This window comes from Primulina eburnea, unplaced genomic scaffold (genome assembly GCF_022965805.1).
Source record: "Primulina eburnea isolate SZY01 unplaced genomic scaffold, ASM2296580v1 ctg973_ERROPOS1174311, whole genome shotgun sequence".
NCBI lineage: Eukaryota > Viridiplantae > Streptophyta > Magnoliopsida > Lamiales > Gesneriaceae > Primulina > Primulina eburnea.
In genome coordinates this window covers 205,370-276,478 of record NW_027331729.1, presented here as the reverse complement: position 1 = coordinate 276,478, position 71,109 = coordinate 205,370, and the positions used below count along the sequence as shown (strand labels likewise).

At 35.1% G+C, this 71,109-nt stretch overlaps 7 protein-coding genes and 2 long non-coding RNA genes across 16 annotated transcripts; 3 read left to right on the top strand and 6 right to left on the bottom strand.

The window, feature by feature from the left end:
• Positions 1–3,279: 3,279 nt before the first annotated feature.
• LOC140822608 (floral homeotic protein APETALA 2-like) lies at positions 3,280–6,496 on the top strand. 2 transcript variants are annotated; one of them, XM_073183395.1, is made up of 10 exons: positions 3,280–4,214; positions 4,288–4,313; positions 4,417–4,447; positions 4,550–4,637; positions 4,757–4,902; positions 5,056–5,100; positions 5,308–5,399; positions 5,479–5,630; positions 5,719–5,925; positions 6,014–6,496. In XM_073183395.1, exons 1-10 carry the CDS (start codon positions 3,721–3,723, stop codon positions 6,263–6,265), a joined length of 1,533 nt encoding a protein of 510 aa, XP_073039496.1. In that variant the 5' UTR covers positions 3,280–3,720; the 3' UTR covers positions 6,266–6,496. The 2 variants fall into 2 exon arrangements, with proteins under 2 accessions (XP_073039496.1, XP_073039494.1); XM_073183393.1 differs by having other exon boundaries at positions 3,281–4,214; positions 5,713–5,925.
• Positions 6,497–26,623: 20,127 nt separating this feature from the next.
• Positions 26,624–27,314, bottom strand: LOC140822597 (uncharacterized). The gene is made up of 3 exons (XR_012116003.1): positions 27,291–27,314; positions 26,827–26,925; positions 26,624–26,709 (listed from the first exon to the last, which is right to left on the bottom strand). It is a non-coding gene; the product is annotated as an uncharacterized lncRNA (long non-coding RNA).
• An 86-nt stretch (positions 27,315–27,400) lies between these two features.
• LOC140822625 (PI-PLC X domain-containing protein At5g67130-like) lies at positions 27,401–29,897 on the bottom strand. Its single transcript, XM_073183430.1, has 9 exons — positions 29,694–29,897; positions 29,547–29,618; positions 29,315–29,440; positions 29,102–29,239; positions 28,938–29,036; positions 28,532–28,835; positions 27,972–28,192; positions 27,767–27,853; positions 27,401–27,630 (listed from the first exon to the last, which is right to left on the bottom strand). Exons 1-9 carry the CDS (start codon positions 29,721–29,723, stop codon positions 27,418–27,420), a joined length of 1,290 nt encoding a protein of 429 aa, XP_073039531.1. The 5' UTR covers positions 29,724–29,897; the 3' UTR covers positions 27,401–27,417.
• A 6,587-nt stretch (positions 29,898–36,484) lies between these two features.
• On the bottom strand, positions 36,485–36,874 carry LOC140822635 (protein RALF-like 34). The gene has a single exon (XM_073183444.1). It carries the CDS (start codon positions 36,872–36,874, stop codon positions 36,485–36,487), a length of 390 nt encoding a protein of 129 aa, XP_073039545.1.
• A 10,087-nt stretch (positions 36,875–46,961) lies between these two features.
• On the top strand, positions 46,962–51,382 carry LOC140822612 (uncharacterized). Of its 4 annotated transcripts, none has more exons than XM_073183404.1 (14): positions 46,962–47,105; positions 47,288–47,390; positions 47,484–47,573; positions 47,984–48,049; positions 48,218–48,283; positions 48,421–48,506; positions 48,634–48,679; positions 48,757–48,811; positions 49,401–49,477; positions 49,574–49,754; positions 49,832–49,959; positions 50,036–50,140; positions 50,851–51,009; positions 51,108–51,382. In XM_073183404.1, exons 2-14 carry the CDS (start codon positions 47,370–47,372, stop codon positions 51,180–51,182), a joined length of 1,155 nt encoding a protein of 384 aa, XP_073039505.1. In that variant the 5' UTR covers positions 46,962–47,105; positions 47,288–47,369; the 3' UTR covers positions 51,183–51,382. The 4 variants fall into 4 exon arrangements, with proteins under 4 accessions (XP_073039505.1, XP_073039507.1, XP_073039504.1 ...); XM_073183406.1 differs by having other exon boundaries at positions 46,993–47,170; XM_073183405.1 differs by having other exon boundaries at positions 47,003–47,105; positions 47,261–47,390.
• A 452-nt stretch (positions 51,383–51,834) lies between these two features.
• Positions 51,835–54,448, bottom strand: LOC140822622 (uncharacterized). 4 transcript variants are annotated; one of them, XM_073183424.1, is made up of 5 exons: positions 54,175–54,448; positions 52,974–53,566; positions 52,563–52,884; positions 52,363–52,444; positions 51,835–52,198 (listed from the first exon to the last, which is right to left on the bottom strand). In XM_073183424.1, exons 2-5 carry the CDS (start codon positions 53,527–53,529, stop codon positions 52,022–52,024), a joined length of 1,137 nt encoding a protein of 378 aa, XP_073039525.1. In that variant the 5' UTR covers positions 53,530–53,566; positions 54,175–54,448; the 3' UTR covers positions 51,835–52,021. The 4 variants fall into 4 exon arrangements, with proteins under 4 accessions (XP_073039525.1, XP_073039521.1, XP_073039524.1 ...); XM_073183420.1 differs by having other exon boundaries at positions 52,974–53,580; positions 54,175–54,447; XM_073183423.1 differs by having other exon boundaries at positions 52,974–53,531; positions 54,175–54,447.
• A 5,710-nt stretch (positions 54,449–60,158) lies between these two features.
• LOC140822589 (zeaxanthin epoxidase, chloroplastic-like) lies at positions 60,159–65,944 on the top strand. The gene is made up of 16 exons (XM_073183371.1): positions 60,159–60,840; positions 61,746–61,908; positions 62,099–62,173; positions 62,502–62,602; positions 62,687–62,799; positions 63,124–63,335; positions 63,567–63,658; positions 63,761–63,875; positions 63,972–64,075; positions 64,397–64,442; positions 64,539–64,603; positions 64,823–64,909; positions 65,013–65,067; positions 65,145–65,233; positions 65,316–65,403; positions 65,622–65,944. The coding sequence occupies exons 1-16, from the start codon at positions 60,326–60,328 to the stop codon at positions 65,703–65,705; spliced, it is 2,004 nt and encodes a 667-aa protein (XP_073039472.1). The 5' UTR covers positions 60,159–60,325; the 3' UTR covers positions 65,706–65,944.
• Positions 65,012–65,276, bottom strand: LOC140822590 (uncharacterized). The gene is made up of 2 exons (XR_012115994.1): positions 65,140–65,276; positions 65,012–65,062 (listed from the first exon to the last, which is right to left on the bottom strand). It is a non-coding gene; the product is annotated as an uncharacterized lncRNA (long non-coding RNA).
• Positions 65,945–68,420: 2,476 nt separating the features above from the next.
• On the bottom strand, positions 68,421–70,046 carry LOC140822596 (uncharacterized). The gene has a single exon (XM_073183377.1). The coding sequence runs from the start codon at positions 69,884–69,886 to the stop codon at positions 68,666–68,668; it is 1,221 nt and encodes a 406-aa protein (XP_073039478.1). The 5' UTR covers positions 69,887–70,046; the 3' UTR covers positions 68,421–68,665.
• Positions 70,047–71,109: the final 1,063 nt, after the last annotated feature.

Sequence of the window (71,109 nt, the reverse complement as noted above, 5' to 3'; positions counted from 1 at the left end):
AAATCTTTAAAGTAATCTTGTATGTCTAAAATATGTACATGATGCTAGTCAGGTTTGCATGTTATTAAATAATAGTAACTTTATTATTATAATAATTATTAATATTATCGTCATCTTTTAAATTCTGTTTTCGAAACATAATTATAACTCAGACTGCCTACAAGGGTAGAACCATTACTTGCTCCACCAAAGACGGCAAATTATACAAAATCCTCTCCACCTATTGATATTATTATACATTATTGATGTGTAACTTTAAAAAACACAGCTAAATTGAGACTAAAGAATAATGAGAAAGCTCCACACTATTAATGGAAATAAAAGGCTTCGTCAAATGGAGCAGAATTATTTAGAGGGAGGTGGGAAAAATTGCACTATGTTTGTTAAAATATTTATTTCTCAACGGAGGTAAATTATGATTCCCATAAATTTGAATATGGACTCTCCATTTTAGTCACCATTCACATGTTTTTATGGCCATGCATTTACACTCTTTTATTGGCTCTCCATAAATCTCATGCCTTTTTTTATTGTTAAAAAGAAATAAATCACATGTTCTCATAACTAGTCTCGACAATATTAATAAAAATTCTCATGAGATTGTCTCATAGTTAATTTTATGATATATATTTCATATCCAACTCAATTTACGAGAATATTATTTTTCATGTTAAAAATATTATTTTTTATTATAGATATGATTCGAGTGAACTCATCTCACGAATATAAACAGACTCTTAATCATATCTATTGTATATCATATTCAATTATTTTAGTAATCACTGTAAATTATCTTTACACAATCTTATATTGAAATAAAAGCAGCTTGAATATATAGTACTTTTAAAAGTATTTTTCTTTCAAGAATAAATTTGTTAATTAGACGATGACAGTTGATTTAGGGATATGAATTTTTATATTAAAAAACAAAATGAGTTACAATTCTAATATTTACTAACATACATATATATATATATATATATATATATATATATATATATATATATATATGTTGGAATGTAATAATTATTTTTATTAGATAGGGTCATCGAAAAATTATTTTTGAATTATTGTACGATTTGAAATATCGAATTGTACTATTATAATTGATTATAATTTTATCGCTCATATAATGCTAATGTTTTCACGATTTTGCGAGGAAAAATATAAAAAACCAAATTCAGATAGTTGAATAAATGATATAAATTCATAGAAATTTTGTTCTCTAAAAAAATAAGGAAGAACCATTATTTTTACATCAATATGATGACAAGATCGATGTTAATTTTAAGACAATATTTCGAATACAAAATCAGATTATAACAAAATATTGGTCTGTACGAAGAGGCCGTAAGAGTAATTTAAGACTAGAGATGTGACAACAGAGCCAGGTAAGCACACGCGCGGGGAGGTGAGAGTGGGGGCGGGGGGGGTTTGATGGGATGAATAAATACAGAGGTACAACAGGCATTGATGGGTGAAATGACAAATGAGGGAAGGTGGGGGGTGGGCCTCAACAAAGCGTACCCCGTCGGATTCGACATTTCTCGCTATATTTTCCATTTCTTGTCATTATTCCATTTTCCTTTTCTGAGACCGGAACCCTCCTGCCCCTCTCCCGTGGTCATTTTTCTCCATTATCCCCCCATCCGAAAATTGAAGTTCAAGTTGCCAAATCAGTCGCGGATCCGAACATTACCATCTTAACCCCTCTATTTTATATAATACGATAATTTTCCGACCCAACTCACATGTTTCATTTATAAAATCGGACCGATATTCACAATAAAAAATAATACTCTTAATATAAAAAGTAATACTTTTCATGGATGACCGACCAAAACAAGATATTCGTCTCACACAAATTGTTTCTTAATTTATTTTGACAATTCAACATGTATCTATCTACATTATTGTTATTGAAAAACCTTTTAAATCTCTAGAAATTGTAATTCTAATCTTATAATTAATAAATATATTTTTATCATGTTTCCACTAGAAAGATGATAATTTTATAAAAACGAGAAACAATGCATGTTGATACAATAAGATCGACCGTCAAATAACTGATAATTAAAAGATAGAAAAATACTATTTTGATAAATAAAAAAAAAAAAAAAATCAGGCAATGCTTAGATCTTCTTGTATGCAATATATGCATATAAAAATATTAATAACTATAATTTTGATTCACCTATGTTATTTTTAGAACTCCAAGATCCGCATATTTTATCTTAAATCTACTAGGTTTATATATTACGTCATTTATTGTTTTGATTGATGTAGTTAAATTATATTAATTAAATAATTTTTTTTATATATTATTAATCATGAAAACTTAGTTTTGATCTTTCTTCACATTTTGGCTTAAATATGATTTAACTGCCAATTTATCAATGGTTGGATTGGATGGTTTTTGGAATGAATGAATGAATGAAAAAGAAAATATAATTAGTTTTGCTAATCAAGGTAATTGAGTAGTAAGACTATCCATGGAGTGTAGGTGCTGTCTACTTCTATTAGTGGGTGGGTATTTTAGGGATAATTATTATTTTTTTAAAAAAAAATACCTTGGAGAGAGAAGCAATTGCTTTTCGATTTGGTTAACGTCGGAAAGTTGCGTAAGATAGAGATGGTTCTGTCTTTTTCCACCCAATTTTTTTTAATGAAAAGTGGTGTTGTTCTTTCTATTAAAAATATGCTACGTTGGAGAAAAATAAATTAATATAATAATTAAGATATTTTAAGGAGCAGTGAAATGTTTGATCGACATGCAATGAAATGGCAACAAAAACTCATATGTAAAAATATTTGAAAAAAAAATGTGTGAGACGATCTCACGAGTTGTATTTTGTAAGACAGATATCTTATTTCGGTCATCCATAAAAAAATATTAATTTTTACGCTATGAGTATTACTTTTTATTGTGAATATCGCTAAGGTTGACATGTGTCACAGATAAAGATTCGTGAGATCGTCTCACAAAAGACATACTCAAAATAATTTTAGCATTTTAAATCTCTTAGTTTTCAAAAGCAAGGAGAAAAGAATAAATGTGTTTGGACAACCCTAAAAACCTATTTATTTGTGTTTTCTTTGGAATTAGTTATACGTCGAACAAAAATTTGATGAATAGATTTTACAGTACGGTAGAGCTAAGTGTAATAAAACGTACAAAACTATATACACACTTATACATACACGTACGTACAGAGTTTTAAGGAAAGAGAATGGTAAATTTCATCAGCACAGCAGAGTGATATAAATAGAAAGAGTTTTATAAAACAAACCCTCGAACTATTTCTGACTTGATTGACGTAGCAGCGAAAAAGGATGCCTCTCCCTCTCTAGGTTCACAGGCTCTAGCTAGATTATTATAATTAACTCCCATTCATGTAGTGATTAGGCCTTGTCTATGTGGTATTGGGAAACTTAGATAGGGGGAGATGTATGGTGATTATGAGAGATCTACTCCTACTGTTGGAAATGGGAAACCGTAACAGTTGGTGAAATTCTCTTGAAAAAGCCTTTTTTTTCTCTACTCTATGGTTGTAGGTTCTTTATGTTCTTCCAGAGCCTGTGTACAGTTATTTGATATTGTAGCAGAGGGGGAGACTTACGAGAAATAGAAGAGGGAAAGGCGTCTGTAGTTTTGTTCAGTGGTTGTGTTTGACGTATTTTTGTTTTTTTTTTAGTTCTTTTTCTTTTGTGGTTTGTGGAATGTGGAATCTTAATGATTCACCGGATCGGAGGGTGGGTGAGGAATCGGAGGGGTGTTCGGACGAGAAGGTGAAGTGGGTTGGATCCGTGTCGAATTCCAGCTCATCGGCGGTGGTTATCGAGGACGCTTCCGAAGAAGAGGAAGCTGAAAGGGGCGGCTGGAGGAAGAGGAACAGCAGAATCTTTGGATTCTCTGTGGCTAATGATCTTAAAGATGGTGATGCCGGTGCGGGATCTCCGCCGGTGACGCGGCAGTTCTTCCCGGTGGATGAGTCGGGAATGAGAGGTGGAGAACTTACCAACATCCCCAGGTCCCACTGGGTTGGAGTCAAATTCTGCCAGTTCGAAGCCAGCGACGGCGCCGCCGCGGGGAATTCTACGATGGAGGTTTCTCAGCCTCAGAAGAAGAGCCGCCGTGGACCCAGGTCCCGGAGCTCCCAGTACCGCGGAGTCACTTTCTACCGGAGAACTGGCCGCTGGGAATCCCACATCTGGTAATACCCATCTTTATTAAAAATCTTTTCTTTTTCATTTTCTATTCACTTATAATTTCTCTTCTTGGATCAGGGATTGCGGAAAACAAGTCTATCTAGGTTGGTTTTCTTCTTGGAAAACATTATTTTCATCACTAACTAATCTGCAAAACAATGAAATTAATGAAATATATTCATCTTTCGTGCATTTAATTTGTGTTAGGTGGATTCGATACAGCGCATGCAGCAGCTCGGTGAGTTGCTCTCCATCATCATAATTCATTTAACATAAATTTTCAGAACTACTTCGAACAAAAATCTTCAGAAAGGACATCTGAAATGTAAATGTACCGCAGCGCCTATGATAAGGCAGCCATTAAATTCAGAGGAGTTGAAGCAGACATAAACTTTAGCCTGGAAGATTACGAAGATGACTTAAAACAGGCAAGTCACTTGTAAAATTAAATTAAAATATATTATTTTGTACAGTGTCTTTTCCTGTTTAACAACAGTGTCGAAAAGATTTGTCTGTGAAATATTTAATTTCGTTAATTAAATTACAGATCAGCAATTTAACGAAGGAGGAATTTGTGCATGTGCTGAGGCGACAGAGCACTGGTTATCCAAGAGGGAGTTCTAAATATCGAGGTGTTACTTTGCACAAATGTGGTAGATGGGAAGCAAGAATGGGCCAATTTCTAGGGAAAAAGTAACCCTTTTATTTTTATTTTAAATTATATATGTGAGTTAATGATTATACTTTAAAACCCTCGTTTGGGATTATGTTTATTGGCTGGCTGATCCTTGTTTAATATACTTAAAATTGGGATTATGAGTTTATTTCTTGCTTTTGTTGAAACAGATATGTTTATTTGGGTCTTTTCGACACAGAAGTCGAAGCTGCCAGGTGGGTTTTTTTACGTTTTGTTAATATTATCTTAAATTTGACCGACAACATATTTGATAAGGCCAAGTGCATGCTAGGAATTAATAACAAATAATTTTTACAACAGTTGCAAGTAATTTGATGATAGAATCATGATTTTTTTTTTCCCGAAATTTATTAATATAGACGAATTTATTGACTTTGGGAGCTTTTTTTAAATTTGAATAGGGCTTACGATAAAGCCGCCATAAAATGTAATGGGAAGGAAGCTGTTACCAATTTTGATCCCAGCATTTATGAAGAAGAAATGAAATCGGCAGGTATTTTTAGACGAAATTTTTACTTTCTGATCGAATTTGGATGAATTCACTCTTGGAGAATTTTCTTGTATGTGTATAGTATCACCAAGCAATGCAACAACAGACTACAATCTAGACCTAAGTCTGGGAAGTTCAGCGTCGAAATCGAGTAGGGAATCGGGTTTTAGAGATCAACTCTCTAAGTCCAATCAATTCGAAGTTGATCGGAGACGCCATGGACTGAGGCCTGAGGTATACATCAATACATAGACACTCGTTTATACGTACAGTTTCTTGTAAGGTGTTAATTTTTTTCCCTATTATGATCACAAAGATGCAGCTTAATTTCCAGCATCAAATGACTTCAACTGAAACTGCTCATCATCAGCGAATAGACGGATACAACGAGACCGAAACCTTGCAGCTTCTAAGCCAAACACACCTCCATTCCTCCGGCGAGACGCTCTACAACGGACGATTCGGAAAACAGAACCAATCCCACATTCTTCCAATGTACACCACACCATTTAGCCCACAGAATTATCAAGTACGCGCCTTATTATTGTCTCATTCTTCGATCATATTTTGTTCATCTTCGTGTATAATGTTTCATGAAACTGAATAACACGTGACAGATTCATCATCAGCAGTATTTTCCGGGGAGTGGCGGGAATAGTATTAATGGTGTTAGGAATGTAATCAGGGGAGGAGTGGATTTTTGTAATGTCTCAACAAATGAACAGCAATGGCAAATGAATCATCAGGCTCAAGTGTTTGCTACTGCTGCAGCATCATCAGGATTCCCACAGGCCCAGAATATACTATCCCCACCGAACCAGAATTGGCTGCAGAAAAATGGGATCCATTCTTTTATGCGACCCTCATAAATATATAAATATATATGTTCTTGAAGAAATTTTCCCCGGAAACTCAAGAAAGGCCACCGTTTTTTCTGCAAGTCTGCAAAAGATTAGCACGTTGAGCTTCGCTATAGAGTATTTTTTTTATTCTTCTTTTTTTTTTCAAGTTTGATTGGTCAAAAGAATATGTTTATCTGACTCTCTGTAAAAACTGGTATAATTAAACCAAAAATGAAGTGCTTTTGCAGCTTTTCTTTAGTTAACTTTATCTGCTAGAGATTTCAATGCTATGCTTAAAATTTCTATATTTAGTATCAGATTTTCTTGTTTTTTAATTATATTCTCTTATTAAACATGTGATCATTTTATAATTGAATTAAATAATGATAAAAATTTGTGGAATCTACTACCTTGTGTGTCAGGCTGTTGTACGTGAAGACTTGTGATATTGTTAATGGAATTTCTCCTAAAAAAAGGAGTCTATAAATTGTATTTTTCTCACTATTTTTTAAATTTTTGTGAAGAAACAAACAAGTTTATTTTTTTTTAACTGAAACTGATTGATTATGTTTAGAAGATTGATTACAGAAGTGAAAATCAAGAATCAATAAAGTTTTTCAAAACTTGTAAATTTTTTTTACGAGAAATGAGATTAGAGAGGATAGTGATGAATTGTCAGCATCGGAGAAGTCCTTTGAATCAGTTCTCATGGCCAAAAGCAATAAAGACACATGCGTTGTTATTATGACGAGAGGGACGTAGCCTAAATCTTCCAAAGCTTTCAAAAGTCCACAGTCCCGAATAAGATTTTTTTTAAAAATGTTTATCAAATTTTTTTTCCCTAAAAAGTAGTAATTAAGTGGATATATCAATTAAGTGGATCTTTTATATATACTAGTTATTAAGCACATGCATGTACAATTTTTTTTATCATTATCGATGGACTAAAGTGTAATTTGAAAATTTATGGAGAGAACTAAGTTGATATTTGAATTGTTGAAATAAACAAATAAAATAAAAGTGTGTGTTGAAATTTTAAAAAAAAAATTAACAAAAATCAAAAGTGTAATATTATTATCATATAAGAGTAAATTTGGAAGAGAAATTTGGTGTCCTCCTAGTAGTTACTATCATATGCTCAACCTTTTTTTTTTGACAGTCATAATCTTGTAATTTATTGAGAAGCTAAGATGTCTTTAGTTACAAGATTAATCAACCAAAGTGGAAACTCCCCAGGCTCCCACACAAATTGGGAAGGGGAAGAAATAGCAAAAACAGCAAGAGAGTGTGCAGTCTCATTCGCCGAGCGCCGCACATGACTAAGAAAACTATTACTGTGAGAATCCAAAAGAATACGAATATCTTTAGCAAGGGATCCTACATAACTGAGATTCTCTTCCGGCTAGTGACTGCTTGCACAGCTAGAAGTGAATCCGAAGAAGCATGATATATCTGTATATTCCGGCTCTTAGCAACCTTTAAGCCCTCGGCGATTGCAAGCACTTCGGAACACAAGACCTGTTAGAATATTTTTCAGAAATTTATCTTCATATTTCCAGAATCTTCATGACTATTCATGAGTGGATGCTTTGGTTCATGAACAGATGCATGTGTCACTTCAGAAAAAGAAGTGTTGTTTGGCTAAGAGTCATGTCCGTTCAGAATCGTCTCCACATTATCTATAAATAGAAGTGCATCATCAGATTCAAAGGGTCTTGAATTAACTTGTTTTCTCCATTGTATCCTGAAAGAGATCGAGAAACATCTCTTAAAAGATAGCGTTTACAAAACGTGCCTTGGAGTCAATCAAAATCCTTTATATTATTTTTCAGAAATTCTTCAACAGTTTTAAGAGATGTCTTCACTCAAGGATTTAACTCTGAATGATTCTGTGGCACAGTCCATTCAAGTGATGAATCAAGATCTAGTTCGTCTCAACCGCTTCAATGGTCATAATTTCATGCGTTGGCAGGAAAAGGTTCTGTTCTTCCTGACAGCAATCAAATTGTCATACATCCTAAGTGATGATCTTGCTCCAATTCCAAATGACGCTCCAGAAGATGATGCAAAACGCAAAGAGGAACTACAAGCACAGAGGCAGAAGCGGAAAGATGATGATTTTCTGTGCCGAGGCCATATACTGAATGCATTATCAGATTCTGTTTACAGCGCGCACAGAACAATTGAAACAGCGAAGGAGTTGTGGTTGGCACTGGAAAACAAATACCGTATCGAAGAGGCAAGTAATCAGAAGTTCCTGATAGGTAACTATTTCGATTTCAAGATGTCTGAAAGTAAACCTGTTCTTGATCAAGTTCATGAGTTACAGTTAATTGTTAGCAATCTTAAGAATGCTGAGATTACTCTGCCTGAGCCTTTTCAAGTTGGAGCCATAATTACAAAATTGCCTTATTCCTGGAATGGATATAAAAAGAAACTAAAACATGATGAAAGTAACCATACTTTGGAATCCCTCATGCGTCATCTGCGTATTGAGGAGGACTCTCGTAAGCGAGAGAATTTTGATCAAGAGGCTGGAAAAGCTAATATGGTTCAAGGAGAAACATCTACGAACCATAAAAACTGGAAAAAAAGGAAGAATTCGATGTCCAATGGATTTCCTCCTAAGAAAAAACAGAAAGGCAATTGTTATTATTGTCAGAAACCTGGTCATTTTGCCAAAGATTGCAGGAAGCGCATCAAGGATGATAACTTCAAAGGAAAACAGATTAATATGACTGCTGGAAATGATGATTCGAATTTCACCGCTATAATAGAGGAAGCCAACTCAATTGGTTTTGAAGAAGGATGGTGGTTGGACACAGGGGCCACTGTTCATGTAAGTTATGATATGTCAGTTTTCAAAACTTACAAAGAATGCACTGATGGAAGAGAGGTGAAAATGGGCAACAATGTTCGTGCAAAAGTTACTGGAATTGGAACAGTACTTTTGAAGTTCACATCAGGCAAACCACTGACATTGAATGAAGTGTATCATGTGCCCGACATGACAAAGAATCTGATTTCTGGAGATCGTCTTAACAAAGGAGGATTTAAGTTGGTAATTGAGTCTGACAGCCTTGTAATATCCAAGAATAATGTGTTTGTAGGAAAGGGCTACTCTTGTAATGGCATGTTTAAGATGAATATAATAAAAGATAATTCTGCTTATATTGTTGATTCCTTATCTTTGTGGCATGCTAGGTTAGGACATGTAAATTATAAATCTGTTAAGAATATGCATAACTTAGGAATAATATCGAAATGCAAAATGGATAGTATTCAAAAGTGTGATATTTGTGTTCAAGGAAAAATCACTTGCAAACCACATAAATCTGTTTCATTAAGAACAACAGAATTACTAGGACTTATACATTCTGATGTGTCTGATTTACATAATAAAGTATCTCGTGGTGGAAACAAGTATTTCGTCACCTTTATAGATGATTATTCGAAATATACTTATATTTATTTACTTAAAAGCAAAGATGAAGTTCTGAGCAAATTTCTAATATATAAAGCAGAAGTTGAGAATCAATTGAATCGTAAAATTAAAGTCCTACGTTCCGATAGAGGTGGTGAATATCAAGTCACAGAGCTTGCAAAATTTTGTGAAAGAAATGGTATAATTCACGAGTTCACACCACCATATTCGCCCGAATCGAATGGTGTTGCTGAAAGAAAAAATAGGACTTTAATTGAAATGGTAAATTGCATGTTGATCAGTTCCGGATTACCTGATTATTGGTGGGGTGAGGCACTTCTAAGTGCGTGCTATATTTTAAACAGAATTCCTATGAAAAGAATTAGCAAGACTCCATATGAATCATGGTTTAATCGAAAACCAAATCTCAGTCGTCTCAAGGTATGGGGATGTCTTGCATATGTGAGAAAACCAAACCCTGAGATTACTAAGTTAGGAAATAAAACCTATAAATGTGTCTTTATTGGATTCTCTAGAAATAGTACTGCATATAGATTTCTGAAACTAGAATCAAATGACATATTTGAATCCGTCGATGCTGAATTTTTTGAACATTTATACAAGTCTTCATCTTTACCTCAAATTGAAAATAACCTTACTCATAACTCATACAAGAGAGCTCATGAAGAATCCTTGGATAGTACTGCTGTTAGAAAAAATAAAAGGCAAAGGAAAGAAAAATCATTTGGTTCTGATTTTGTAACATACTTAGTGGAAGGTGATGTAAATAACATTACACATCAAACTAAGTTTTCTCAGAATAATGATTGTGAGCCTGTAACTTTTTCAGAAGCTATGACTTCAAGAGATGCTGTTTTTTGGAAAGAAGCTGTTAATGATGAAATGAGATCCATTATGATAAATAAAACATGGAAATTGGTTGATCTACCTCGTGGTTCCAAACCAATTGGATGCAAATGGATTTTCAAACGAAAACTTAATACAGACGGCTCTATAAATAAATACAAAGCTAGGTTAGTAGCTAAAGGTTTCAAACAACGCCATGGTATAGACTACTTTGACACATATGCTCCCGTGGCAAGGATATCATCTATCCGTGTGTTATTATCTCTTGCTTCAATTCACAAATTAGTTGTTCATCAAATGGACGTAAAAACGGCTTTCCTAAATGGTGATCTAGAAGAAGAGATATATATGGAGCAACCGGACGGTTTTGTTTTACCTGGGCAAGAAAAGAAAGTTTGTAAATTAGTAAAGTCGTTGTATGGACTAAAACAAGCACCCATGCAATGGCATGAAAAGTTCAATGGAGTAATGTTATCTAATGGTTTCAAGGTTAATGAAGCAGATAAATGTATTTATTCAAAATATACGAATAACATGTGCATTTTGGTTTGCTTATACGTTGATGATATGCTCATATTTGGTTCTAATATGGAATGTGTAAATGAAACGAAACAATTTCTAGAATCTAATTTTGATATGAAGAATTTGGGAGAAGCTAATGTGATTTTAGGAATCAAGCTAATGAGAAAAGATGGAAATGTATTATTGTCTCAATCTCACTATATCAAAGAAATACTTAAAAGATATGGTCATTTAGAACATAATGCAGTTTCTACCCCTATAGATCCTAGTATTAAGTTGATGAAGAATACTGGTCGATGTTATGATCAAATGCAATATGCCAGTGTGATTGGAAGTCTTATGTATGCCATGCATTGCACAAGACCGGATATAGCATATGCAGTTGGTTTGTTATGTCGTTTTACCAGTAATCCAGGTAAAGAACATTGGAATGCAATTTCAAGAATTCTTAAATATCTGAAGGGAACTATTAACTACGGATTGCATTATCAAGGATATCCAACTGTACTTGAAGGTTACAGTGATGCAAGTTGGAATAACATTGAATCAAATTCAAAATCTACTACTGGTTGGATTTTTACATTGGGAGGTGCGGCTATATCATGGTGTTCTAAGAAACAATCATGTATATCAGATTCAACCATGTTGGCAGAATTTATTGCTTTAGCTGATGCAAGTAAAGAGGCTGACTGGTTGAGAAATCTATTGATAGATGTTCCCATTTGGGACAAGCCATCTCCAGCGGTGATGATTTATTGTGACAGCAAAGCTACTTTGTATAAGGTAGCAAACAAGACATACAATGGTAAGCAGCGACATCTCAGTCTTAGACATCAGTCTATACGTAGTTTACTCAAGCAAGGAGTAATTACAACTGACTATGTAGAGTCGAAAAACAATTTAGCAGATCCTTTGACGAAAGGACTCGCTAGAGATTTGATAACAAAAACATCAAAAGGAATGGGGTTAAGGTCTATGTGATTATAGTTACTTAACAGGAACCCAACTTATGTTTTGAAATACAAACAAAGTTCAAAGGGTACTAACAAGTTAAAGAATAACTTAGAAGAGACATTAGAGTATTCATTTAAACCCCTTTCTCAAAATCTCTAATGTGAAAATTCTGCATGTAAGAGGCTGGATTTAGTTCCTTAGTAAATTCAACTATGAGAGTAAGTGGCTCGCAGAATCACTTGGAGGGAATTTACCTATATGAGTGTGGAAATTAGGCCGTTTTCAATGAGATCTTATAGACCGTCTCTAGAGCACTCACGAAATCGGGATACTACGCATGGCCAGTAATGCGTTGGAATAAAATAAGACATATTTTGAATGAATAATAGTATGTGTGATGACTCCGGTTGGTTTTATAAGGGTCCTTGGTTCAAGACTCGTTCACCATAGTACCTTAACTAAACTTTGAGTTGTTTACACTAAGTGGAAGTTCAAAGTCAAAAGCTACTTTCATTTATGTGCTATTTATTCTTGATGATGCATTATTTTGAACTACGATGGCTTGATCCTGAAAGGGTACGTAGGCAATCACATTGGTGGTGCAGCAAATTCAAAGTTTTATCCTATTTATTTAATTTTATTTTACTATCTAAAATTTTGAAAATGGGGGGAATTGTTAGAATATTTTTCAGAAATTTATCTTCATATTTCCAGAATCTTCATGACTATTCATGAGTGGATGCTTTGGTTCATGAACAGATGCATGTGTCACTTCAGAAAAAGAAGTGTTGTTTGGCTAAGAGTCATGTCCGTTCAGAATCGTCTCCACATTATCTATAAATAGAAGTGCATCATCAGATTCAAAGGGTCTTGAATTAACTTGTTTTCTCCATTGTATCCTGAAAGAGATCGAGAAACATCTCTTAAAAGATAGCGTTTACAAAACGTGCCTTGGAGTCAATCAAAATCCTTTATATTATTTTTTCAGAAATTCTTCAACAAGACCGACTGTGGTTTATCAATTGTCCGCCCAAAGGCTAGAATCGGTTGGCCTTGATTGTTCCTTACCACTCCACCAATAGCATAGTTGTGAGCGTTCTCATTGAAGGCTGCATCAACATCCAAACGAAGTTTGTCTACCGGAGGAGCACACCAGACATTTGGAGACTGACACAGGGATTTGACAGGGTCAATAGAGATTGCACGTCGAGCCTGTTGGAACTCAATTAGGAGAGACTCACTCCAGTCAGCACTGAGTCGTTCACTTCGGCCCATAGTCTTGTGAGTTATGCGCAACCTGTTATGCCAGGTTGCCCATGTTCTCATAACAAACTCCTCGAACATCGGTCTGCTAAGCTTCTCCTTCATCCATAAAAGAACATCGATGGTCTCCAAGTGGAGAACCTGTTTCAAATCCTTCCAGAAACTCATTCCTTTCCAGCATGGTTTTATGATAGGGCACGAAAATAAAGCATGGCAAGTCGAATCACCATTAGAGTGGCATAGCGGGCACATGTCAAGGACCGGGACGTGATGAGTAAGTAGATTCCTTTCTGTTGGTATTATATTGTGCGCAACACGCCAACAGAAGATCTTAACCTTCGGAGGGATCGAAAGAGCCCACATAAATTTCCACCAGCTCTCCAACTGTAGCCTTGAGCAAGATGCCGGTGAATCATAGAAGCCCCTAGCTGATTTATACCCATCCCTAACCGTATAGTTACCTTTGGGCTCCGATGGCCAAAACCGAGAATCCTCATTCGGCGCAGATGGAATAGGGATCGCCAAGATATCAGCCACAAGATGCTGCGCGAATAGTTGGTTAATGAGTGGTGTGTTCCACCTCCCATCCTCCATAAGGTCTTTAACTCGAGAGACATTGTTTAATTCTCGCACGGGGATAGCTCGATCTCGATGGTTTGGAATCCATTTGTCCTTGTACAAGGAAATACGGGATCTATCTCCCACTCTCCAACACAGCCCAGGTTCCAGTAAGGACCGACTCCACAGTAGCGACCGCCAGAGATAAGAGGGGTTACTACCGAGTCCAGCCCCCATAACATCTTGGTGTCGAAAATATCTTGCTTTGAGGACTCGAGCAACGAGAGAATCTGGTTCCCGAATGATGCGCCAAATCTGCTTAGCTAGTAATGCTTTATTAAAAGTGTCTAGGTGGCGAAACCCTAAACCCCCTTGACATTTAGGTTTACATAGAGCTTGCCAGGTCATCCAGTGCATCCTACTCTTGCCTTCCTCAACACCCCACCAGAATTTCGAGCATTCACGCTCTAACTCAGCACAAATCGCCTTTGGAATTCGAAAACACGACATAGCATAAGAAGGGATTGATTGCAAGACAGATTTTATCAGAGTTTCTTTACCCCCAGCCGAGAAAGTTTTATTACTCCATCCTTGAATTCTTTTAACTAATTTTTCCACCAAATATCTGAATTGTAGCTTTTTACTACGAGCAGAAAACACAGGGAGACCTAGGTAGACCTCATGACCATGGGTAGACCTCATATAAGGGTAAATTTGGAAGAGAAATTTGGTGTCTTCCTAGGTAGTTATTATCATATGCTCAACCTTAATATATACTAGTAAAAGATGCACATACATTGCATGTACTATTATTATTTTTAATTTGATTAAATAATACTAAATAAATAACATGAAATTATTTTCGATTTTATAAAAATTGTTCGATTTAAAAGGGAAGTTTTGTTTTGATTTTTTTATATTTAAAATATGGAGTGACTTGAAAAGGTTTTTAGTAGAGTAAGAAGGATAATTAGGGAATAAAATATTTTGGTGTCCTCAAAGGTAGTTATTCTAAGACCCTCACACTTAATATAATAGTATAGATAATATATATATTTATATATATAGTCTGATGTGATCGGGTAAAAAGGGTCTGAGGTGCGTGGGCAATTACACCCGAGATACGTCTAAATCAAAGGTTTTTCTCCCGGAAAAGGCATATACTGACCTGCAAACACAAAGATAATCACGTGAATGGCGTCATAGGTGAGTTCGGCTAGGCCACTCCGATGCTAAAGTCATCAGATGAACGAAGAAAACCAATGTAACTGAGAGAAAACTATGTCAATGATTAGTAAATGATGTGGGCAGCATATATGTGAATCATAAATCTTTTAATGTTAAACAAACCTAGTATTTATAGAAAGAAAGTCAATGATACACTGTTTTTAGTGTCCACTTACTAATTATGGCAAGATGATTGTCCATATCATGTTTTTTGACACCAACTTCTCTGACACACCAAACTGTCCATTTCGCTCTGTCAAATCCATATGATTTTGATTGTAATGATTACCAAGATAAGGTACAACATATTTGTGCACTCGAGTGCAGTGATATTATCAAGGTAACTCAGGTAAAGGGTCATCATCCGAGAACTCGTCTGAAAGCTCAGGCTTCTGGTAGCTCAGATAGATGATGTCTCGGGTATCCATTTGTCTGGCTGTTATCGGACTGGTCCAAAACTTGTCATGACTTAATCCATGACTTGGGATCATTCAATGCTCACGACCCGATCCTCCCCGGAGATCTCTATATCCAAACGTTTTGGGTATATAACATTCTCGACTTTTCATCTGCATGATTTATTCCAGAAGACAAGCAGTCGTGATTAATTTGGCTCGAAGTTCTATTCTGAGTGTGCATAGATTTGGATCGCATCCAATTTTACTTTTGGAGTGTGAACCATGGGGGAACAACATTCATATTATTAAGCCAAATATTTAGGATGGATATAAACTTGCGAGGATTAATTCATTTTATTATTAAAACAGAAAAACCTTTGGTTATCCCGAAGATGAAATTGAAATAATAATCTTGTATGCGTATCAAGATTTGAAGAATTGATCCTCAAAGACTTTTTAATATTCACAGTTCAGGAAAAAAAATATTAAAGTATTTCCAAAATTTCGTCATCTGTGACGTCACGTCATTGTATTATTTTATTAAATAATAAATTATTCATTTATAAAGCAATTGGTTTAACTTCGACACTTTTCGTGAAAAAAATAGAAGAGGATTACGATGAATGGAGAATCATGCGCCTTTTATTTTAATAATGTAAAAACAAATATTTGTTGTGAAAAAGTAAAAATTTATGGTAAAAAGTAAAAATCTCAAACACTCAAAATTTACCAACCAACACACTTTATAATATTTTTCTCTCTACTCAATTGTGATTTTCTTCACAAATGAGAGATCTATTTATAGGAAATCTTTACACATAATCCAAAAATAAAATACATCATTACCTACATCATCACACACTAATTTTCAATATTCAACACCTATTTTTCAACATTCAACATTCACATTTTCAACACAAATATTTTTCACATTTTAAATAATATTTCAACACTCCCTCTTGTGATGATGATCATGATACGATGATGTCTTCATTACGTGTTTTGTACTGCCTCGTTAAAAACCTTACTTGGAAAAACCCATTGGGATAAAAACCATAGTAAGGGAAAAAGAGTGCAGTCACGTAAACTCCTCATGATGTTGACATGAACAATTCTTCACAAATTTCGTAGATTGCGCATCCCAATATTATATATGTGCTTTCTGAATATTGACGTAGGAAGTGCCTTTGTGAAGAGATCTGATGAGTTTTCACTTGATTGAATGTGACGAACATCAATACATTTATTCTTCTCAAGCTCCTTGGTGAATGCGAAGAACTTAGGAGGAATATGTTTAGTTCTGTCGCTTTTTATGTATCCTTCTTTCATTTGAGCAACACATGCAGCATTATCTTCATATAGTATCACAGGTTTCTCATCGAATGATAATCCGCATGAGATTTGGATATGTTGGGTCATTGATTTTAACCACACACATTCACGACTTGCTTCATGTAGTGCAATAATCTCAGCATGATTTGATGAAGTAGTTACGAGCGTTTGTTTCTCTGAACGCCAAGAAATTGCAGTGCCTCCACGAGTAAATACATATCCAGTTTGGGAACGTGCCTTGTGTGGATCAGATAAGTATCCAGCATCAGCATAACCAATCATACTTGAATTAGCATCTTTTGAATACAAAAGTCCCAAGTCTGTCGTTCCTCGTAGATAACGGAATATATGTTTAATTCCGTTCCAGTGTCTCTTTGTTGGATATGTGCTAAATCTTGCCAACAGATTTACGGCAAAAGATATATCAGGCCTTGTACAATTTGTAAGGTACATAAGGGCACCGATGGCACTTAGATATGGTACTTCTGGACCAAGAATATCTTCATCATCTTCACATGGACGGAATGGATCCTTTTCTATGTTTAATGATCTAACAACCATTGGAGTACTTAAAGGATTTGCTTTATCCATATTAAAACGTTTAAGGATCTTTTCTGTATAATTTGTCTGGTGAACAAACATTCCACATTCTTTTTGTTCAATTTGTAAACCCAGACAATACTTGGTTTTTCCAAGATCCTTCATTTCAAATTCTTCCTTCAAGTATGACACAACTTCTTGAATTTCCTTATTCGTTCCAATGATGTTTAAATCATCAACATATACAGCAATAATTACGCATCCGGATGTTGTTTTCTTAATTAAAACACAAGGGCATATTGAATTATTTACATATCCCTTTTTCATCAAGTGATCACTTAGTCGATTATACCACATTCGACCTGATTGCTTTAACCCATATAATAATCTTTGTAATTTCACAGAATAACATTCCCTGGGTTTTGAACTTTGTGCTTCAGTCATCTTAAATCCTTCAGGGATTTTCATATATATATTACTATCAAGTGATCCATATAAGTAAGCTGTAACAACATCCATAAGACGCATTTCTAAATTTTCAGATACCGCCAAGCTAATCAAATACCGAAACGTAATTGCATCCATCACGGGAGAATACGTTTCTTCATAATCAATTCCAGGCCTTTGAGAAAAACCTTGTGCAACAAGTCGAGCTTTATATCTTACTATTTCATTTTTCTCATTTCGCTTTCGAATAAAAACCCATTTGTATCCAACAGGTTTTACACCTTCAGGTGTAAGGACTATAGGTCCAAAAACATTACGTTTATTTAGCGAATCCAATTCAACCTGGATAGCATCTTTCCATTTTACCCAATCCTGTCGATTTTTACATTCACCAAAAGATTTTGGTTCATGATCTTCATTATCATTTATGATGTCGATTGCCACATTATAAGAAAATATATCATCAATTTCTTCTATATCTTTTCGGTTCCATATTTTTCCAGTATTAATGTAATTGATAGATATTTCACGATTCTCGTCAGTTTGTGGTTCTGACAGAACATTTTCATCATCATGTGTTTCTTCAGGAACATCATTATCTATTTTGTGATCATCATGTGTTTCTTCAGGAACATCATTCTCTATTTTGTGATCATCGTGTTTCTCTATGAATTTTCTTTTTCGAGGATTTTTATCCTTGGAACCGACTGGCCTTCCACGCTTCAGGCGTTTAATGACATCATGAGTATTTTCAATTTGTTTCTTTGGGATTTCAATTCGAGCAGGGGCATTTGCAGCATGTATATATGATTTAGTTACCCCTTTTGTGTCTGCAAATGCATCTGGTATTTGATTTGCTATTCTTTGCAAGTGTACAATTTGTTGTACATCATTTTCACATTGTTTTGTTCTTGGATCCATATGTAACAATGATGATACATACCACGTAATTTCCTTTTCGGTATGTTTCTGTTCTCCCCCTAACATTGGGAAGATTTCCTCATTAAAATGACAATCAGCAAAACGTGCTGTGAACACGTCGCCTGTCTGAGGTTCAAGATATCGAATGATTGATGGACTATCATAACCGATATAAATTCCAACATTTCTCTGAGGTCCCATTTTCTTTCGTTGTGGTGGTGCAATAGGCACATACACCATACATCCAAAAATTCTCAGATGAGAAATGTCTGGTTCTTTACCAAATGCAAGCTGTAATGGGGAGTATTTATGATATGCACTTGGTCTGATACGAATTAATGCAGCAGCATGTAAAATTGCATGTCCCCATATAGAAATAGGGAGCTTTGTTTTCATAATCATTGGTCTAGCAATCATTTGCAGACGTTTAATCAATGATTCAGCCAATCCATTCTGTGTATGTACATGAGCAACATGATGCTCAACAATGATTCCCATAGACATACAATAATCATTGAAAGTCTGGGAAGTAAATTCACCAGCATTATCAAGTCTAATTTTCTTGATTGTATAATCGGGAAATTGATTCCTCAATTTTATTATTTGAGCAAGTAATCTTGCAAATGCAACATTTCGAGTTGACAATAAACATACATGTGACCATCTGCTGGAGGCATCAATCAATACCATAAAGTATCTGAATGGTCCATATGGTGGATGGATTGGTCCACAAATATCACCCTGAATACGTTCAAGAAACATTGGTGATTCAGTTTGGATTTTGGTTGGTGATGGTCTTATAATAAGTTTTCCGAGAGAACATACTTTACATTGAAACTTATTATTCTGAAAGATCTTCTGGTCTTTCAATGGATGACCATGTGTATTTTCTATAATTCTTCGCATCATTGTTGAACCAGGATGTTCTAATCGATCATGCCAATTGATCAGTATTGAAGAATTATCAACTACCATGTTTGATTCAATTGGACTTATATATGTATAATGCAATCCAGTAGGTAGCATTGTTAGTTTTTCAACTACATATTTCTTTCCTGATTTATATGTGGTAAGACACATATATTTCTCATTCCCTTCATTCATTGTTTGAGTATCATACCCATGGGAATATATATCATTAAAACTCAACAAATTTCTTTTCGATTGTGGTGAATATAAAGCATCATTGATCAAAAATTTTGTACCATTAGGTAACAAAAATTGTGCTTTACCACAACCTTTAATCAAGTCTACAGGACCTGATATTGTATTCACCATTGTTTTTGTTGGTTTTAGTTCCAAGAAATATCTTTTATCTCGGAGGATAGTGTGCGTTGTACCACTATCAGGTATGCAAACTTCATCTTTGTTCATAGTATTTTCCATATTTGAACTTCAAAAAAAATATGCAATGAAATAAAATTACTGACAATACATTTATAAAAATACAATACAATACATATGCCAAAATATAACACACGATAAAATATTATCATACAATTACATGAAAAATAAAATGTTTTACATATTTATTTCACCCGCAAATTGATCATTGTCTGAGAAATCAATCAGAAAATCTCCAGCATCAAAATGAGTTGAATTAATCAAAAGTTCACTGTTTTCAGCGAAGTTGGTCTCCTTTTCTTTCCCCTTTATTGATTCTTTATAAAGTTTGCAAAGGTGCTCAGGGGCTCGACAAATACGGGACCAATGTCCTGGAGTACCACATCTGAAACAAGAACTTTCAAATCTTTTTGAGTGATTTTCATTTACACTCATGTTCTCTTGATGCCTTTTCGGTGGATGATTTGGGACGTTCCTTTGAGATGAGTTATTGAAGTAACTATCTCGATTATTTTCAAAACCACGGCCGCGTCCACGACCACGACTATTTCCACGTCCCCGACCACGTCCACGACCACGACCACGACCTCGATTTCGTCCTCGACCAAAATCTTGTCTATAACTTTGATTTTGGTTGCCAGATTTAAATTCATTTTTGCTTACGACATTTGCTTCAGGAAATGCCGTTGAACCAGTAGGTCGTGCCTGATGATTTCTCATTAATAGCTCGTTATTCTTTTCCGCCACAAGGAGACAGGCGATAAGTTCAGAATATCCCAAAAATCCACGCACTCTATATTGTTGTTGTAGAGTTATATTCGATGCGTGAAAAGTGGAAAATGTTTTCTCAAGCTTTTCCAATTCTGTAATCTCGTGCCCACAAAATTTCAACTGCGAGATTATTCTATACATCGCCGAGTTGTAATCGCTGACTTTTTTAAAGTCTTGGAATCTTAACGTATTCCATTCATCCCTAGCGATCGGAAGTATAACTTCCCTTATATGTTCGAATCTTTCTTTTAATCCCTTCCATAAAGCCATGGGATCTTTTTCAGTCATATATTCACATTTTAATCCATCGTCGAGATGTCGACGCAAAAATATTATGGCTCTTGCCTTTTCTTGTGATGTGCATATGCCATTTTCTTTTATGGTCTCATTTAGACCTAATGACTCAAGATGCATTTCTACATCGAGAGTCCATGGCATATAATTTTTCCCAGTAATGTCAAGAGCGATGAATTCGAGCTTTGTCAAGTTTGCCATGGTGGTACTAAAAATCACGATGCATTTTATTAGTTAATGAATATTGCAATACAAAGTAATGGATAAACAACAAGTACAAGTATTCGTAAAAATAAAGAAAACACACGAGGAGGATATTCTCCGATAAATACAAGACTCGTGATTATGATAACTAAAATAATTAAAAATAACCTTGCGAAAGCCATCTTCTTTTTTGCTCCGAAAATTTGATGAAGAATAATTTTTAGAGAAGAAGAGAAAGTTGGGGTGATTGAATGAGTTTGAGAGATCATATTTATAGGGCAAAAACTAGCCGTTTTGTTACCGTTTATGACCGTTGGTGAATAAAAGAATAAATGTATGTATTTGTATAATTTTATGGTAATAATATGGTATATATAATATTAGACATGTTTAAATAATTATATATATATCATATCATAATGTTATAACGACTGTCATAATTTATTTTGTTTAAAAACTTTATAGGCTTTTATACTTGTCGTATCCCTTGCCGGGAGTGTGGGATGTCGTCTTAACATCCTCCCAGGATTTATAACAAGTTTATGAAAAATTTATTTTTATTATTTCTAATAATAACATTATATTGTATATTAAATAAATACACAATAAACAAATAACAATAAAATAAATATAATTACTTTTGTTACCTTTTTCTTTTGTTTGGAGCTTGAAAAAATATGTAGGACTTTTAGAGCTTCGTGCTGATAACGTGTTGTGAAAAAGTAAAAATTTATGGTAAAAAATAAAAATCTCAAACACTCAAAATTTACCAACCAACACACTTTATAATATTTTTCTCTCTACTCAATTGTGATTTTCTTCACAAATGAGAGATCTATTTATAGGAAATCTTTACACATAATCCAAAAATAAAATACATCATTACCTACATCATCACACATTAATTTTCAATATTCAACACCTATTTTTCAACATTCAACATTCACATTTTCAACACAAATATTTTTCACATTTTAAATAATATTTCAACAATATTATTATTATAAGTATATAATAATCTAAATTGTGTGGTTATACTTTGACCGTACAAAGTTGGTTATATCCACGTTCTAAATAAACTAGGTTTTACAAAATATCTAGATACATATTTTGCTTCTCATCTATTCTAGACCCAATAAAATATAGTCTTGTGTGTGCAACAAACGTAAAATAAAATAATCTATTAAAAACACGATTTCAGATGTACAAGATTGGCTATAAATTACTGGAGTAAAAATAATTGATAATTTAATAATGAAATATTTTTTTTTAATATTTGAGTATGAGATTGTTACAATCGTGTTTCGAATTCCAAAAACATAATGATAATGGTTCGGATTCGGTAGAATTTCATATTATCTTTCATCATACTCATTTATTATATTTATCTTTTTTTAAATGTTTGAATATGAGATTGTTACAATCGTGTTTCGAATTCCAAAAACATAATTTTTAGGGATGGTAATGATTCGGATTCGGGTAGAATTTCATATTATCTGTCATCATACTCATTTATTATATTTATCTATATTCACATCTTCGTAAGCTATTCAATTTTTATCTACATGTCATACTTGTCGGATGATCAGATATCCACATCATACTCAAACTTATTATCATCAACAATTGTAATTTTTTTCAAATTTGAATTATTTTAATGAATTTATGCATATTTACCTAATTTTTTTGAGAAGAATAAATTCAAAATAAATTTTTAGAAAACTAAACATCATAGAAAAATTAAAATAAAAAATTAGAAATGATTTATTGTGGATGAACTACAAATCATCGATATTTCTGATAAAAAAAAATTACATATTATGAAGTTTGAACTTCTAAATATTAGGTTAGATCTTATGAATACTTACATTACCATAACAAACGGAATATTATATATGATATCATATTTCATACTTCCATATCCCTATTTAGGGATATTATGTATGATATCAAATTTAATTAGAAATAAACTATATTTAAACATTAATGATATCATGTCATCATTATAAATATTATATCTAGAATATATTTATACAATTATCTCATTATCTAGAAGGACAAAATCTCACAAAATGAAATCAATTTAACAAGGAAAAGATAATTTTAGAGAAATAATTTAAATTTAAAGAATTATATCAATTAATTTCGGAATCTTTTTTTCCCTTCACCTACTTTTCTTAAGAAAACTATTCAGCTTAATATTAATTTTTGTTCCCCAAAATTCACATTGAAATTTTTATTTATGCTATATATTTATGAGTTTCACTGAATGAATATTATAATTATCGAAACATTATTTAAATATAGTCTTTTAATTCATTGACTAATATCTATTTGACTGTACATATAGATAGAGTATGGTTTCATGCATTAAGCCCCATAATTTGAACAAGTCACTTACGAGGTTCTGACTTTGGCCCTAAAATTTTTCCCCTGACATCATTAATCAGTGTTTGCGGGATAGATTATATGAACATCATGTCTGATTTGGTTAATTTCAGAATTACTTTAATTTAAAAAAATTGAAAATATTTATAAATTATATGATAAATTTTATATGTCTGATTTGGATTATGTTCGGAATCCAAATGATTGTTTGATCTCGTTTATATATAACCCATTTTTATATCTAGAAATTCAAGCTAAATTATGATATTTTCATTTTACAAATTGTTATTGGTAAACATTACATGATACAAAATTTATGTTTTTTATTACGTGGAAACTCGTACACACTGGTAAATCTCTATGCTAATGCAATGACATTTATTAAAAAAACTATTAAAGAATAAGCGTTGTCCCATTAAAACTAATGTTTCGATCAGTAACTAATTATATATTTATATATTTCGAGATTTATGATATTCGCTTATAAATTTAATTTTTCTTTAAAAAAAAGTACGTAAAAAACCTCACTCCATGTAATCGAAAAAAAACCGATGTAGTAATTAAAATGTAAACTGAGGATATAAAGCATTGGTATGAGTGTATATTATTGTCCGAAAATTCATAGAAGATAAAATAAAATGTGGAAGAATATTATTGAAGACAATTTTCTTGGGGAATCAGTATGGTGTAGAAGTTAAAGCCCCCAACATTTTTTTGTGTGCAAATGGGTAAGAATCATTATTATGCATTTGATTTACAGTTCATAATTTTTATTTTTACCAAAATTAGGTACCTCGCCTATTGTTTTACCTATTGCCCACCCCTTAGGATAACATTATTAGACATGTAAAATTAGGGGTGATAGCATTAGAGGGTGTTGATGTGATGATGATAAGTGAATAGGCAGAATCAACTTGGGTCTCGGTCCATATCCATGTACCATTATCGATAATGAGTCGTTAGTATAGTCTAGCATGAGCTTTGACCCATGTCCATGTACCGTCACTCATAGAATATCCCACACCTGGAAAGTAGTTTCTTTCGTCTTGTCAACACTAGACCCAAGGAACTTTCAGACTTAAATACCTAGATTCTTAAAATATTGTCTGAGCTAGCTCAACTGTAAAAGTGATCGTCTCCCGCCGCTTTTTTGAAAAGAAATTTGGTAAAAGTAGGCATCAAGAATATTGATTACGGGTCGGGTCACTCGGAATCTTCTTTTCATATGATTTGATGGAACATGAAATTTTTTATTTTACGATAAAAGGGCCATGGGTTGATTATCTTGATTCGAATCATTGATAAGAAGGAATCGAATCATTTGAAATAAATTGAAATTATAGTTAATTTAATAACACTTACATTCTTAAATTAAGACGCATAAAAATTTAGAATGGGAATTTTCGCTAAATTTATAATTGATTTTACATTTTGCACGAGAATGTATTTGAAACTTGTTCTATGATAATATGTGATGTTCACGGGATAAGCATAAGAACGAATATTTAAAATCTGAATTTCAAATATAAAAAAATTAAAAAAATGTTACATTTATTCCTACAAAAAATTAAACTAACAATGGATGGAGCGAAAATAAGAATTTAAATTAGAATAACTCAATCCAAACTCGGCCTCCACCGCGGGTAACATGGCGGGGTTTGGCGGACTTACCTGTTTGTTTAATATAAAAACAGACAATAAATGATAGGGGGATTACTCCAATTCTCTCAATCAAAAAGTCGCATAGATTTGGAAGATGCTCTAAAATAAGACATCTTCCTATTCTTTCTAATTTACATAAATTAAAGGTTTATCCAACATATGTAACAATTCTTTTTTGAACACCAACACACATGCAATGCGAAGTCAGAACCATAAGCTTGAAACATATATTCCTTCTCGTTGGCTCTTGGAAACTATAATTTGGCAGCAACAGCAAAATTCGATATACAAATAATCTCGGAATGATACAGGCACAGAAATTTTATGCCTACATTCAACATCAATCTCTGTAAAGTATGAATTTCGCAATATCTTCGAGCTCGGCTTCTCTGTAGCATTCGGCAATTCTCTCCAAAGACTAATCCCAAGTCCCTCCAACTGAAGCTAGATCCAATAAAAAGGCAGCCTCATCCAATGAAACCTGCAGGCAGATAAGCAGGTTTGTCACGCATAAGAAAGAGGATGCTCGATCGATTAAACGAAAACGAATCATCCATCACTCATGACCAAACTTGAGCGGCTTCCTCCCCCGTTTCCAAATCTTCTTGCCTGAGTTGCCTCCCCTCGGCTGTAACCTTCTCTTTAATGTACTCGATTTGCTCATCCTCCCATTGAGCTAAGTTAGCAACTTTCTAACCAGAATAAAATCAAAATATTACGCATGTATCGGTATCAAAATGAACATAGGATCAAGAGTGCCAAATATTGAAGATGGAAGCAGCAATCAGACTCGTACTTGAGGCGAATCTCATGAGTCGGTCGACATCAGAGCCCATACTCTAAGGGGCCCGATCTTTTTTTTCATACATACCCAAAACAATACATGAATTATAAACACAATTAGCAAATGGGATACACGATCGTTAACTTTTGTTCACCGTTCTGTCCTTGCCAAAGCAATATGTGTGCTACAAAACAGTTCTTCTTATCGCGTTTGAAAGCTATGATATTACCTCAAATTTCAATTTATATAAACGAACAAAATCTTGTTGAGAAATTCTTCTTGGTTTAAGATTATCAGTTACTATCAACTAAAAGGATGGCGCTTTGAACTTCGACCGCTAAAATTAAGCACTTACCTGAAAGTGCACGCTACCACTTCTATCACTTTTCATGCAACATAAGTGGCAGCACTCTCAATCCAAAACTGAATCGAATTTATTTCTTAAAAATATCAAGTAAAACGGCAAATACTCAAGAAAATAACGAACCGCTGACCTGAAGCAATTTGAGAAGATGATTCAAATTCTCAGGTGGTTGTGTAGCAGCTACATCTTTTATAAATGAAACGTGGTCTGCCATTCACACACCGAAACTCTTTAGCTGTTTGTGCGTGTATTTAAGCGTGAAGCCAAAAAATGAAAATGCACCGTAGTATAGACAGACAAAACAGGAATGGCTGGTTACCGTACCAGGAAAAGAAGAGGAGTAGCAGCGCAGAGTGGGACGGCAGTGTATGAAAATCAGAGTGGGTAAAGCGGCGGCGTGTGGAAGTCCGAACACTACTCCATCTAGAGGCGGAGCCACATGGTTCTTTACCTTTACTCGGTTTAAAAGCGCGTGTGCCCTTTTTTTTTTTTTTTTTTTTTTTTAATATATATGTAATTTTGTATGATTTTGAAATAATTTCATACTAATTCAGGTAAATCAATTTAAAATATTAAAAAATTTTAGAGTTTAAAATTTCAATTTAGAGGGAGTCATATTTCTAGTTCCGTCACTAGACGCCAGAGGCGGAGCCACGTAGTTCTTTATCCGGCCTAGCTCAATTTTATATATATATATATATATGTAAATTTTGGAATAATATGATATTAATTCCGATATATCAATTTAAAATATTAAAAGATTTTAATATTTAAAATTCCAGCCCCACCGCACACCTTCATGTCCGTTTCCGGATGCCCTCGGGAGTTGGTTAGTGGATTCAGTGCTTTCTCTCTGGTTGCCGCCAAAAACACTGGTGACTGCCACAAGCCAACGGTATATTTCCAGTATGTTTCTTAAATAGAAAAGGAATTGTAGCCAAATAGGTGGGAATTACACAGCAAGAGAACCATGTTTGAAATTATCAAAATAATCCGATGAAGTCGGAGTGGTCTGATAATCCAGGAACCACTTCCAGGATCTTGTGCTGTGGTGGCGTCTGGAGGTAATTGAGCCGGTGGTGGAGGCGAAAGTAAGGGGACGTCACATGTACCAGATGTCGCATTCGCCTGCCAAAATTTGTACACATATAAGTTACTTAGACTAAATCAGTGTCCAATAACTCTTATGTTGCAAGAAACATGCAAGAAATGTGTGTTTCGACATGTAAATTATGAAAAATTGTCACTTGGCTAACTAGCATACCCTGCAATAGGCTATGCTGACACAACCACATGTCATATGTCCGTTTGCTTCATCAACAGCTTCGGCTGCACCTCCCCCGTCACTCCTCTGCAACAAAAGAAAGCAAGAAAGACTTGAGAAAGGATTGCATAAAGTTTGACAATATTACTTATTAAGGTTCTTCAGATTGCAAAAATAAATCTAGTCGCGTGTACTGTACCTATACCTGGTAAAAATCAACTGCGATGAAATTTGGCCACCGTTTACCATCTGCGTCATAACAAGTCTTCATCATAGTGGCCAGATCCTTAGAATTGTCTACACAAGCCTCTGTTGCATTAGGATCAGTTGGGAAGTAGTTCATCAAGACCAAAGATTTTGAAGTCGTGTTCATGGGGGATGATTCAGAACGACTGAAACAAGAACCATTCATCCCACCGTTACCATCTGTACTTTGACAATATTACTTATTAACAGCTCCTTGTAATTTGTAAACATGCTGCAAGTTAAAGATATTCATTCTTCAATAACACAACACTGGAAACACAGTTATCCATTCATGTCATATTTCAAGATTTTGGTCTCGTGTAAATTTGTTGGACAGCAGCCATTGTCTAATAGCTACCGGCGTGGTATATTAAACCGAACATTGCACGCATAAGCTGTATGGTTTTAAAACTTTGAGTGACAACATTATGAATATCTATGTTTCTTAAAGTGCCCGACACTCTATTGTCAATTAAAGTTTTTAAATTTAGGTCGAATCAAGGAACGATTACAACTCACACTGATTTTCCACCACGTAGTTCCATTCATATGCTATACTTTCAGAAGCCTCCTTCGAGGATTTAGAGGTAAAGACCAGCAACCGATAATTCTTCTGAACCATATCATCCACCGTCGGCCAATCTCCACCGTTTTTAGGCATTTCAGATAAAGGGAACCAGTATTGACTCAGGCCAGATGCATTAAACACTTTCGTCAAGCCTTGAGGAGATGTCACATAGTCCTCAATGAATATGGTGACGATTTCGGTCGGATTCTTTTCGAGAAAATCTTGAATTTCATTCAACACGTTAATCGCAGGTTGCTGGTTGTAACATATCAAAAGACATGTAACATATAAATAACTGACAAGGTTGTAAGCAAATAAACAATCTACAATTCGAAAGGTATATACAGACGAACTTACAAACGCGGTGACATTTAAACAATTTCCGCCGAAGGAGTGACACAACCAAATGTCATCGTTGAAGTCATACATATCAAGCATAAGCCCTCGCACACCATTCTGCAAAAGTTTCGAATTTTTAAAAATATTCAGCTAACAATGAAATCAAAATACTGTCACATTACTTGGAGCTGATTGGTGACGGAATCTTCCTGATTGATGGGAGACAAGAGAACAGAGCCCGTCCCCGATGTCGACCCGGTCCGAGCGTACGAATTGTGGGTCGTCAGCCATGAATACTTGTTAAACGGCAACCCTTTAACCTGATCCAGAAACCCAGATAAGAAATCCAAACCCATATTCAATCAAGATCAGGAAAAACGATATATATGGGGTACCTTGGTGGTGGGAATCAGCGGCTGAACGCGAGTGCATCGGGCCCGGGTGTTGCCATTCGCGGGACAAGAGCCGCAGATCAAACCTGCGTCGCAAGTATTACTCGAGGTGGAACAAGTTTCGTCAATCTGTCTCACGATTCAAGGGAAAACCCATAAGATTTCTTTGATAAATGTGTCAGAAAATGGAAAAGGTAAACAAGATGTTACAAGCAATAAGCTACATATTTTAAACCTTGAGGCAAAAAGAATATCCGAAGAGGAAAGCTGAGATCAAAAACAGCTTTATATGCAGAGAACACAGAACCTGCGATTATCACAAAAGGTAAGAAAAAGCTAACCCCACTTTGCCAAACAAGGGAAATAATACGATATCGGGTACCCGCATTTGAATCTCTTCGGCTGTCCGCATACGGACAGATGACGTTAATGTTCGCAAGAGAAATGTATCCCTTGTGTAAGAAAATTTATGCTCAGATTTCTTTATTTTCCTTGGATTTCTGGTTTGTATAATGGGTGAAGTTTTTACGGTTCAAACTTGGGCTTTCGATCATAACGACTTTTTCCAGCCTAGTTGTACTTAGATTGATCTTTTAATTTTGAAATTACATGTGCATGAATGGTGAATAATTGTGTGAAATCGTCTCACCCTAGAATTAATTTTTTTTCCTAACAAGTTTTTAAAATGGTTAGGTGAACTTTTTTGTTTCAATCATTTGACAATATTTAAAAGCTCTCTTCACTCTATCTCGGTGGGACGTATCTTGGGATTGACCAAACCCGTGTATTATCGTCCCTATTTATCTCAATAGATTCATGATACCAATCATTCATTGAAAAAAGCTTACTCCATGTGCAAGTTGCAACAGAAATCATTACATGTATTATTTCATGGAGTTATAAATTAAGTTAGAAGAGAATTCATCCTCTTTGATAATCTAGAAACATTATTCATCTTATTATCATCAACGCTGCACATCAATTATATTTAATCACATCAACCTTTGCGATATCATTATTAATACTTGTAGATTCACTATGAGCGTGTAACGAGGTCATAGATAAGTGACTGTCTTTAAAATGCGATGGTAGATGCTCATATCTTAGCTAATTGAGGCATACAAGTTGCATTCATTCACTGTATGTGAATAGTCTACTCCAGTACCGGTTCATCTTCAATTTTTAGATCCCAAATAATCGAAACATCCTATAACATAATTTTCATCTCACCACATCTAAAGTTAAACCATGTGTATCACGACGTCATCGTTTAACAAGAGCATGTGTTATCAAAAACGAGAAAACCACATTATAAAACACTATATAACCACATACGATTTAAATACATTAGCACGCGATTATGTTTATTATTGTCAAGATATCACACACAGATAAGATCATCCGAACGCTTCACTCATATTACATGATCAACAATTTAAAAAAAATGCGATGAATTATGTGTCATTTGCAATTACAAAACATTGGGATAGACTGGACCTCGATTTGCTGTCATCATGTAACTTAAATGATATAAATAATAAATTATTATTTGAAAAAAATATTTAGAAAAAGAGTGGGTCTCATGTGAGACTGTTTCACGGATATTAATACGTGAGATGGGTCATCCCTACCCATATTCACAATAAAAAATAATACTCTTAGCATAAAAAGTAATAATTTTTCATGGATAACCCAAATAAGAGATCCGTCTCACAAATATGATCCGTGAGACCGTCTCACACAAGTTTTTGCCTTAGAAAAAATATATAATAAATAATAATAATTTATTTATTAAATATAGTAATAAAATCAATGATATACTTTTTATGTGTGGTTTTCAAATACTTAAATATGAAGTTTGTGCAAATGTGAGTACTATATTGTTGACCGTGAATGAATGAAAGTATGAATATGAATGAAAATATAAAGATTGAAATCGCATTATAATTTAAAATTTTGGTAGTACACAACCAAGTGATTAAACATATAATAAATTTAAACCGAAAACAAATAAATGCATGACAATATCCTTAGATAGATCCACAACATAAATAATTTATACACAATTAATTTTGCAACAATGTACACATGGTCCCCTACACAAAAAAATATTGTGTGGACCACATGCATCGTCCCCTTCCAAAGATAGTGAATGCTACTAGTACTGCGTCAGACATGGACCTGCAAATCGGTCCGTGTTAGCTGCCTTAAACAACAGACACTACTGAGATGCTGCATTAATGCAGCGTCCCATTCTATTGGTAATGGAAGCTGCAATTTTTGCAAACGTCCGCTCTTGCAATAACGTTTTGCCGTAACTTCGGACGTTTTGCAAAATTACTGCAAAACGCCATTGTTGGGAACGAAGGTCAAAAAAATGGTGCATTTGATGCCAATAAAATTGCAGTGTCCCAGCTGCAGATGGTCCACGCGGACCTGTAAATTACAGGTCATGTCTGAGGATGCAGCGTCCGCTGCTCACTTGCGCAAACTTCATATTTGAATATTTAAAAAATATGCGTAAAAATGTTATATTTTATTTATTAATGATTATGTTATAATTATTAATTTTATTTTTATATTTAATAAACTAATTATTATTATTTATAATATTCTTTTTTATAAATATTTATATTTTTTAATACTAAATTTAGTATGTATATAATTTATTAATGATGGATACAAATAGAGATCCAGTCGATCATAGTGTTATGTATTTACAAGCAATGCATATCTTATAAGCAGTTTCTTTTGAAAATGTTGATAATATTGTACGAGTGAAATGTTCAGATAATCTTATCTGTATATTATATCTTGGAAATAATATACGCAATCGTGTATTGTCGTATTTAATCATATGAGGTTATATAGTGTTTTACAATGTGGCTTTGCGTTTTTGATAATTATCTTATTACTATTCATGTTGAACGGTAATGCCGTGAGACATATACATTTCACTTTAGATTTGGTGATGCAACAATAACGTTATAAGATGTTTCAATTATTTGAGCCTAAAAATTGATGATGAGCCGGTAACTGGACTAGACTATTCACATCTTCTACTATTTATTAAAGCAGAGTAGGCTAGAGTAACTAAATTGGTCTGTTTTTTAAAATACCTAAAATACCCTTCACCACCACCACATCACTCCACGTTCTTAACCGCATCCCTCACCCTCAGATTTTCTCATCTTCAACTTCCCACCCATAGTGACGATCTTCTCTGCCGTGAAAATTTTGCTCCTCAGAATTTCGTCGCGCTTGATCCCGCTTCAACCACCTCAACTTTTTGAAGGTTTGATTTTTATCTCTTTCTCTATTCTGTAATATATTTTAACACCTTATAATCGTTTCCCCCTTTTTTTTTTTATCGTCTGAATTTTAGAATATCGAGAAAGGATGCACGTTCTGAATATTAGCTTGAATTTCCCCCTCTTATGAATGTTAATTTATGTTTTCCCCGTATGAATGTTCTCCAATTTTATCTTCTAAATCAAGGTTTATATTTTCCAATGGATGATGAATCACCGTGAAAGATGAATTTAAAATTCCTATGTCTTTTGGTTTTAAACTTTTTCCATTTTTTTTTGCTGGATTCGGGATTATATATGATTGGTTGAAGGGCGTTGTGTGCGCGTGACTCCTACATCTTCTGGTTTTATATTTTCGAATCATACGCCTTCTGGTTTTATATTTTGTCCGATTCTTTATTCTCTCAAATTTTTTTCATCTTGGTTATTCGGTATTCTTAGGCTCATTTGTTATTAGCGCTGTAAATTTACTATCATACAATAAGATGCATTTCATGCCGCTCAAAACTTGGACCGATCTTCAACCACGCCTCAAACCCATCACAATTTTGAGTTTTGGTCAAGTTATGAGAAAAAATCTGAAAGCATGTAATCTGAAATTTTTTTAATAGTTATAGACTAAGCAAGTAGCCAAAATTTTGATATTGTGAAGGTATTGTAATGAATTTATGATATTACCGAACTACGAAGATAATTGTCATACGCCGACCCTGACGCTTTTGTGTCATTTATTGGTCTACACCCACCAGATCATGATTCTGGGATAGAATTCCAGAAGCAAAGTTCCCCTCAATTGGTGGAAGAAGTACATTAGTAAGAAATAACATTTAACTTCAATGGCAAAACTTCACGCAGTCTGTAAGTCCTCATCTTTTACTATTTATCTATACTATTATATTAAGTGTGAGACACTTAGAGTAACTAACTTTGGTGTCTTGGTCTGTTTTACTAATTATATATATTAATAAAATGTTCAGATTTTAAAACAAGTTATATATAGTTCAGCGGATAGAGTCATTGTTTTTGGGGTTCAGGTTATAGGTTCAATTCTCAGAAGTCATTTTTTTTTTTCAATTTATTTTTAAATTTATATATCAAAATTACATTGTAGTCCCTCAATATTTATTATAATTATATTTTGATCCTCATTTAAATATAAATCAAATGAATTATAAAAAATATTATACAAGCACGCAACGCGTGCGTCGGTACACTAGTATAATGAATGAATGACAACACATATGACTTGATTTGTTAGGATATAAGTATCTACTGTCGTATTTTAAAGGCGCTCATTTGTCTATGGCCTCTTTACATACTAATTGTGAATCTATATTTTATGATAATGATAGGTTGTAGGTTGATGTGATCAAATATAGTCGATGTGTAGCGTTGATGATAATCGGAGGAATAATGTTTTCAGATTATCAAGGAGGGTGAGTTAGACATTTGTTTTTACAACTACCTTGTGATATTGATCGAGTGCAATCCTACAGAAAATGTAATATAATTGGGTTTTTGTATATCATGCAGGTATATAATGTGTTTTGAATCTTGATTATATCATTTGGTTTATTTTGTTAACTTTATTTATTATTATTGACATATATGGTTATGTAGTAGAATTAAATGTTTCAATCCTGCCAGACATAGTGTATATCTTGTTGCGCTTGTTGGTGACCCCAAAATATTTCCTGTTGCTCATTATAGTCTACGGTAGTATTTGAAAATTGATATATATAATAATTTTTAAAAAAATATTTGTATATGTAATCATATCTTTTTTAATGTATTAGGTGAAAATCTATGTTTAGTTGCATTTATAGAGATTCTCTGATCGTATAAACAATGATGATGTGCTTCTGAAATTATTAATTTAATTTGTTTTTTTTAAATATTTTGTTAACTTTTTAAAACTTTTTTAAGTTTCACTGTACAACTAAATGATATTGATGTAAAATCATTATTGATCCATACGATAATAGTATCTGGTGATGTGTTTAATCCTTAACCAGTTTCGAGATTGTAGATATATTATCTCAATCGGGTGATACGATAGTTCAGAATGAAACAACTGTACGCATTCGTTTGACAATAGTGACCTACACAATATCACAAGGATAAATCATCACAATATTGATTGGAATGAATATAAAAAAAAATGCAATTCTTATGTGGAATCGAATGTTCGTGTATGTTGTGCAAGGTGAAGTTTATGGGAGATCAAGGAAACCCGATAATGATTTTATGAAGTGGTATGAATGTATTATTGTACACATTATGTCGCTACAATGCATGGGCTTGGTTTCCGTCCATATACACACAAAATGTTTGTTGCTCGACAAGCAAATCCTCAGCAAAATTTTATCACGCTTTCACTTAATTTGCATTAGTCATCTGATAGGGTTGATATTGTTGGACAACGTGGTGGGTTTGATATTTCTGGATCATCCGTTGGGTTGGATACTACTGGTTCATCGTCTGGGTTTTGTAGTATTGGTCTATCTAGTGGTTTCCATGTTCATCCGGTGGGCTATATATTGAAGGTTCTTCTGGTGGGTTTTATACAGCCGGAATACCAACTGCACCGGCAAATATTACAGACAATCCGTTCTTTGATCATGGTTATCAAACTCCATTTTATTCAAAATTTTCAAGTTTTACCGCACTTCTGAACTTTGAACCCCAACAACTTGTGCCTGAATTGAACCCGTGAGAGATGTCATGTCATCGATCCCTTTTCTAGGATATTTAGAAACGCAATCTACCGACAAGATGATGATGCTTCCACAAGACAAGCAAATAATTTGTGTAACAGTAGAGGCCAACGACAACGGCATCCACCTGATTGTGGAACCTGAGGCCACAAGTTTTATTAAATAAAAGACAAAAACTTGTGTAAGATGGTTTCACGGATCGTATTTGTGAGATGGATCTCTTATTTGGGTCATTCATGAAAAAGTATTACTTTTAATGCTAAGAGTATTACTTTTTATTGTGAATATGGGTAGGGTTGATCCGTCTCACGGATTAAGATCCGTGAGACGGTCTCACATGAGACTCACTCTTAATGACTAAGTCTCATGTGAGACCGTCTCACGAATCTTAATCCGTGAGACGGGTCAACCCTACCCATATTCACAATAAAAAATAATACTCTTAGCATAAAAAGTAATAATTTTTCATGGATGACCCAAATAAGAGATCTGTCTCACAAATACGACCCGTGAGATCGTCTCACACAAGTTTTTGCCATATTTAATTTCATACTTAAACTTCTTACCATACTAAAAATCTCCTAAAGTCAAACCATATTTTACATAGAAAAAAATTTAAATAAAATTTTTTTTTTAAATCGAACAACTTTCCTAAATTGAAAATAATTTCGTGTTAATTATTTAGTATTATTTGATCAAATTAGAAATAATAATAACAACTGCAACGCATGTGCATATTTTATTAGTATACATTAAAAAATCTTCAGGAAATCTCTTCTGAAAATTTACTTTAATCTTTTTACTTATCTTAATCTTCCGAAAATCTCTCTGAAATTTGTTGCTTATCCTAATCTTTCGAGAATCTCTTTCAGAAGTTGATTTTAATAAACTAACACCACATAATTTTATATTAATTGTTTAGTATAATTTGATTAAATTAAAAATAATAATAACATATATAACATATGGGCATGTTTTTACTAATAATTAAATAATGTGCGCGGTTTAGAAAGTCTAAACGCACTTATAAGGGATAATATTAACGCAACACTCGAAAATCTCACTGATTAACAAACAAACAACAGATCTGCAACGTTTCCCCCCTCCAAACACGTAAATCTATCACACAGACAAGTGGAATCTGATTACCTTCTGCAGCGGGTGATGGCGGAGCAGCCTCGGGTGTAGGGATGCACGGGGCCCCTGGCTCTGTAGCAGTTGTGCGTGTAGTACGACCTCCCAGATCTCGGCGGGCACGGGATCCTGTTCGCCGACAGCGCGCCGTAGGAGATGTAGTACCTGATCGCTTTCCCCCAGAACAACGACCTCCGAGTCGAGGCTCCGTGTATCATGAGTTCTTCGTCTATTCCTTCTGCGAGCTCCTCCTCGTCGTCGTAGAATGACACCTCCATCTCTTCGTACTGATTCAGCGTGTCTCCTGTGATTCCGAATGTGGATTTGTCGGTTTGAGCTGAAGCGAGGAAAATAAGGAGAATGAGTGGGAGGATGAAGAGGAAGTGCCTGGAGGAAGCCATCGGAGGGATAGAGATAGCAATATTAGTGGTTTGTCAATTTGGTTAGCTGTGGCGCTCAGTTATATGTGTATTTGCGCTGGCGAGCCGTACCACTGGGGACATTGCAGGCACAATAAGTCACATATCTCATGTCTGGTTAAGTACGTCGTTTTCACGTTTGTTGGATAATCAACATACGAGATCGATTAATTTGAACTTATTAGATTTCGGATGTGTGACTTAGATCTTCAGAGTTATATCAGAGATGAATTCCTTAAAAATACCAAGGTCATGAAAGTAAATCAATAATTAGGCAAAAACTTGTGCGAGACGGTCTCATGTATCATATTTTGTTAGACGAATTGGGTCATTCATGAAAAATTATTACTTTTTATGCTAAGAGTATCATTTTTTATTATGAATATCAGTAGGATTGAGTCATCTCACAGATAAAGATTCGTGAGACCGTCTCACAAGAGACCTACTCCAATAATTATACACTTAAAAGTAAAATTTTCATTTATATTTGTTCATATCCCAAGTTTGTTTTTTGCTTTCTAACCTAAGGATAAAAGGAATTATCAATCAATTACCTCTGCTCTATGAATGGGTGCAATAATTCAATGTTTGTTTTTTCATTAACATGTGACCTCTGCTATGAACTACATGGACAAATTCGTGGCCCATCCAAGGCCTCATATACAACAAAGTACTTTTTGTAAAAAGATACAACTCGTTATCAAACTGGGACTGAACACATCTCTCTTTTTTAAGACTATATATGTATATGTATATGTATATATGAGAATTAATTAAATTAAACAAAGTTCCTTTTTTCTTTTTTTTTATCGATTTGGCATTTAAACATCCCAGAGATCTTTCCCTCAAATGGAAACGAGGAATGTTAAAGAAAAAATTCCAAATAAAATCGAGTAACCAAAATATTGGACTATAATAGGTTAAAAAGCTCACGAACGAGTAAATTTACAGCTAAAGCTTCTCCATGATAAATCTTTTATGCACGTTACATATGGTTTAAAAAATCTGAACATGATATCGTGCAAAATTTGAATTGCTTAAAAATCTTTTACACACGCTGCATTTTTTTATTTTTCGATATAATTTCATGTAAAAACACTTAAAAAGCATGAGCATCAATTAAAAAAAATTCAAGAGAGGATTTTATCGATAAATTTATTTATACACCATGGTTTAATTTCAGCTCATTGAATTTTAATAGTTAAAGTAGATAATAACTATAAAAAAATATCACCAATCATTAAAAAATTATCCACTTTAAAAACCATTCTCTTAAATACAACTGAGATAGTCGCAAATTTTGTTTGAAATAATTTTAAGCCAAAATTGAAATTTTGATAAGATGTACTTATATGTTGCGATTTTGGTTTTCCCCACATTGTGAAATTTCAGTTTCGATCCGCTATCTTTTTTCTATTTTTTGATGTGACGCTGACATATATAATGAGTGCATGCAACATCAGTATTCTCTTAGAAATTTGAATAAAATTGCAAAAAATGTTGAAAAATACAGGACTAAGATTAAATTTGACAATATAAAAAAATAAAATTGCAAAACAGTAAACATATCGGATTAAAATTATAATGATCATTTTTGCTAATTTTGATGATTAATTTCAGGGAAAAAATTATTAACCCTGTGTGGTTTTTTTCTTCATTTGAACGACGATGATAATGTTTTATAAAGTATTGTATTTGCATTACAATTAGTATCTTAATTACATTAGGACTACGAGTAGGTTTCTTGTGAGACCGTATCACGGATCATATCGGTGAGACGGGTCAACTTTATCCATATTCACAATAAAAAGTAATACTCTTAGCATAAAAAATAATACTTTTTCATAGATGATCCAAATAAGAGATCCGTCTCACAAATACGACCAGGGGCGGATCTAGGATTCCGACAGAGGGGGGGCCGCTTAGTTTATTGAACAACCGTCGCTATATTGCGACGGTTTTTCAACAACCATCGCTATATGGCGACGGTTATAATAAACTGTCGCGGATTTTGCGACGGTTTCCGTCACAACCGTCGCTAATCCAAAAAAAAAGACGGATTCAGGTTTCGAAATCGGGTGGAGCAAACGTTATAATTGACTTTAGCCACTTAGATACATGGGCATATCTTTCATTTTGGGGGGCCATGTATATATATATCTGTTTATATATTTAGTTTAAAAAAATTAATATATACTAAAAAAAAATTTTAAATTTTTTGGGGGGGCCGTGGCCCCCGTTCGCCCTACACTAAATCCGCCCCTGAATACGACCCGTGAGACCGTTTCACACAAATTTTGCCTACGACTATTAATTATACTCTCGGTATAAGATCAGATAATTAGGATTTACATAAGTCTATTACTTATGTTCAACACTACATTCAGTATTCAGATTCATGTTATTTTTTCTTTTAATTCAGGTTTTTAATTGTTTTGTTTCTCTTCTGATTCGCTGCATCAGGAATTTCAGAGACTCGAAGATGGTGGCTGTAGCAATTGAGTAAAGAAAAAATTCACGCTGGAGATGGTGGTTTTAATCCTGGTGCCTTCATCGTCTCGCCATGCTTCGCCTTAGCTCCACCGCAGCCTTGACCACAAATGCACCTTCTACCATCCGAAGCCATATTGTTTTGATAATTGATTCAGTACTAGAACGTGCACCGCCGTGCATGGTTGTCTTGGATGAAACAAGGGTCCTGGTGGCAGACGCCGCATGCATAGGCGGCAGCCGGCAATGGTAGTGATATGAAATTGAGGTGGAGCACGGCGAGGCAATCCAACGCATATGATGCGAAGATGGAATGAAGCACAAATTCAAATATTGTCTAACTAGCGTAACTATCCCATTCTAAAAAATTATATATATCTTAATGGTTATATTATTTTAATTTAATATTAACCCAAATTGACATCTTTCTTAAATAAAATTTAAATGCTTTTTGTCAAAGTCAATTGTTGACCATTGACAGTACGGTCCACCATTGACCTTGGTCAATGACTCACATTTTTTGTATATACGTATCTTTTATCATCCATATATGTTCGAGCTAAACCCAATGATGCTTGAAATGTTGTACAAAATGTACGCACAAACAGAAAGGAACAAGGAAAGAAAACAACGTCAAAAAGAAACAGTATCGCTAAGCTTAAAATAAGCAAACCGAGGCCTGTATGTAATACAGTGTCCTTAAAACAGATTCGTCCCCTCCGGTGTGTGCTTCGAGGATGAACGTGGACGTCTGTTTCCCAGGATACAACGGAAAACCAGCAGTACCGTAGCACAAGGCACCACGACGACGAACTGAAGCAGTACCTGAACTTTATCACGAGACAGTGTGGCGACCGAAGAGCAGCAGCCGGTGGAAGCAGCGGCAGCCGAGACAGCAGAACAAGTAAAGCTTCGAAAATTTCAGAATGTAGGAGGTGTGTTGGATCTTTTTTGAAAGACTTAAGGCTGCCTCTATTTATAGGCACTCATCAGGACAGTTACGGCTGGCCATACGAAAGGCCAAAGGTCTGGCTAGCTGAAACACCAAAGGGCATTTCAGTTGGAACACCAAAGGTCAACTGAAACTGTCCCAGCTGAAGCACCAAAGGTCACAGACCATTTCGAAAATAAAAAATAGCAAAAGCTAGGTAAGCCTTGGTGGGAAAATTTTGCCTTGATCGGTCCGACATTCGACGCGCACGTACGCCTGCACACAAGTCAAGCCTTTTTCCACTGCAAATCGGGCCCATGATTTGCACCCCCTGCGCCTGTGCAGAGAGAGCCTCTTGACCAATCATTGTTACACCTCCATAAAGTATAACACAATATAAACTCACCAATGCTATATTCATTTTTAAATGTGGGAGATTTCCCACTTGCCATCTACTAAGCCTTGTCCAATTTCTCATTCAAAGAACAAGCCCAATAGCCCAATAAGCCTAAGTCCAACATGAAAACCATAATCAAATCATACACGTTAGTCAAGAAAAAAAATGGTATCTATATAGATACCTGTGACTCGATATTCCAGATCAACACGATTTATTTTAAGAGTCTTTTACTTTCTCTCACGCTCTCTAACTACAGATATCTAATTATTGATAAAATATAGTATAACATAACTTCGTCGTGTAATCTGGAACATGACTCCTTATTTATATGTAGAGTTTCTATTTAAGCTCATTGATGCGCTCAAAAATGCGCATCCATAAAAATACCTTGAATCAATGATCACGAACCAATTCTTCAATATACCGAATCAAACCACTCCAAAAATATAACTGTGTATCAAAGAAAACGTGTGAGATGACTCCGCCCGAAGGCGAAGCCACTCCGACGCTCAAGTCAGTATATTATTTGAGGGAAAAATATAAGACTGATGTAAATAATTGTACATGAAATCGTACCTTGATTAGGGTTTAGGAGCCCTTTATTTATAGGTGTAGAGTCTTAGTTGATATGGAATTTTGTAATACATGGTAACTAGATTTCTGCATATCCATATAATATTTTGTGACACCTCTAAAATATAATTAATGATATGATAGGATTTTTACCATATCATCACTAGTACCCCCGCAAAAAAGTGACGACGAGTGAAATGATGGAGGAACGTTAAATGAATGAATTATATTTTAGAGTATGTAAGATAATATTCTGGTTGCATGTAATAGTGTCCTTTGAGCGTTTGTTGTGGAGTGTACTTTTTGAGGTGAGCCAAACAAACGGTCAACGTAGTCATCTGTTACTGAATTGGTAGTCAAATATATGCTCTTTCCTATTGAGTCGCTAGAGAGTCAAAAGAGCCAAGAGTGGCTATACTCTTAATATAAACCGAGTCAAGATGTTGAGACCAGCATAAACAAGAAGTTCGAGATATATCGACTACTGAAAGTCAAGCTCAGATGAAGAGCCATAAAGAATATCCTGCTAATAACCGAGCTAAGTATAAATAAGATCCTATTGAAAATCGAGCTCAAATGAAGAGCTATAGATAATATCTTCCTGAAAATCGAGCACAAATAAAGAGCTATAGATCAAAGACTGCTGAAAACCAAGCTCAAATAAAGAGCTATAATCCTCCTAAAAACCGAGCTCAAATAAAGAGCTATAAATAATATCCAGCTGAATACCGAGCTCAAATAAAGAGCTATAGATAATAGTCTGCTCAAAATCGAGCTTAAATAAAGAGTTATAGATAAGATCATGCTGAAAACCGAGCTCAAATAAAGAGCTATAAATAATAGTCTGCTGAAAACCAAGCTCAAATAAAGAGCTATAGATAATAGTCTGCTGAAAATTGAGCTCAAATAAAGAGTTATAGATAAGATCATGCTGAAAACCGAGCTCAAATAAAGAGCTATAGATAATAGTCTGCTGAAAACCAAGCTCAAATAAAGAGTTATAGATAATATCTGAGTGCCGAGCAAAGTCGAGCTTATGTAATTGCATTGAGGTGCCGAGCAAGGTCGGGCTTACTGAGGTGCCGAGCAAGGTCGAGCTTACTGAGGTGTCGAGCAAGGTCGGGCTTACTGAGGTGCCGAGCAAAGTCGGACTTATGTAATTGCCAAGCAGAGTTGGACTTACTGAGGTGCCGAGCAAGGTCGGGCTTACTGAGGTGCCGAGCTGGGTCGGGCTTACTGAGGTGCCAAGCAGAGTTGGACTTACTGAGGTGCCGAGCAAGGTCGGACTTATGTAATTGCATTGAGGTGCTGAGCAAGGTCGGGCTTACTGAGGTGCCGAGCAAGGTCGAGCTTACTGAGGTGCCGAGCAAAGTCGGGCTTATGTAATTGCCAAGCAGATTTGGGCTTACTGAGGTGCCGAGCAAGGTCGGGCTTACTGAGGTGCCGAGCTGGGTCGGGCTTACTGAGGTGGCGAGCAAGGTCGGGCTTACTGAGGTGCCGAGCAAGGTCGGGCTTACTGAAGTGCCGAGCAAGGTCGGGCTTTACTGATGTGCCGAGCAAGGTCGGGCTTACTGAGGTGCCGAGCGATGTCGGGCTTACTGAGGGGCTGAGATGGGGTGCCTGATAGTGAAAATCACATGAGTGGAGCCCAGGCACGGTGCATCGAGCATGCTGTAGGACACTGCAATGAAGCACAAAAAACGAGACAAAAGAGAGCAGAAAATAATTATCTCAAATATTTGAATTGGATGATGCAACGTATGAACTTTATTATAAAAAATCCTTGTTCGGATAATGATAAAATCTCAAGTACATGAAACTTATCCCATTGATAAAATATTATGAGCTTTGTAAAGCTTCAAATATAGTGAGAGAAATATCGTGATTTTAATAAAATCGAGCATGACAAGTACTTGATGAAATTATGTATGAGGTTGGGCATATTTGGCTCAGATTAAATAATTCATCATAAAAATCTAAAATATAACATGAAATTTGATCTCAAGCTCATGCAGCTAGTTACGAGCTAGTTACATTAAAAATAAACAAAACAATATAGAGGTCATACTAAATTGAGTCAGCATAGTCTCAAACATAATAAAATTCAGTTGAATCATCACGGCTCTATCAACTAGACAATGGAAACATGGAGTAAAAATTCAGCATACTTTAGCTATGAAGATCCAAAAAGTCAATGAATCCCAATGAATAATATGATTCCCGAAATCAATAAGTGAATAACCCAATTCGAAAAATTCACCTAGCTCGATTTAGGTGGTTCAAGGCAAATAAATTATCATAGACGAGTAACAATGGAGCGATAGGTAATCTTACACAACCTGCAAGGGAGTATCCTAGCATAATGATAAAGGTTGGCTCTTGAGACATTCTAGATTGTCAAAGAATATGCATAAGTTGGTTAAAAGTAACTTAAGGATATTGTTGCAGTCAACCAATTCATTACTTCCTTTTAAGCTAACTAAAGAAACCCTTAGCTTCTCTAAAACTCACTTTTGCTAAAATAATTCACAAAAATATAGTCATACGAGTGCATATAACAACATTAATGAATCTCGGGCGGTTGTTCAAGAAATCTTACTTTTTAATGCATACAACTCAAAACCGAGTATACATAGTACAATGTAGAATTAACTACATAATTAATTTGTTTCGAGTGGCGAGATCAAAATATCACATGGAAAATAAATATATTATGTGTTTCAGTCTTTTAGGATGTGAGTGGGTGTATCCATATTTATCAAATGATACATGTCCCTTTGTCAACAATGAAACAAAGTTTATAAAATAATATTTAACATAATTGAGCAGTAAAAACAATTAACACTTATCTTCTGAAGTAGCGAGCCCATAAGTGATGCTTCGAAGCCACACCATTAGAAAATATATAATGCATGCCTCGAAGATGGATTCTCAGCCTAATCTTTGATAGAGTATTATGAGTGAGGAGGACGGTGGCTGCACACGGTGATGAAATTTTCTTGTTTTCCCCCGGAAACTCCATTAAGTGTAAGAACACATTTCAACCTATAAAGTCAGGAGAATCAAAAGATAAAGGCAGCCCCTTCAATTTCTGCAACCAAGCCCATAAGTTCGAACCAAGGAGCCTTGATAGTAAGAAAAAAAAAAATCAAATCTCCTATGAATATTCCAATTCATAGTAAATAATTTCTTTAGTAAGTGTATCCCTTTTATCCTAAAATGATACTTATTTTTCAAATCACACTAACTACATCATGCAACATAAAGGGTAAGACAAATAAGCTCTAATCCATTTATCCTGAGACTAGGCAGCAGAATAGCTTAACTATAGCTCCACAATTTGAAGCTGTTGTTCAGCAATTAAATTATAGCAATGGGAAATAAATAAAAATGTTAAAGAAATTCCTTGGTTGGAAGAATGTGAAACATACAAGCACTCGAACGAAACATTGATGGCCTCTAGAAGAACAAGGCTGATAACAGTTCTTGAAAACCTTCGATTGAAAGAACTCAACTCGGGGTTTTCAATACCACTCCGGCTTAATTATGGCTGCCAACAAGCATAGATTCATCCTTAACACCAATCTGAGCACCGTAATTCTGTCAAATCGTTGAAATCTTTCATGAGGTATGCGTGTCTGAGATCGGTTAACTCAAGCATTCCATGGAACAATTAGAATGCAGCATGCGAGAATTGAAAAACAAATCACAGATCTCGAGGAGACATGATCATCGACTTAGTGACAATCCAATCAAGAAATCTGTTGGGTCCATAGTTATGCGGCTGAGATGGCGAAGCGAAGAGCAAGACTGGTGCTTAACTGAACAGCGTACGGTGAAGCATGCTTGTGGGTCGACAACTCGAACTGTGGTTCTCGACAGTGAGTGTAATAGCGAAGGATCGAAAGTGACGAACCGTTAAGGAGCGGCGATGTGGGCTTTGTGGTGGGGAGACCTATGTAGTTCACGTGGCAGAGTTCTAGAAAAAACGTGGCATGGAGGGGGGGTTCAGTGACGATCGGATATGCGTTGGGGAATACATGTCTTGTTTGATTTTTCCGGTTGGTTAAGAAATCACGAGTGGGTATCTGGCGGCTTGGTGGGGGAATTGCAGTGTATTTTGTTCCATGTATATGATAGGGTGCGGTGATGGGTTTTCTCTTTGTTCTTTTTCTCAATTCAACCAGTAGATCCAATCATGGGAATAAATTTCGTTCCCACAGACGGCGCCATTGATGGGCTCAAAAAATGCGCATTCATAAAAATACCTTGAATCGATAATCACGAACCAATTCTTCAATATACCGAATCAAACCACTCCAAAAATATAACTGTGTATCAAAGAAAACGTGTGAGATGACTCCGCTAATTGTACATGAAATCGTACCTTGATTAGGGTTTAGGAGCCCTTTATTTATAGGTGTAGAGTCTTAGTTGATATGGAATTTTGTAATACATGGTAACTAAATTTCTGCATATCCATATAATATTTTGTGACATCTCTAAAATATAATTAATGATATGATAGGATTTTTACCATATCATCACTCATCATTCAAATAAAAAAAAAAACCCATTTAGCCTCTACACGTAAAAGACAACATTAAAGTCTAAATAACCCGTAGCCTTATTTAGATCACTTTTATGAGCTTAACTTTATTTGACTATTAACAAAACATAAAAGATCCACATATTTTTAAACCCAACTGTTGAATCAATGTTCCAATATTTGAGAATGTTGGACGAGGAAATGATGCTGGATCTTACTCTAGTTCCTAAATTGTAAAATGAAAATGCACGAGGGTTTTTATTCATACGATGTGATCAGAATCTATGTCAATTTTGAAAAAAAAAAGTAACCAAAAAAACAAAAGCAGACCATGATCAAGTCTGTTGGCTCTATCATGTCTAAGGATGTAATCGAGTCGATCCGAGCCGAACTCTTTAATGTTTGAGCTTGGTTCATTTATATCGAGCCGAGCTCGAGCTTTATTTAACGAATATATGTATGACTCACGAGCTTATTCAAGCCTTTATCGAGCCTAAACAAGCTTAATAAATATGAACTATACATTTAAATTTTCATTAAATTAATTAAAAAGTAATTTATATACTTAAAGAAAAATATATTATTCTTATTAAAATTTTTAAATTTATTATAATAAATAAATTTAATAGATTTTTCTATATATTTAATAAATAATATGCAAAATCAATAAATCAAATATCAAAACTATTATTTTTTCATCTAAAAGATTACTCATGAACTTACCAACGAACATGTTCACGAGCTAATGAGCCGAATACTGTAAAGCTTGAGTTTGGTTTGTTTATCTTAACGAGCCTCATTAAACGAGCTCAAATGAGCTTTTATCGAATCGAGCTTCGAATAGTTCACAACAATTTGGTTCGTTTACATTCCTAATCATGTCTTACAAGTGTATATATTGCATAAATTTAAAATAAATAACACACCAACCAACTTGCATGAGTGGAGTCTTTATTAATGTTTATTAATAATAATGGGACGACTAAGATCTCAAGCCAAATTTAGGGTATCGGTATCAAATGAGTCTTGACCTTACTCTGAACTTCCAAGTTTCATTGTTTCTATTTCCTTGACCAAAAAAAGAAAAAGAAAAAGAAAAAGGAAAAGCGTGTTAGTATACGGGATAAATCGCTATTTCCTCTTTTGGCCATATGTAAAGTGGAAAACAAAATTCAGGCGAGCTTATAACCGCGGAAGGCTGCGCGGCGAGCGATTGAGAGCGCGAGCGATCGAGCGACTTTAGGGTTTTGATTCCCAATCGAATCGAAAGGTTAGTGATGAGTGCCCCGAAGCTATTCAGAGTCATTTCCTTTATGAATCCTGTTTTTTCTTGAGGTATTTTATCTGTCTTCAGTATCAAGGATCGGAAAAAAAAAATGGTGAGTTTGATTTGGTATCTTGTGCTGATTGTGTGTTGTGAGAAAGAGGTGTGCCTATTATTGTTGTGTGCAGGAAGAGTGCTTGAGCGATTGAGGGTTATTGAGAGAGAGAGGGGAGGAATTCGAGAGCGGCCACATCTATTTCGTCAATCGTCATGTCTGATCGGAAGCTTGTCGTAAGTTTACAGATTTTCGTCAATGGGACCAAGAAAGCGATGTTCTATATCGAGTTTATGAATTTGTGCATGTGCTTTGGTTTTCCTCTTTAGGTTTTGGGAGTTCCCTGGGATGTGGATACTGAAGGGTTGAGAGAATACATGAGCAAGTTTGGGGATTTAGAAGATTGTATCGTGATGAAGGTTAGTTCTTTGCTGTTTTGGTTATAAAGATCTGGTTTTGGTGTCCGACACCTCTTGACTATTGTTCTGGAGTTTACAGGCTTAATGTTTTTTATATTTTCATAAGATTTAGGCTTCTATGTTTCGTTTTTGGACTCCAAGTAGGAAGGAATTGATAAATTGTCTCCCCCACGAACGCAAAATTGTGGGAAATTTCTGTTTTATTTTTTGTTGATTTCTCATTAATTTTTTATACCTGGAACTGTTTTATTTGATTTTTGGGCGGTAATCAAATTTTTATGATATGTCTTCATATTTTTCTAGGTGCTGCATTGAGAACGTAATTATACTTTCTCAGTTCTTATAGTTATGATATTGTTGGGTTCAATGTTTAAAGGCATCCCTTATCTTTTTTGATGTAATGATTTCAGGAGCGGTCCACAGGCCGTTCGCGAGGCTTTGGATATGTAACGTTTGCTGCTATTGAGGATGCCAAGGTAATGTAATGCACTGCTTTGACACATGATTGTAACCCTCTTATGTTATTCCGCATGGTTTGAATTTCAATGTTCATTCAACTGTCCATTGTGTTTTTCTATGTGTGCGTGAGAGCAGAATTTCAAGCATCATTGTGATAACATATATTCTGTGTGCGCATGCTACAGGCTGCATTAACTAGCGAGCACTTCCTTGGCAATAGGGTTTTGGAAGTCAAAATAGCCACGCCTAAGGTTACCTTCTTAAATCATTCAGCTGTTCCACAATATCCATTTCAAAGTCCTGAACCTGTCCATAACCCATTTGTTTTTTGTTGGTGGCTGGTAATAACCCTGATGTTCTATTTGAATCTTCTATGTGCTGTTCGCAGGAGGAGATGAGAGCACCATCAAAGAAAGTGACCAGGATTTTTGTGGCGAGGATTCTACCATCTGTCACTGAAGCTGCATTTAGAAGGTTCCTTGGACCTCGTATACCAATTCTCGCTCGCTTGTTTTGTTCAATTTGTTGATTTTCAGTGGGGATTGGGTGTGGATTTACACTTGACGAGATTAAATGTGATTTATGTTATATTATTTTGCAGCCATTTTGAAAAGTACGGTGACATAACAGATTTATACATGCCAAAGGTTAATACTTCTATCTCATTTCCTATGAATGGCAGTTTGAAATATGTAGCATCGTATCATCCAATTTTTGTTCTCAGGATCCAAATACCAAAGGTCATCGTGGAATTGGATTCATCACCTTTTCAGTTGCTGGTAATTTTATTGTTAATGTTGTTCTTATAGTCTTATTTACTTTTTTCTGTATGATTTTTATGGGTACCTTTTGAAACCTTTGTGAGAAGTTTATTAGGTGTAGGTTCTATTTGCACATGTCCAATTATTCAAATGCATGAAATATGGTACCAGTATATCCTTCTTGCGTCTTTTCAAGAAACGTCAAATGCCCACATCCTTTCATCTTGCTGTAATTAGCTATTTTCTTAAGTTATTGGCTTTTAGTGGTGTTCCTTTCCATGCATCTCTTGCTGGATTGTAATTTGGCTTGTCCATGTGGTTCTTAACTGTACGAAATTACGAATTCACTATCATAATCCTATTCCTTTTGAATTGCAAAGAAAATTTAAGCTAAGGCGTTTTCATTATTTTGGAAATTCTTACGTATCCATGTGGCCAATTTTAGAAATTAGAACACTGGAAAGGTTAAGCTTTTGAATATGATTAGTTGATGCAGTGTTCATGACACTTTTTTAGTATGCATTTGGTGTGCAGGCAATGCCATTTTTTGCCTTTTTATTGTTTTTACTGCAGAACCCACCTTCCATCCTGTCTTTTATAATCACAGATGCAGTGGATGATCTGATGGCTGACACACACGAATTGGGAGGATCAACTGTAGTTGTGGACAGGGCTACTCCAAAGGTAGCTACAATTTTATTTTAAAATTCTAGTTAAATTCGTAAATTCATTGTATAGTTAGAGTCTCCTTGTTCACTTGATAATGATAATATACTGTAGGAGGATGATGTTAGACCTGTTAGCAGAATGCCTCAGGGTCAGGGTGGGGGTGGCGGCGGGGGCGGCGGTGGAAGAGGAGGAGGATATGGAGCTTATAATGCTTACATTAGTGCTGCAACTAGATATGCTGCGCTTGGTGCTCCAACCTTGTATGATCATCATCCTGGTCCTTTTTATGGAAGTAAGTTACTTCCTGAAAGCAATCTTGATTATCTTTTAAACGATGTGTTGCACTCAGTTGTATAATTGTTGATTAAGGAGGCGAGCCACCTCGTGGGATGGGCAAAAAGGTTTTTGTTGGCAGGCTTCCTCAGGAGGCAAGTGCAGAAGATCTTCGTCAGTATTTTGGCAGATTTGGTCGTATTTTAGATGTTTATGTTCCAAAGGTAAGAAATAGATGTGATAGCTCATATGTATCTGTACTTGTTTAAATAATTGTGTGAATTGTCGTACTTTGCATAGGATCCCAAGAGGACTGGTCATCGAGGATTTGGTTTTGTAACTTTTGCTGATGATGGTGTTGCAGACCGCGTAGCTAGAAGATCTCATGAAATATGTGGGCACCAGGTGTGACTCTGTCCAGGAAGTTATGATTTTTACAGATGTTTTATGCTCCCGATGTGTACAGATTTAGGTTTCAAAACATCGTGATTCGTAATTTTCCTTAAGTTTTCTGCAATGTAAAATCTTGAACACGTCGGGCAATGCTTGATGTGCCGGTCTAGCGGGTTCAGTTTGACTCGTCACTTGTGAGAAAGTACCTAAAACTTAGGACTGATTTATCCGGTAATACTTGACAAACAGAAAAGTGATCACTTGGTTATCTGACAGACGGCAGGATGTGTTTTTCACTTCCATCAGTTTACCAGAGATGTCCTGCCAATGGCAGCCTCAAAAGATCTTCACAAATTAAATACCCCATCAACAATTCATTTTGATGCATTATTCTTTGTAGATGACATCTGCCCCTACGTTCAGTTTCAATATATATATATATATATATATATATATATATATATATATATATATATATATAGATATATGTTATTCTTACATTTGTGGATATTATCTCTTTGTTGGTATATATATATATATATATATATGTTATTCTTACATTTGTGGATATTATCTCTTTGTTGGTGAAATGCCCGTTTCTATTTACAGATATTTGATGTAACATGCATTGTATTTGTTAGGTCTTCAACATACATGGTAATTGTAAATGAGAAATAGTACGAGTATTAGTAATATAGAGGTTTTAATCCGATGCATTGCAGGTTGCAATTGATTCTGCTACACCAATTGATGATCCTAGCCCCAGTAGTAATTTCATGGCGAGTAATCCTCCCGAGCCATATGGCTATGGTGGACCAGGGTATGGTGGACATATGCGTAGCAGTTATGGAAGAATGTACGGCAGCCTGGATTTCGACGATGTGAGTACAGTTGGTCCTGGAATCAAATTTTCGTTATAATATTCTCACCATTGTGCTAACACTCGATCCTTTCTATGTTGTGTATGTTTGTTTGATAGTGGGGTTATGGAGCGGGTGGCAGTATGGGTGGTGGTAGACCATCACGCCCAGATTACAGGTACAGGCCTTATTAGTTGCCGAAAGGCGGCTGCATCTACGTCTGGTCTTGTTTATGAAATGTGAACCATTGCTTTTGGGATTCGTGGATGATCATGAAGCCAAATGTTTTATCTTATTCATCCATTAGTCGGTTACGTAAACATGTGAGTTATTGATTCGTTGTTCTTTAGAATTTAACTTGTTAAATTGGAAGTTATTGAACGATGTTTCCTACTGTGTTACACGTTTTACATTAGGGTTAGATAGCACAAACCAAGTTCAGGACGCAAGTGCCAACAGCCAGCCCTATGGGATTACACCCAACCACAGTTTCAGCTTTTGATGTTTGGTTTTGGTTCCTAAAATTAATCATCCTGAAATGCGTGGAATCAGAACAGTAAATTAATTTTTGAAAACTAATTATGAATATAACTTTTTGATTTTGGAACCCAGCCTTAATGTTCGATTTCTAAAAATAATCAACCGGAGCTGTGCGAAATCATAATTGCAAATTAATTTAAATACATTATAAAATATTTAATAAAATTTATTCCTTTATATTTTTAATAATATCTTATAAAAAAATTGTTGAATAATTAGTTTGACTGTTTTGCTTATTAAATCATTTTTTTCTCATTTCAAGGGATATAATTTAGTTCAAATCGATTCAAATAATGATTGATGCTGTTAAAATGGAACCTGAATAATTAGAAACCGCAATACGACGGTACTTCCCGTTTGCCAGTGCAGTAAAAACTTAACTGGCGCCAGAAATAAATCAATCATATTGACAAACAATATTTGAGGTCAAGAAAGCACGAGGAAGTTTTAAATTTGATAGCGAACCAGGAAAGAAACATTATTCCATAAACTACTAATTCCTATGGCAAAGAAAGCGATGGCTGAAAGAGCGCATTTTCACAAATATAGAAGTTTGAGAAGTTTGATTTTCCACCAGTGAGTTTCTCATGGTTTGAGCTCTTGCCTGCGAGATTTCGAGCTCCTTCAAGATTTTGTCCATCGAGGCTGATCGCATCTTTTCTAGCTTCATCTAAGGAAACAGAATTGTTAGCAAGGGTCGATACAATTCAACTAACATCCTACACAAGACTGAATTTTTATTTTTTTTTTCCAAAAAGAAGAAGAAGAAGAAATAAAATAAAATACACCAGGTCATTTAACACCGCTAAATTGGTGTGATGCTACAACACGAACCTCGAGTTTTTGAACTGCTGCTTCAGATTTAGCCTGCTGCAAATTCTCCCAAGCACTGATCTTGGCCTCTTCTCTTTGCAACCTGCGAAATCCAAGAAGAAACCTTGTTATCTTGAATCCTTTTGGAATTTTACAAATTCTCTAATTTGTGATCCTTAATTAGCAAATATTCAGGTAATCGGGCTCCCATATTGACACACCTGACGTTTTTTCTTGCTTCAGCACTACTCCAAGGTGAGGGTAAGTCTTCAGTATTTCTTGAATCTTTCATCTTCCTTAGTCCTTGTTTCTTGGTGTCCCTGCCAGTACTCGTGCCTTTGTCTACCTGGACATCTCTAACTTCATCTTTTGCAGAAACATTGTCGTTTGGGACTGATCCAGATGAAGGAAAAATGGAGAATGATAGTCTCCCTTTGGTAGATGAATGAGTGCTTCCTTCCGGACTCATTTGAGTCGCCATATCCCTTCGCGAAACATCCGGGGAAACTAGGCCTTCCTCCTCTGTTCGGTCAAGTATGTCTCCTAGATGTTCAATTCGTCAATTGAAAACATGACTTTTCGTGCAACTAGTTTTATCGTAGATTTATCATACGAGAGAACGTCATATGTACCTTGAGAAGTAGGAAACATAGTTTCACTGAGAATATCTGACGCCCCAGGCACACTAGTACTCCGATTTATATTATTTCCAGGGTACGGAGAATCTGATTTTGAAATGATCCTAGCATCATACTGAATGGATAAACCTTCAGGTACCAGTACCCCAGTAGTAAGCGGTAAATTTCCCATGAAATTCTTGACACTGCCACCATCCATGGTGGGTGAATAGTTGGATAGGTATACAAGTCCGGGAGATCCCAATGGGCCACTCTTCGACTTTGGGTGCCTCTGAGATTGAGCTGCAAAAGTGTTGAAAGGACTATGACCTGAAACAGGGCTCGTAATCCATCTCTCAGCATCGTCCCATTTCGAAGGCAGAGCCCTCCCACTGTTAAAGGGTATCAAAGCAGCAGCACTAATATGCCTTCGACCACCACTACTTGTTGCCAGTGGCACTCGCTCGGAATTCCATCCTTTCGGAACTTCGTCTATGGTACCACCATATTCAGGTGTTCCTGGGCTCGTATAGGCACCGGAGTGCCTAAACGACCCTGAGTACTTCCTCATTGCTCCAAAAATCCAATTTTCGTGAAATCTTGAAGTCCTTATAGAATCAGTCTAGAAGTAATAACAGGGTAAGACTTACATTCAAATGCTCAAAAAACTAGTAACTCGAAGCTATATCACCAACCTTAACGCCTAACAAAGTTCTGAACAGACCAAATAGAACTTACACAGTTTCGAATTGTTTCAAAGTCCTGCAACTTCTTGATCCTATGGCTAGAGACAGTAATGATTGTCTACAAAATCATAATTTTCCCGAGTCTAAAACTCTCCCAAGACCTCAAAAATACATTACTCGCTCTATAAATGAAGTCTTGGATACACACCTTAATTTTATTGGGCATGGACCACAGAAAGGCTCGTGATTGGAGTGTAAGAGTAAACATAAAAGCTTCCAAGATATTGACATTTTTCATCAGAGAACACAACTTTAAGCTTTAAAATCCACTACCCATCCTCCTAATACCACACATTAAATCCACCCTTTCATTTTCAAAATAGCTCGCCATCACATTTCCCAAAAAGTTGCTGTTTTTAATGCTACACAAAACACAAAGAGAGAAGCGCACACAGAGCAAATAAACATATGGGACCATAGAATGATGAAGCAGATAGAGGCGAAATTAGCTATACTTTCAATAGAATTACCTTTTTCCGCGTCGGAATTCAGAATATGAGCCGCATAAATCTACGAACAGTACTTTCACTTCCGCTCATGTCTCTTTCGCCATTCTCGTTGAATTCTTAGAGTCGATGTTGAGAAGAAGCGAAAAGGGTTGTGGAAAATGGTTGGGAATCAAGAAAATTTTATTTTCAATGGGGGATAGATAATGTTTTTGTCGGAGGAATTTTGATCGACTCTGTAATAATAGAGTTCATGATGAGAGGAAGAAGAATGGCTTCTGATAATGCCAGAGCAATTCTCATAATGCCAGAGCAACTCTGTGCTCAATTTATTCATTTACCCTTCATATATAATATAGCTTATTAGCATGACATATTACACAATCTCTTAGACATAGTTTGGTATCTCATGATAGGATAAATATGTGATATATAATATAATGATAGATTAAAGATAAATAAGATGTATGATATTATATTTAATGTCTAGTATGATTTTAACAAAAGTGATTAAATTTATATATTAGATCGTAATGACAAAATTAACTTTATCATAATAAATTTTATAATTTCAAAGTTGTTGTTTGAGTTCATATTTCTTATCTATTAATGCGCCGACAATGTTTACATGATTTATTTATTTTTATCTAATTTTATATATTATATAATATATATATATATATATATAATTTAAATAAATATATATCAAAAACCAAACCAAATTCATTTGTCGACAATAATATCATATATAAAAAAAACCAAAGTATGGAATGTAGTATGACTAGTCTATGAAAAAGCAGAATTGAAGGATCGATGGAAGCACAAGTGAAATGAGAGAAGATATGGTTTACGGTTTTTATAAATTGAAGACAATTAAGTCATTTGTAATGTATTTTATCATTAAATTAAAATTATCAAACATAATAGAAGTGATATTTTATCCTTATATAAAGTTATTCATCAAGGGTCCATTATATTATCAAGGCTTTCTAAAAATGTACCAAACTTGGGATAAAGAATTTTATTTATCAATCTCTTCCTTATCTCGTATACCAAACTATGCCTTAAAGTATAGAAATTAGACTGGTTTATATTTTCGTATAAAATTATCAAAATCCAATTTCATAATATCTTTAAACAAAAAATAAAAATTATTGTTAGAAAATCCGAGATCTCCTAATTCCATTGACAAGTCTCGTCCCATCCAATATCTTTTCTACCCAAAAAATCTTGGATTCACCGATATATATATGAGTGAGTCTCATGTGAGACCGTCTCACGGATCTTAATCTGTGAGACGGGTCAACCCTACCCATGTTCACAATAAAAAGTAATACTCTTAGCATAAAAAGTAATACTTTTTCATGGATAATCCAAATAAGAGATCCGTCTCACAAATACGACCCGTGAGACCGTCTCACACAAGTTTTTGCCTATATATATAGACAAAAACAACTAGGGGTGGAGTATTTGAACCTAGTATATTTCCTCCATGTGGAAGTGATCATGTCATAAAAAACAAGAGGTTTTTGACAACCGAGGATCGATTCTAAGCATAAATGAGACGTGAATTTTCAAGAGGTTTTATCTGTCTATGAGCATTTAATTGATCTGGAAGCATGAGGATTGTTCTGGCATTATGAGTTGGCACATAGAGCAGTTGATTTGGCTCAAGACATGGGAGAGGGACAAGGTTGTCTGCGTCCAAAATGCAATCCCATGTGACAATACATGCAAATACAGGGACTCTTTGGCTACAGACTTTGGATTATGTTGGCAACTATGCTAGTTCCTAATTATATTTGATATTGACTTAGTAGGCATTATAAACTTTTTATACAATAGGGCATTGTTTGGTACATGGGATAAGAGTGGGATTGATAAATAATCCGCATTATCCCACGTTTGGTACGTTTTTAAAAAGCCCATGATAATATCACGTGCCCTTGATAAATACATTTTTAGAAGGATAAAACATCCTTAGTAAGAGGTGTGATAGTTTTAATTTAATGATAAAATATATTACAAATTACTTAATTACCCCCATTTATTTAAATACATTTAAGTTAATGTTAAATGTTTATTAAATACATACATATATACAAATATATAGATACATATATATACACACACAAATAGTTACTAGGCTCATTCGATATGAAAAAGATTATAAAAAAATAAAAAAAAAGTACAATTACAAGATCTTGATAACAATGAAATATAAGTTTTTATGATAGGGTTAATTTTGTCATTACATGTCAATATATAAATTTAATCACTCTAGTTAAAATCATACCAAACATTCAACATATTATCTTATCATTATATTTATCATTGATTTATCTTTATACTGTATATCCCTTACTTATCATATCCTATGTACCAAACTGTACCTAGGAATAGAATAGTTAAGTTCAAATATTTTGGGATTTTTTTTTAATCTTTCGTGTTTGTTTTTTCCCTATATTGATCTAACACTAGTGTTATTGAATTTCACTTTCCTATATTGCGTGACGCTGATGTATCTTTTTGGATGGCCTAATAACTTGATGGAAACAAATGTTTCTGATGTTGTTATGGAAGTATATACAACAATAAAACAGGCAAGCTTCTTCGTTTGTGGTTCAACATTGTACGCGGTTGGCTAATCAAGTTGTTCATACATTAGTATATTTTGTTTTCTAATCCGGGGTGTTATTGGATTGTATAGAATTTTTCTAAAATTGTTTTGGACCTTTTTTTTATTTTTTATTTTTGTAAATTATGACATTATGGGATGACAATATTATGCTATTGAATATTTTTAAAAAAAAAAAAAAACTAAATGTGTCTTCATCAAACTATTTAATTATGTGTGCCCAGTTCTTGCATATCTAATGCATACGTAGACAGTGTACAATTTCCAACCAATAAAATTTCGAGAATCTTTGCAAATCATGTATGGGTGGACTTGAGATGGGAATAAAATGAAATGTATTCATTGAAAAGGAAACTGTTTGGAGAAGTTAAGGTTGTTGCCATCATTTGAAGTGATGGATTTTGTTACATGTAATTTTAAGGACAAATGCTGCGTAGCTTTTGTTGATTGCAAACTCATTTTTATTGGGAAATCCTGAAAATATAATATTTTAAAGATCAATCGTCTCGAATTGGTCAGTAACGCATATTATATCAATTCAACTGATATTTCAAAATATGATAATTGAATATTTTTTCCTCGTCAAATGATAATAAAATCAGGTTGGTAGAAATTTAAATATATTTTTTTGATTGGCAAAATATAACTTATTTTTAAATTTTTTTTTTTGTTGCGGATAAAGAAAACTTGATACATCGAACGATATCATCTAAAATATGTTCCATAAAACAAATGCTTGATTTTTCCCCTATGTGAGCTACGCTCAAAATACTTGAAATAAATGTGATTTAGTTGATTCGATGATATCTTAGCGCATAAATCACACAGACGAGAGTAGAGATGATAATGAGACAGATATGGAGTTGTTCGCCAAAACCGACACCTACCCCCACCATGAAATCTAGTGGTTCCAATCAGACTTATATCTGCTAAAAATTATATACTTTTTTGAAATTTAATCATTATACAACAAATTTTTTAGAAATTAATAAATCATTAAATTTACTTTCCAAATTTATGTTAATAATATTTAGGAAAAACTATTGTCATAAGTTAAAATATATTGATTTATATTCAATTTATAACAAAATAAAATTTATAATTATATATTTAAAATTTAAAACATATCATTATAAAATAAAATTATTTCAATCCTAAAATATTATGAGTTAAATTTAGATATTAAAATATACATGATTCAATAAATAAAAATGTAAAAATATTCTTAACCATAAATATGTACGTGTATATGTATACTTATATATTTATATTATGATAAAAAATTTGTGTTAGACGGTCTCACATGTCGTATTTTGTGAGAAAAATCTCTTATTTAGATCATCCATGAAAAAAATATTACTTTTTATGCAAAGAGTATTACTTTTTATTGTGAATATTGGTAGGATTGACCCGTCTCACAGACAAAAATTCGTGAGACGGTCTTACGAGAGACCTACTCTTGTATTATATGTACATATAGAGTGGTGGGTATGGTCCATCAAATTTCAGGGCTGTTCTCGGACTTACTTAACCAGGTTTAAACTCATCCCAGCGAAGAGGGTTTAATATAAGATCAAATTCTAACATGACTCGTTGTCATCCCTAATATGGGGAAAAGAGAGAGTTTTGTACATCATCCAAATTAATTTGAAACTAAAACACATATGACTGACAAAACAATCCCAAATTTCATTTATCATACCGACTTCCTAGTTTTACCTTACTTTTCCTCGGTCTTCCCTACTTTCTTTTTGTGAAGAAAAATTTCTTCATTCCATTGGGCCTAATAAATTTGGGCATTTCGTAAACTAAATGTATATCCGAACTTTTTACATGGGCTGGGCCAATAGTTGAGTTCTACTGTATTTAAATTTTAAACGTTCGAGTTAAATCAGTGAAAATATCGAATTATTCGAACTTATACTAAAAAATTATTGAACATATTTGTAGCATAATTTTAGAGCTTAAATTCGTATTTATATCGTCAAAATTTCTCTTAAATTATATATACATTCCCATTTTTTTTAGGCTTATAATAATTTATCCAGTTACTTATATAATTATGGATATCAATTGTCATGAAATTGTCAACTATATGAAACGAGCGGCACAAGAAAATTAGAGAAAACTATGAAATTATGTTGGTCCCGGTCAATTGTCGCCACCAGAAAAGCACTATTCAATTATTATAATTTTCTAATATCTAAAAATAAAATTATAATTTATGATAATCATATTTAGAACTCATTAGAAACTTGTAGAGTAGCCTTTTTTTATAAAAAAAAAACAAAATTATTTTACTTTTTAAAAAAAATCTTAATTTTTCTGGACATGATTTGATCACAGATAGGAAATGTTGCTGTCGTTGTAGGCTTCGACCACATATAACACTTTTTTTAAAAGGGATATTTGAAGTTTATCGATTGGTCACTAGAGGCGTACGTGGCACTATTTGAATGGTGTGACGGTTAAATTTGAGATAGATCCAACTTGTCTACATACAAGAAGTTTTTTTAAGATAATTATTTTCTAAACCCGACCATTATTTTTACGAGTATTGAACTCGAACACACATCGATACAAACCTCTACACAATTAAGACCAGTTGGGTTAAAGTCCGGTTTCAAAATCGACTCATTTTTATGAGTATTAGGAATTGAAGAGAATAGGAGTATATAGTTAGGGCATTAAATGACTAATTTTGATTTCAATAAGTTTATTGACATGACTTATAAGTTGTATGGTAAGGATTTTTTGAATCGAGATGATTTTTTAAAATATGAGTGGAATAATACTCAAGAAAGTTTTATTCCTTAAATTATTCTAAAGTAAACAAATTAGGTAACATTTTATTATTGAGTAAAAAATAATTTGCTATATGAATTATTTTTAAATGACAAATTAATACACAAACTTTTTTAATTAGAAATGAATTGGAATTGGGTACCTATTAGATCATTCACAAAAATTGATATACCAATTTGTGATTTAATCAACAATTAATGTAAAAAAAATTAATTTTGCTGTTTTTGTAGCCATCCTACTCATCCTTCCAACCGGTTTATTTCATCCTATTCATATAGGTATTGTCTCTATCCTAAGATGAACGACCAAGATTTGTCTATTTATATATAATACCCACTTTTTTTTTTAAATTAAATGTATAAAATGAAGTAAAGATCTCATCTCCCTACCACCAAGTTTGGACACTTGAATATGCTGACAGAGAGCTGGGCAACATGGCATTGCCATGAAATCTCCACCGTTGCTTCTTCTGCTATGATGGGATTGGCTCAGATTTCTTACAGCCCCACCACCCAAAACCGTAACCGTCGCTCTCACTATATATCCTCCGAATTTCTATTCGAGCTAATCGAATTTCGAGGATAGAAGATTGCGAAGACCACACCAGTTTTTATTGGTTCTGCTTCTTCATTCAATTCTCGAAATTTCGGTGTTTTACCACAAAAAAGACTGGTGCTTTAATACTGATACACTGAATTTTGTTCGGTATGTTGTTTGCCTAGTTCTAGAAAGATGACTTCATCTGTACTCTATCACTCAATCAATCCATCTACATCGCTGTTTTCAAGAACCCATTCCCCATCTCTGGTATTCAAAGATATCCCAGCAGAAGTCTGCGCTTTTCCGGGCCAGAAATCCTACTTGAGTTACCAAGAAAATGGGCACCACAGGAAACAAACGAAAGTGAAGGCTGCTGTAGTGGAAGTCCCAGAGTGTGAGGCTTCTGTTAGCGGTGGAGTCTCGAAAGACACGGTGAAGAAGCTGAGGATTCTGGTGGCTGGCGGCGGGATTGGTGGGCTGGTTCTGGCTTTGGCTGCCAAAAAGCGGGGGTTTGACGTGGTGGTGTTCGAGAGGGATTTGAGTGCTATCAGAGGGGAGGGGCAGTATAGAGGGCCAATTCAGATACAGAGCAATGCATTGGCTGCTTTGGAGGCTATAGATATGGATGTTGCCGAGGAAATAATGAGCGCCGGCTGCATCACCGGTGATCGAATTAACGGTTTGGTGGATGGGATCTCTGGTAATTGGTAGGTTTCTAGATTTAGTTGTGCTGAGTTGTCGTTTAGAAGGATATTATCTGCCAAATATTTGATTCACCCGCGGTTTAAAACGGTGTTTGGTGGGGCTAGGCAGTGAATTAATTAACAAAGGGTATAGAAGCAGCTCCGAAAATAAATGCAATTTTTTTGTAAAAATTAAAACTTCACTTGGTTATTATCTGAAACCATGCTAATTCCTTCCAAACATTTCGTGCTGGTCTTTTTCGTGTTTTCATGGATGAGTAGAATGCTTCAAGTGTCCAATAGAACTATAAAGTACTTTCGTACTGCTAAGGACTGATAATTGGGGTTAGGAGGCGAGGATGATGAACTCTTACGTCATGGAAAAAAAATCTACTTTTTTTTTGGTTTTGAGTGCTTCCCTCCTCGCCCTGTTTCTGCTCAAAGTGTTGCCTTTGTATCCGTGGTATATCATGCTTGTGCAATCTCTGTCTGGATGTTCCTCATTAAGCGGTGTATTATTGTATGTTTGGATGGTAGCAGAAAGACCGAAAATGAATCTTGCAGTTATAAATTCTAAAGTGCTCTCCCTTAATGGTTGTGGGCTTTGTACTATTGTTATCAATATCCTGTCCTTTCAAATATATGACACGAATCCATGTTTTTTGCCTTACACTATCACCATTTTTGTTTCCCTGATTATGCTATCTAGTGTTTCTCTTTTTTCTTGGTTAATCTGTAAATGATGAAGAATTCTTACTCGAGGAATCGGTTTGGTTTCCTTAATCATATACATACTATATGGAAAGCGGAGGGAGGGGTCGTCGATGCAGCAGTTATTTTTGTTATCTTTGTTTGCGAAAGGAAGATGTGACTTTTCTTTTCCCATTTTATGTGATTTAAGTGCATAAAATGATACTGTTTATAATCAGGTACGTCAAGTTTGACACGTTCACTCCCGCAGCGGAGCGGGGACTTCCCGTCACCAGAGTCATTAGCCGCATGACTTTGCAACAAATTCTTGCCTATGCAGTTGGCTCAGATATTATTATTAATGAAAGCAATGTAGTGGACTTCAAAGATGACGGTGAAAAGGTAGTCTCAAGTTACACCTTTCTTCACTGGTTTAGTAGCTTGCTAGATCCCAATGCAAATCCAAATGAAAATTCATCAATATCGCATATTTTCTAGGTCTATTAAGCGCTCCACGCCCTAACGTATCCCAAAAAAATTAATGTTGATCCCGTGTCTGCTGTGGTACGACTAATACTTTGCACAAATTCAGGTTACTGTGAAGCTTGAAAATGGGCAGTGTTATGAGGGTGATCTTCTTGTTGGTGCTGATGGGATACGGTCGAAGGTACTTTTTACTTTATATGTGTGATACGATTCCGATTATCGATTGAAAACTTGGATAAAGGTCTTAAGGAGCATATATTAGATCTTGGTTTAAGAGATGACATGCGAGAAAATCGCTTAGCTTGGAGAACTAATATACATGCAGTCGATCCCGCAACTAGCGGGAATGTGCTATGATTATAATGATGATTAGATACAATTCCGCTCGACCAAAAACTGAATGTAGAGCAGAAAAACAAAGAATAAAAAAAAATAAATCATGAAATATTGAAATTTGACTCCGAATTCTTATGCTCGTGATTCTGGTATCACTGTTAATGCTAGCACAGGTGAGGAAAACTCTGTTTGGCCCAAGTGAAGCTATATACTCAGGGTACACTTGTTACACCGGAATAGCAGATTTTGTTCCTGCTGATATAGAGACGGTTGGGTATGTTGTCTATTCTCGTTCCAATGTCTGTAACATTTCCTTGTCTATGATATTGAGTAAGGCCAGTTTGCAATTCTCTTACAGGTACCGAGTATTCCTGGGCCACAAACAATACTTTGTTTCTTCAGATGTTGGGGGAGGAAAGATGCAATGGTATGCGTTTCATAATGAACCGCCAGGTGGTGTAGATGTCGGAGGTAAACAATCTCCAGCTTTACCCCTTACTGATTCGATATTTGTTTCTCTTCAGTTGACTCCGGCCAGGCAATTTCACTGGGAAAAACCTTCTAGTATATAGTTCACCGAGCTTATCCAGTCTGGGACGTATGTGACACCCCTGAGTGGAAAGATGAATGATAGTCAACTGTTAATTTTACTTATAACTGAATTCTGATTTTATGGCATAAATACTGCCTTGAAAGAAGGATACTTATCGATGCCATGATAAATTTAAATTATTTGAGTTGTACAGCTAGGATGAAGTTTCATCCTTAAAAGGAGTGATTCTCTTGATCTTTTAGGTAAAAAGGAGAGGCTACTTAAATTGTTTGGAGGTTGGTGTGATAATGTCATAGATCTATTACTCACCACGGATGATGATGCAATTCTCCGTCGTGATATATATGACCGGACCCCAGCCTTAACATGGGGAAAGGGCCGTGTCACGTTACTTGGTGATTCTGTCCATGCCATGCAACCAAACTTGGGTCAAGGGGGATGCATGGCAATTGAGGTATGATGTATTTTGAACAGTTCTTTTTCTGAACTTCTCTACCATTTTCTTAAGGTACACACTGCCTTTATTTGAATATAGAACTTTTTAAAAAGACTGTGGACCACTAAAAATATGTATATTTAAGAATTCCATCATGTGCATGGATATTGAATTTATTTCCGGATCACGAATCTTTTCTGATTTTGAACTAAAAGGCGATAATATTGAAATAATATGTTATGAATTCAGGATGGATATCAACTATCACTGGAGCTTGATAAAGTATGGAAAGAAAGTATCGAGTCTAGTAGGCCAATGGATATAGCCTCTGCTTTGAAAAGGTGTAATGTATTTGTTTCCCTTACTGCTGTCTCCATAAGCCTCGTTAAAGTTTCATGAAGATCACCCACCAAAACTTCAAAGCATTTGTTGGCTTTCGTCAGATATGAGAATGCTCGAAAAATAAGAGTTGCAGTCATTCATGGACTAGCAAGGATGGCTGCAATTATGGCAACAACTTACAAAGCATACCTTGGTGTTGGTCTCGGTCCGCTGTCGGTAAGAATGTGAATTTAATGCATGAGAAGATTGAGAATATCCGGGTATGGTCCAGAAATTTTAGAAGTTGATGAAAGTCGGTATTTGGTTTTGTAGTTCCTGACAAAATTTAGAATACCACATCCCGGAAGAGTTGGTGGGAGATTTTTTGTCGACATTGCTATGCCTTTAATGTTGAGTTGGGTTCTTGGTGGTAATGGGTGAGATCTTATTTTCCTTTATTTGTCAATATATTTGGTATGATTTTTGGTTTCCACCGATGGATTGAATAAGTGTGTTACAAGATTTTAATTTTTTTATGAGATGTATTGGAACCGAGGATGTTTAATATGAATTTGGTTGGAAGCACTTAGTGTTGAAAAACATGACGTCTAAGCTGTGTAACCTTTATTTGCACCAAGTGTGATAGAAAAACATGTGTGTGCGCGTGTACACGCACGACAAATCGACAATTTTATATTTGGACTTTTCGTGATGTGGAGAGAATGTTGAATATAATGAATGAATTGTATGGCTTTCAGTTCAAAACTTGAAGGAAGAACGCTGCAGTGCAGACTTTCTGATAAAGTAAGCCAATAAACTTGGAATAAAATTGCAGTTTGTGTTCTATGATTATGGTATGATGACCAGGTGACTAATGTGTCGTATCTATTACTCGTGAAGGCCAATGACCAGTTACGAAGATGGTTTACAGATGATGATGCTCTAGAGCGAGCTCTGGATGCAGAGTGAGTATATCATAACCTTAAATTTATGAAGAGAATACTTTCTTCATTTTGTCACGCATCGCACTCATGGGTTCTGCTAGCAATTATCTTGCATTCATCCAAATGCTAGAAGAATTCTTTTTTTTACATCTTTATAGACCCATTCCCCAAACATTTCAACGTGGACGAGGTACTATTCCTTTATCGATTTGCTCAACTGTTGCCCTGTCGTGTGTATAGTTGGTTTCTATTTTCCATTGAAGATTCAACCGCTGCAACTGATACCATCATTCTAAGCCGAGATGAGAAGAATCCATATGTTATTGGGTATGCCTTTTCGTCTACAGCTTATGAAAGAAACCGTGTGATTCATTTGCTTACATGTCTATATTAGACTGTGATACTTATAGCATACCCTTTTCAATCGTAGGAATGTACACCACCCAAATTTTGCTGGAGTATCAGTATGTATACCTTCACCTCAGGCAAGTTCACTGAATTCTCATTTCCCTTTTATAATTTTCCGGAAGTTTCATTTTTTCCTTCAATTGCGACACTTCAGGTTTCCAAAACACATGCTCGAATAAGCTATAAAGATGGAGCCTTCTTCGTAACTGACTTAAGGAGTGAATATGGCACCTGGATATCTGAGTATGTCTTGGAATGCATTTTTCCCACTTCTATACGCATGATGTGACATGAATCTACATACTAAGTGTAGAAAATTTTACAGCAACGAGGACAGGCGATATCGTGTGTCACCCAATGTCCCTACTCGTTTTCATCCTACGGATGTGATTGAATTTGGGTCTGATAAGAAGGTCAGAGTTTTTACATCATTACCTAGTTTTTCAATTCTCATCCCCATATTTTGTTGCAAAAAACGTAGAAAGAGCACGATACACTGTCCCTCTTTTTGGGCCGTCGTCTTGTTTAATCTTACATCATCCTTTAGGCTTTAACTGGATCTTGATACTTTATGTTCTTGAACGGCCCTTGGTTTTCGTCTCATTGACGTGTTGTATGGAAGCAATTGCAGGCGGTGTTTCGCGTTAAGGTTTTAAAGCTTCCGCCAAAAATCGCAAAGAAAACAGATGAAACTGAAGTTCTGCAAGCTGTATAGGATTCAAAGTGAGACCGCGGAAGGAGATTGAATTATAGGGAAACTTGTATAGAATTTTAATTGGTGGCAATTGAACGGTGTCATGCTGCTGCATTTTGGGATAGGAGTCGTGACATGTAATTAAAATATTTATACGCTCTAATTATACATGGAAATGGCTCCAATTGTTATTGGAAACAAAATTGGACAAATTATGGAGTTAAAAAAACTGCAAATCTCAGCTTTCCTGATTTCTACTAGATTGAATTTGAAATTGAAACCTTTTTTTCTCCCTTGAACCCACAAAATGAACTATTTCGCAATCAAGTTTAGCTTGTTTTATAATTACAATTCGCATTCCATTGTTTCGATTTGAATTTAATTATCAAACTCTATTGAGTTACATATTCAAATTCATTCTCCAGCACATTTTATGCATAATGCAACGAAATAATTCGGACGCAAATTCAGTTTGAGACTATGTTTTGGAGCACACACAGAAAACCTCGAATTAGATAGTTGTAATAAACACTCGAAGAACATTATTCGAGCTAATTCAAATTTGTTGCTTAAAAACTTCGAACTATTTAATCGATAAAATTTCAGGAACTGCCCACACATGGATTTTTTCTTGTAACATAACTTGGAGTAAATTATATATATTATTTTTTGTTGCTTTAAAATTTTAAACTATTAATATCTTGATACAAATTCAATACTATAGATTTCCTAATTGACAATGGATCAAAAGGCCAACCAACATGATTCAAATCTTCCACCAAAATAATGGGCCAGAAACGCAGGGAAAAAGGACAATGGACTTGGAAGGATGGGACCCTACATCTATAAACAGGATTATTTTAAAAAAAAATATTATTTAATTTCCTCAAAATAAATATTATTTAATAACACACCAACAGTTTGCAATAAGTCTGCACTTAAATTAGATGTGCAGGTGTAGTCACCATCCAAATTTCCAAATAAAATAAGATATCAAGAGTGGCCCCCTCCTCCCTATAAATACATTGCATGAACCACATATCAAATTATAGTATTATAATTAAGCTTATCATAAATCTGCAGATGTTTCATTGTCTCGCCATACACACACAATCTCGTCTCACATACATAAATGTGCCACGCCCGCGGTGGACAAGTGATGAAATCGCCACCATTACGGGCGGCAGAGGGGCATGCATCTCCCATATCTTCCTGTCATGCAACTGGTATTGTGTTTTAGTACGAATAAATGTCATGTGACTTAGTTCTAACTTGTCAAGAACATGAACACTTCAAATTAAAATGTAAAATTCGATGGAGTTTATTTGTGGCAATGATACTCAGCATTTTAAAAAACAAACCACATAAAACGTCTGTAAAAAAAGATATTTACGATAAAAGTCGATTTCAATGTGTGCAAAAAAAACAAAATTCAAAAATCTCCATGTTGGATTGCTACGAGCCATGAGCTACATCTATTTCGAAATTTTAATCATTTCTTATAATTCACTTTTGATCTAAAAAGTTGTGTGTTATTTTTGTATGTTTTATCGAGAGAAGGTATTGACCTAATCATCCTCCTCTATATGTTTTGTTGTCTTAAATAATAACAGGACTCGTGAGATCATATGATGACAGTCTTGACCATGGTGATGGGACAACTGTGGTTATGTTATATGCTGATTGATCCCATTATGGACTAATTTGCTTATGTTTTATAGGAATGGTCGATGTGGAATTTCTATATATCTCAAGACAAAATGTTATTTTGTGTATATTTTATAAAAACATAGAATTGTTCGCCGATAGAAAAGACAAGAAATATAATAAATGCGACAAAAGTTGAAGTTAGGGAGGAGCAAACAGCACCCACCTCGTTGTTGTGTCTCTTGAAGGTTAAGACGTCAAGAATTAGGTGTCAGGTTTCCCACTCGAATGTGGATAACACAGTGGCTTCTCTTTATTTCCTGTCTGTCAACTCCTATCTCCTCTCAAAAGAATATATTATACACATTTGCCTTTTCATCCCTCATATTTCTTTTTCAATACCCATTTTCCACTTGTAATTTTTCTTTTATCATATAACAAATTAATTACTTTAATTTTTGCAATGATCCTCACTCTGTTTTTAATATGTTCCACTCATGACATAGGATGAGGTGATAAATCGAAAAATAAAGATAACATAACTATGTATAATCCTTACTCCATTTTCTTTGACAAATTATTGTATAAAATGGAGTAATACAAAAATGTTAAGTTTGTTGAATCCTTAACTAAATAGGTGGATGGCTTAGGACCCGAATGTGGAACGTGCCGACTATTTCGACGCACCATTTATTTGTGACACTTGGAGAGGGAAGGTCACTCACGAATCCCAGTCGATCTCCCAACTCTTTCAAAAATATAATTTTTAAAAACATTATTTTACAATCCCCAAGATATGGGACCCATTCTACGTCTTTTTGAGCACACGTGCGCCCCTTGGTTTGATATCTGTGTCACTCCGTAATTTTTTTTATATTATTATGTTTTATTTATACATTTCCCCAAGAAAATTTTCCTTCTAAATTTGTTTGCAGAAGAAAGTGAAGTATTTGAGCTAGTCCAGCAGTCGCGTGACTCTTATCTTCGTGTGAAAATGATTCAGCGAAAAAGTTTATAGAAATCTCACTAACATAATATATATTATTACACAACTAAAATTTCAGAATGTAGAGTAAAACAGACGTTTGAATCAATAAAATTGAAGACAGATTCGGAGTAACGGTATAATACCTTTTTAATTTCGTATTACACGTATAGTGTGTAATCATTTTCTTTTCTGTTTTTTCCCCCAAAAATATTCATAATTTCTAATTTCTATACCATTTGTCTTACTTTATTCAACCTTTTACAACTTCCTAAGAAATATTTTTGTATCCAATTGAGGCACGACGCTAGCTGGGAACACGAGGCAATCTCGATGTTCCCCGGGTTTACTAAGACAGCGAACCGGTTGAGGACGACGAAGACCGGTTCACCGCCACAGCCAGTTTCCCAATCCTCTCGACCAGCTCAGGAGACAGCATCTTCACCGGTTTCTTCTCCTTCTCCCGTCGGAAATTGAAACCAAGAGCATCCGAAACCTCTTCGGAGCTCCACCCGGATTTCAGGAGTGTATCTGATAACCGATCCGCTTTCAGCAGCAAAGCATCCAACACGGCCTCGTTATCCACCATAACCATCTCGCCTTCGAAGAACCCGGATGCCGACACGTGTATGATCTCCGAGACGTCGGATTCCTTCCAACCTCCTTGTTTCAAAACCGACCCGATTTCGGTCACGTATTCTTCGACCCATTTGGGCATTTCGGATCTTGGTATGTCGCGGTACCTGTCGGGTGATGATGAGGATGAGGAGGATGAGTTAGAGTTCCTCTGCCGGCGATCCACGGCGGCGTCGCTCCAGAACTCCACCCACCGTGGCGTCCGCCCGCCGGAGATCGCGTCAAGGCTTCTCCTGGAGAAGCTGCTCGATGATCCAGCTGAGTTCAGCTCGCTTCCTGAGCGGTAGGTTGATAGAATACTTGAATCCCGACTCGGTTTGAAGAGAGAGGATTCGCGATCAAAAAAGTCTGACAAATCAAACCCGCAACAGAAGATTCTGTTCTCATCTACGTAGAAAATAGGGTTTCCTGCCAAACAAGGGTTGCAAGGGATGTAACAACGGTTGAAGACGGGGATCAAAAGCGGGGCTTGTTTGAGAGCGTTCCGGGCTATCTTCAGGGCCTTCTCCGGGTTGGACGGGCGTGGGCCCCACGACTTAGACCATAGAACATTTCGAGCTATGTGGAAAGAGATTGAAGCAACAGGAAGTTCAATGGAGGTTCGGAGGTGAAGCCTGGCCGAGCCCGATGACCGCCAGTCGGGAAACCCGGTCCCCACGGGCAAACCCAACGACAGAACCGCTTTCAGGTCCGGTGGGAATGCAAACCCGAACTCGGCTTCGGCTAACGCGAACTCCGACACCGATAAACCAGCTTGGACTCTAACACCCGAGCTCTTCAAATGGCGGATCACTTTCTCCGCCAACGACGAGAAAGATAGGAGGCTTATGCGCGGCGTGGACGGAGCGGAAGAGGCGGCCCGTGCGGATAGACGGCGGAGTCCGGCCACGTGGGAAGCGTTCAGCCCGGCCATCCTCCTGTCCACATCAACCATGAGGGGAGATGGGGTCTTTAACAACAAGGAAAAGAAGAAAAGAATCCAGCTTTCGGTTGTTGATCTCAAACTTTGCCTGAGGATCGAAGATTGGGTTTCTTTAAAGTGAGAAAGGTGGAAACTTGAGTGAAGTTTACAGTGAAGTGCAAACAGGGCAAACCAACAAAAAGAGATGGATTTATAGCAAAGCGGGTGGATAGGGATCCGCTTTACAATCTGTTTTTTTTTATTAATTAATTTATTATAGAATTAATGGTGGCTAATTTGTTTTATCTTTTCGACATTAAATTTAAACACAAACGAATGGTTAGTCGGTAAATCTATTTGTCACATTTTATAATACTTTCTGAGGTTACAAATTTAATGTAATATATGAAAATGCATGTCATGATTTTTCTATATAGAAATAACTTTATGTATTGCACGAAAAATATGATTTACTATTAGCTATAATTTCATGATTATATGTCATATTTATCCGATACGATTCATTAAATAATCACGGTAATTATAAAAATGTGATTTCCATGTGTATCATGATAATTAATTCAAAGATTTATTATTCCAAATTCTATGACATAAATCTTTATGCAATAGCATATGTTTTTATCGTTGACGATCTCACGGATCATAATTTGTGATACGGATCTTTTATTTGAGTCGTCCATGAAAAATTATAATTTTTTATGCTAAGAATATTATTTTTTATTATCAATATCGGTAGGGTTGACCCATCTCACAGATAAAGATTCGTAAAACCATCTCACAACATACCTACTCCATTTCAAATAACAAAGTGGACGACTTATCATGACACTTTTTTATGATTATTTTCCTCTTTTATTAAATATATAAATGTATACATAATTTTAAAAGTCCTGATGAAAAATATATATGCATAATTACATGTGAAGTCCGGTGATACATTAACATGTTGGAGCTGTACATTTAATTTATTATCAAGAATTTTGGACAAAAATGTCAAAATACACAAAAAAATATATATATTATCAAAGAGCCCTGCATTAATTACTGTATGTTTGGTCCTCTTTTATTATTATTTTCCGTACGTCCAATTTCTTGCATATTCAAATTTCAAGCATATAAAAAAAAAAAAGAAGAAGCACTATTCACATTTCACATGCATGTTATCTAGTCTATATATTTATAAAGATCATATCATAATCTTTGAACGTAGCACCGTCTCATATATATAAACGAAG

Excerpts from the sequence above, each read along its gene's own strand:
- LOC140822622 (XM_073183424.1), bottom strand. The coding sequence starts at position 53,529 with ATGAGGAAGTACTCAGGGTCGTTTAGGCACTCCGGTGCCTATACGAGC. Across the intron at positions 52,885-52,973 it reads TATGTTTCCTACTTCTCAAG|GAGACATACTTGACCGAACA; the intron begins GTACATATGACG and ends TTGAACATCTAG. Across the intron at positions 52,199-52,362 it reads CAGCAGTTCAAAAACTCGAG|ATGAAGCTAGAAAAGATGCG; the intron begins GTTCGTGTTGTA and ends CTGTTTCCTTAG.
- LOC140822625 (XM_073183430.1), bottom strand. The coding sequence starts at position 29,723 with ATGCGGACAGCCGAAGAGATTCAAATGCGG. Across the intron at positions 29,619-29,693 it reads CCGAAGAGATTCAAATGCGG|GTTCTGTGTTCTCTGCATAT; the intron begins GTACCCGATATC and ends TGATAATCGCAG. Across the intron at positions 28,193-28,531 it reads CTACGTGGTGGAAAATCAGT|ATGGTAACGGTGGGATGAAT; the intron begins GTGAGTTGTAAT and ends GTCAAAGTACAG.
- LOC140822635 (XM_073183444.1), bottom strand. The coding sequence starts at position 36,874 with ATGGCTTCCTCCAGGCACTTCCTCTTCATCCTCCCACTCATTCTCCTT.
- LOC140822589 (XM_073183371.1), top strand. The coding sequence starts at position 60,326 with ATGACTTCATCTGTACTCTATCACTCAATCAATCCATCTACATCGCTG. Across the intron at positions 62,174-62,501 it reads CTGATGGGATACGGTCGAAG|GTGAGGAAAACTCTGTTTGG; the intron begins GTACTTTTTACT and ends ATGCTAGCACAG. Across the intron at positions 62,800-63,123 it reads AGGTGGTGTAGATGTCGGAG|GTAAAAAGGAGAGGCTACTT; the intron begins GTAAACAATCTC and ends TTGATCTTTTAG.
- LOC140822608 (XM_073183393.1), top strand. The coding sequence starts at position 3,721 with ATGTGGAATCTTAATGATTCACCGGATCGGAGGGTGGGTGAGGAATCG. Across the intron at positions 4,903-5,055 it reads GGCCAATTTCTAGGGAAAAA|ATATGTTTATTTGGGTCTTT; the intron begins GTAACCCTTTTA and ends TTGTTGAAACAG. Across the intron at positions 5,101-5,307 it reads ACAGAAGTCGAAGCTGCCAG|GGCTTACGATAAAGCCGCCA; the intron begins GTGGGTTTTTTT and ends AAATTTGAATAG.
- LOC140822612 (XM_073183404.1), top strand. The coding sequence starts at position 47,370 with ATGTCTGATCGGAAGCTTGTC. Across the intron at positions 47,574-47,983 it reads AAGATTGTATCGTGATGAAG|GAGCGGTCCACAGGCCGTTC; the intron begins GTTAGTTCTTTG and ends TAATGATTTCAG. Across the intron at positions 51,010-51,107 it reads GCAGCCTGGATTTCGACGAT|TGGGGTTATGGAGCGGGTGG; the intron begins GTGAGTACAGTT and ends TTTGTTTGATAG.
- LOC140822596 (XM_073183377.1), bottom strand. The coding sequence starts at position 69,886 with ATGGTTGATGTGGACAGGAGGATGGCCGGGCTGAACGCTTCCCACGTG.